Source organism: Sciurus carolinensis, chromosome 9 (assembly GCF_902686445.1).
Source record: "Sciurus carolinensis chromosome 9, mSciCar1.2, whole genome shotgun sequence".
Lineage (NCBI taxonomy): Eukaryota > Metazoa > Chordata > Mammalia > Rodentia > Sciuridae > Sciurus > Sciurus carolinensis.
In genome coordinates, this window is record NC_062221.1 from 95,379,146 (window position 1) to 95,451,234 (window position 72,089).

Here is a 72,089-nt window from a genome sequence, read left to right on the forward strand (position 1 = left end):
TATGGGGAGGGTACAACATGGACTGGGCTGTTTCTCTGAGTTGATGTAGTCTTATTGATTGCCTGGCAGTTCCCCAAATTGGGTTCGGATCCTGTGAGAACTGCGGGATTCTCTAGCAGCAAATACTCTATTTGTGACATCAGTGGGGATGTTGGGCGCCTCCTTCTTACTTATTCCCTGTTATGCAAAAATCTCTCTTAATCATGGTTAATCTCAGTTGGGGAGGTTGGATGGTCTATATCATGTGGTTCATTCTTGTTTTAGTCAGCTTTTCACTGCTGTGACCAAAAGCCTGAGCAGAACAATTAGTGGAGGAGACATTTATTTTGGGGCTCACTGTTTCAAAAGTCTCAGTCCATAGACACCCAGCTCCATTCCTCAGGACTTAAGGTAAGGCAGAACATCATGGAGGAAGAGTGTGATTGAGGGTAGTAGCTCAAGATAACACATCAGGAAGGAGAGAGAGAGAGAGAGAGAGAGAGAGACTCTCCTCCTTACGACAAAATATAAACCCCAAAGACATGTCCCCCCATGACCTATCTCCTCTAGTCAGAGCCTACCTGCCTTTAATTACCACTTACTTAATCTCTATCAGGGGATAAGGCTTTCATAATCCAATCATCTCACCTCTAAACTCTCATGCATTGTCTAACACATAAGCTTTTGAGGGACACCTCATATTTAAACCAAAACAATTCCCTTATTATAAGGCCATCTTGGATCTCTGTGTTTTAGACATCTCTGTCCTATTAACTCTGAGGCTCTCCCCCAAACAGTACAGTGAAATAGCAACTTTGTTTGTTTGGAGTCTAGTATATGGAGGGAAACACATTCCACTTGTCAGTGGACTTCTAATTTGATTTTGAAATGTTAAAGTAATTGGCATTTTGGAGATGAACCACACTTGGGTTCATTGATAAATTTGATTTACTAATATTTTGTTAAATTTGATTTACTGATATTTTATGAAGGATTTTTGTAATTATTCCAATGGGAATATTGGTCTGTAATTTTTCTTTCCTGTAATGCCTTTGTCTGACTTTGGCAAAAGAATAATACCAGATTTAAAACCTGATAAGTAAATTGACCAACTGGAAATTGTTTGTCAATTCACTTAGAATAAAAATACTACTTGATATATGATGGGGTTATGTCCTAAGGTTGACATACAAAATGAAAATATTTTAAGTTGAAACTTCATTTAGTGTGCCTAACCTACCAATCATTGCAACTTAGTGACAGTACCTGTAGAGTATCTGCTGTTTACGCTTCTGTTTGTGCAGTTGGTTGGGTATTGCAGCTCTCTGCTGCTGCCCAGCATCGTAAGAGAGTACCATCCTACAAATCATGAGGCATGAAAGAAAGCAAAATTCAAAATTTAAATATGGTTTATACTGAATGTATAGTGCTTTTTGCATCATGGTAAGCTAAAAAAATATATTCTAAATTGAATCATCACAAGTTGGGAACCACTTGTAAAATGTCCAGCCCATTCTGTTAAGGACTGAGACTGTGGAATGCATTTTAAATTCTACATTTTACTAACCTATTAAGAAAGACACCAAATCCCTCTCATTGTTATGGAAAATCATGCTCAGCCAGATACCAAGTTCCACTGGAGGGTTGGAAAACACAGATGGGCTAGTGCTCTGAAGTTCTAGACCCAGAGCTGAGGTTACCTTGGGCTTTAATAGGAAATTTGACATCATTTTTTAATTATTACAATATTGGTTGGCTTGAATTTTTGGACTACGTAACCAAAGACTATGTATGAGTGTTATCATGAGGTGGCCTTTACCACAAGCAGCAGTAACAATGACTTGTATTTATCTCCCTAAGAACTAAGCCTGGGAGGTTATAGTTTAGACAACAGTTAATTGGACTAGCAATTAAGTGATGTAGCCACATTCCTACAGGGTTCAGAAAGTTATGAAGTGTTAGAAGAAAGGATTTTTTTTTTTTTTCTTTTACAGGCATCTGTTGAATCTCTGGCCTTGAAAACCAGGGTGTTTACATTTTAAGAGTAGTCAGGAGGAGATCCAAGATGGTGGACTAGAGGATGACTGCATCTCCCATCGCTCCAGAACTCAGGATTCAAGAAGGGGAGGTATTGAGAGACTCGGTCTAACATAGAGCTGCGGGGTAAGTCTCTCCCACTGGGTGAAGCTCGGCCCGGGCAGCAGGCCCAGACAGGGGGCAGCTTCTCAGAGCAGGGCAGGGCAGTGACAGTCTTCCCCAAGCAGCCCTGCTCTCTCTGGTGGCAGACACGATCCACAGCCAGCTTCTAGGAGCAGGCCGCCCAGTGAGAGCTTTTCCACGCAGACCCAACCCCAAGCCCTGAACCCAGAGGCGGCCAGGCCGACTGCAGGCGGCTTCTCGGAACAGGGCAGGGCAGCAAGAGACTTCCCCAAGCAGCCCTGCTCCCTCCCATGGCAGGCCTGGTCCACAGCCAAGTTCTCAGAGCAGGCCCGCCCAGTGAGAGCTTTTCTGCACAGAGCCAACCCCAAGCCCTGAACCCAGAGGCGGGCCTTGGCTCGCAGGCAGGTTCTGGGACCAAGGCAGGACAGGGAGGGGCTTTTCCCGAGCAGCCTGGCTCCCTCAGGTGGGGGCAGGCCCTGTCTATAGCCAGCTTCTAGGAGCAGGACCGCCCAGTGAGAGGATTTCTACCCAGAACCAGCCCCCAGCCCTGGACCCAGTAGTGGGCTAGGGGCAGTTTTCTTCGGAAGCACTGCATTATCAAGTGCCTCCAAGACTTCAGGCTACTGAAGGCTGGGAGATGATATACTGGGAATCTACAGGGACACTATCAGCCAACAGAGGAAATCTGCAATATCTCAGAGTCCCACTGACATCTGACCAATATGAGAAAACAAGGGAAGAAAATGTCCCAAACTGTATCAATAAAATCCAATGACAGCACAGCAGAAGAAATATCAGAAAGGGAGTTCAGAACACTAAAGAAAGAAATTAAAGAAAATCTTAGAAGATGGAAAGATCTCCCATGTTCGTGGTCAGGCAGAATTAATATTGTCAAAACGGCCATACTACCAAAAGTGCTATACAGATTCAATGCAATTCCAATTAAAATCCCAATGACGTACCTTACAGAAATAGAGCAAGCAATTATGAAATTCATCTGGAAGAATAAGAAATCCAGAATAGCTAAAGCAATCCTTAGCAGAAAGAGCAAAGCAGGGGGTATCGCAATACCAGACCTTCAACTCTACTACAAAGCAATAGTAACAAAAATGGCGTGGTATTGGTACCAAAATAGACAGGTAGATCAATGGTACAGAATAGAGGACATGGACACAAACCCAAATAAATACAATTTTCTCATATTAGACAAAGGGGCCAAAAATATGCAATGGACAAAAGATAGCCTCTTCAACAAATGGTGCTGGGAAAACTGGAAATCCATATGCATCAGAATGAAATTAAACCCCTGTCTCTCACCCTGCACAAAAATCAATTCACAATGGATCAAGGACCTTAAATCAGACCAGAGACCCTGCATCTTATAGAAGAAAAAGTAGGTCCAAATCTTCACCTTGTTGGCTTACGATCAGACTTCCTTAACAGGACTCCCATAGCATAAGAAATAAAAGCAAGAATCAATAACTGGGATAGATTCAAACTAAAAAGTTTTCTCTCAGCAGAGGAAACTATCAGCAATGCGAAGAGAGAGCCTATAGAGTGGGAGAAAATCTTTGCCCCTCATACTTCAGATAGAGCACTAATTTCCAGAATCTATAAAGAACTCAAAAAACTCTACTCCAAGAATACAAATAACCCAATCAACTAATGGGGTAAGGAAATGAACAGACACTTCACAGAAGATCTACAAGCAATCAACAGATATATGAAAAAATGTTCATCATCTCTAGTAATAAGAGAAATGCAAATCAAAACTACCCTAAGATTCCATCTCACCCTAACTAGAATGGTGATTATCAAGAACAGAAGCAACAATAAGTGTTGGTGAGGATGTGGGGAAAAAGGTACACTCATACATTGCTGGTGGGACTGCAAATTATTGCAGCCACTCTGGAAAGCAGTGTGGAGATTCCTCAGACAGTTTGGAATGGAACCACCATTTGACCCAGCTATCCCACTCCTTGACCTATACCCAAAGGACTTAAAATCAGCATACTACAGAGATACAGCCACATCAATGTTCATAGCTGCTCAATTGACAATAGCCAGACTGTGGAACCAACCTAGATGTCCTTCAATTGATGAATGGATAAAGAAACTGTGGTATGTATATATATATATATATATATATATATACACAATGGAATATTACTCCGTAATGAAGAATGATAAAATTATGGCATTTGCAGGCAAATGGATGAAATTGGAGAATATCATGCTAAGTGAGATAAGCCAATCTCAAAAAACTAAAGGACGAATGATCTCGCTGATAAGCAGATGATGGCAAATAATAGGGAGTGGGAGGGGTTAGTGTTAGGTTTAGGGTTAGGTTTAGGGTTAGGGTTAGGGAGGGGGGCAAGAATGCAGGAAGGAAGGATTGTATAGAGGGAAAAGAGGGGTGGGAGTGGTGGGGGGGAAGGGAAAAAATAACAGAATGAATCAAACAAATTACCCTATGTAAATTTATGATTACACAAATGGTATGCCTTTACTCCATGTGCAAATAGAGAAACAACATGCATCCCATCTGTTTACAATAAAAAAAAGAGTAGTCAAACTCCTAGAGACCATTACTTTCAATCCAATATGTAGAGACCCCTTGCTTAATTAGGCTGAGAGTAGAGAAGGGGAGTTAACCCTTTCCCTAGGCATTGGTTCTTCATCATAATTTTATTTTTTTAGACATATATTTTTATTTGTTCTAATTAGTTATACATGAGAGTAGAATGCATTTTGACACATCATACATAAATGGAATATAACTTTTTATTTGTCTGGTTGTACATGATGTAGTTACACAATTCATTTATTCATATATGTGCATAGGGTATTAATTTCTAATTCATTCTACTATTATTCCTACTCCTGTGACCCCTCCCCTCCCTTCATTCCCCTCTGTCCAGTCCAAAATACCTCTATTCTCCTCCCACCTTATACAGAAAACCTCCAGAGTGCACCCAATATTACATATCTTGATTTTTAAGATATAGATTTTCAGTCTCTAATAATTCATCAAGCTGTATTTTTATATATACACTTTTGAATGTATTTTATTTGTGACTTTTATTTTAAAGTAGAAATCAAATCAAATTTTATATATTGGGATTGCCCTGGAGATGGCACTGCTATAGATCATCCAGCCTGGCCGGAACCTTGGGATCCTTTAAGAATAGATATGTCTAGTAAATGAATAAAATGTCACACAATCAAAAAATAATATCCCAGTATTCCAGAAAGCTACAGAAGGATATATTTCTTCAGAGTTGTAAAATGACCAGAGAATTTAATAGTTGAAGACAATGAACAATTCCCCAGGTCCAGGTACATCTGTCACTATTATCTTCTTTGGTCTATGATAGGTGTGTGTGCAAATAATTTCAAGATCAGTTTTACCCCAAATGTTAGAGTATTCTACTAGCATTGCTAGAAACGTTTTGATGCCACACTCTGTGCTAAATATTGTAGATATTTAAATACTATAAATCTTGTAACTCTTCATAAAATATTTGCAGTTCATGTATTATTCTCACACCCATCCCATTTATAAATGAAGGGCCAGAGAGGCACTGAGATTGTGACTCGGTCAAGCTGGTCAACCGAAGAGTCAGACATCATATCACAGGGGTCTGATCTAGAGAGTACATGCTTCATTACCCTATTTTGCCATCATTAATAATTGAGGACACTGCTTCCCTGAATCAGGCCAAGATCTGATCTCTTGTATATAATTAGTTCAGGGAGACTGGGGTAGGTAATTGGAGGAACTAGTCAACCCCTGATGTAGGTTTCTGTTAATATTATCTGAAAATTTATATTTAGATTAGGAAAGTGAAACCTTTGCTTTCTAGTATCTAGGACTCAAGACTACCAAACTGGAGATCCCTGGATGGTATGGCATAAAGTATGGAGTTAGCTACTGGGAATAAAAATAAGCGCTAAAGAATCAGAATTAACAGAATGGAAAGTGTACAAAATATTTCAGAGGACATCTATTACCATTATTATCTTACTCTAATGAGTTCAACACCAGCTTGATAGAAGATGAGGGTGTGAGAATTCATAGTTAACTTGGCTGAGTGCCATAACAGAGAAGAAATCTTCCCTTCTTGCCAAAATTGACTCTTGGGTCTCATCAGCATTGTGAAAACACTTTTTACATTTGATGAAAGTAATGTTTCCTTTCCAAAAAATCCCTATTAATTCCCTGATGAGGTCCACTGAGTATTGCACACAAATTGCATATACATGTTTATAATTACTGAATTCTCTGAATTCCCAGTCTGTAGGCATCAAACTTCTAATAAAGTCTCTAGTGGAGGCTCTGAGTCACAATTATATTTTAAACACAGAGTGTTAATTTTCTTGTAAATTGTCAGTTAACAACTGAATAAGAATATTCTTCATTGTACTGTGTTCAGTGATTCTCAGTTGATATATTCTTATTCAATAATTAAAGATAGTATCAAAAGGGATATATTTCAGTAATACTTGTTCTGATAAATAAATGAAGATGCTTTCTTTGAATTGTTAATTTATGTTTATAATATTTGAGAAACCAAGATTAAATCCTTGGAGATTAATCTAGCAGTAACATTTAAGACATTGAATAGGTAGAAAGTGGAAGACACCAGATATCTTAATTTCATGAATGAAAGCCCTTTTAATTCTACTTTTAATGTAATTTAGAATTTTAATAGATGAAAATAGGTATTTAATAGTTTTAATAGGTATGAAGTGATTGGAAGTGATTTAAAAAAATTTTCTTTGCCTATTAAAGCCCATTCTCCTTCTCTTTACCAATCTTCAGCTCTTTTTCACTTTTTCTGAATTAATAGTCATCTTCTTTCCCCTATATTCTCTATCTCTCTCCATCATCTTTTTCTTAGTTAATATTCTTAAAACTCCTTGGCTTTTGTTTCTTCCTCCTCACTTGTCCCCACGCATGAGAGTGGAGCTAAGAAAGTTCTACCTTCCATCCCGCTGTTCTTCTCAACTTGTTCAATGTTCATATTGAGATCCATGATGGTTAAAAAGCTAGCTACTCTGGATTTGTCTTCAATCAGATTAAATCACTTCTAAAGGTAGATTTATCTAATTTAAATGAGAGGAGTAGGAAATTGGTTTTTCTTTTTGTTTTTTTAAATGATTCTTGTAGTTACCAAAACTGAAACTAGCTCCTTGATTATAAATTAACGATAGAATCTCTTGCTTTTGCTTGAATCAACCTTTTCCATCTTTGTGACCAAAAAAACCTCAGAACACTTTTAGAGGAGAAAAACTTTATTCGATGCTCATGGTTTCAGAGGTTTAAGTCCATAGATGTCCAACTTAATTGTTCTCAGCCTGAGGTGAGGCAGAACATCATGGTAGAAGATGTGGCAGAAGTAGCAGCTAAGGACATGGTACCAGGAAGTAGACATAGAGAACTCCACTCAACAGGACAAAATATAAGCCCCAAAGGCACATGCCCAGTGACCCACCTTCTTCAGCTATGCCCTACCTGCCTACACCTACTGCAGGTTAATCCATTCAAGTAGCTAACACACTGATTAGGTTAAGGTTCTCAAAATCCAAGCATTTCACCTCTCAATGTTCTTATATTATCTCATACATGAGCTTCTGGGAGACACCTCACATCTAAACCATAACAATGCTATTGTTTACTTTGTTATGTGAAAGTTTTTAGTTTGATACAATTTCATTTGCCTAATTTGCTTTTGTTGCTTGTTTTTGGGGAGGTCTTATCCCCCAAATTTTTACCCATATCAATGTCTTTGAGTGTTTTGTCTCTGTTTCCCTTTTGTAGTTTTTTAATTACAGATCTTATGTTTACATATTTGATTCATTTTGACTTTTTTTTTGTAATTGGGACAGATAGAAATCTAGTTTCATTCTTCTGCATGTGAACATCCAATGTCTGCAGAGTCCATTCTAGAATAGGCTTACCCTTTCTCCAATGTATGTTCTTAACATGTCTTTAAGAAAATTCACTGGATGTTAATATGTGAATTCATTTCTGTGTTCTCTATTCTGTTGGTCTATGGGTCTTTTTTGTGTGTGCCAGTACCATGCTATTTTGATCAATATTTTGATATATATATTCCATTTCAGTCTCTATTTACTCTCTTTCCCTGTTTCTGCTCCCTCCCTCTATTTTCATTTCACTACTCATCCTCCTTTCCCTCATGTACTAATTTATGACTGGTTCCTTTCACATTTGCATAAAGGTGAAATTTCCTGTGTTGCATTTATATATGCACATGTTATGATTTGGTGCATTCATTTCACATTTCCTTCCCTGTCTTGTCACTGCTTCCTCTCTCTTGATCTCTTCTTCTACTTCAGTGACCCTCCCTATATCTTTATGATATCCCATGCCTCCCCACACATTCTTTGCCTTGTTTTTCTCCAGCTTCCACATATGAGACAAACATTCAACCCTTAATTTTCTTTTCTTTTCTTTTTTTTTTTTTTTTTTGCGGTACTGGGGGTTGAACCCAGGGCCTTGTGCTTGCGAGGCAAACACTCTACCAACTGAGCTGTATCCCCAGCCCTAACCCTTAATTTTCTGATCTGGCTTATTTCACTTAGCATTATGGTTTTCTCATTCCTATCCATTTACTAGAAAATGCCATAGTATCATTCTTCTTTATGGCTAAGTAAAACTCCATTGAGTGTATACACCACATTTTCTTAATCCATTCATGATTGTTGGGCATCTGGCCTATTATGAATTGTGCTGCTATAAACATTGAGGTGGCTGTATCACTATGTAGTATGTTAATTTGGGTCCTTCTGGATAATTACAAAAGAGTAGGGTAAGTGGGTCACATGGTGGTTCCATTCATAACTTTTAAAGGAATCTCCATACTGATTTCCAGAGTGGTTCTGCTAATTTGCAGTCCAACTTACAACGTATCAGTGTACCACATCCTTGCCAGCATTAATTGTTATGTGTATTCTTGGTCATCAACATTCTGACGGGAGTGAGAGTGACAGCTTAGTGTAGTTTTGATTTACATTTCCCTGATTACTAGAGATGTTGAACATTTTTTTCCATCTATTTTTGGGCCTTTCTGCTTCTTCTTTTCAGAAATGTGTATTTAGTTATTTTGCCCATTTACTGATTGGATTATTTATTTTTCAGTGTTAAGTTTTTTGAGTTCCTTATATATTCTACATACTAATTCCCTGTCAGAGTGGTGACTGGCGTAGATTTTTTCCCATTATGCTATTGTTTCCTTTGCCATACAGCTTTTTAATGTGATGTCATACTCTTATTGATTTATGGTTTTTATTTCTTGAACTGTAGGGGTTTGTTAAGAAAGCCAGTGCCTGTGCCAAATATATTTTCTTCTAGCAGTTGCTGAGTTTCTGATCTAATCCTTGGGTCTTTGATTCATCTTGATCTGACTTTTGTGCAAGGTAATGAAGATCTATCTTCATTCTTCTATATATGAATGTGTAGTTTCCCCCAACAACATTTGTTAAAAAGGTTATCTTTTCTCCAATGTATATTGTTGACACATTTGTAAGTATAAGATAGTTAAAATATATGGGTGTGTCACTTCTATTTAATTCCATTGGCCTTCTAACTATTTGATGCTAATACCATGCAGTTTTTGTTAATATAGCTCTGCAGTATAATTTGAGATCTGGCATTGTGCTGTCTTCTGAATTGCTTTTCTTGGTCATGATTGTTTTGGTTACTCTGAGTCTATTACTCTTCCAAACTAATTTTAGAACTCTTTTTTTCTAGTTCTGTGAAGAATGTCATTGGTATTTTGATGAGTATTGCATTGAGTCTGTATATTGCTTTTGGTGGTATGGCAATTTTGAGAGTATTGATTCTACCTATCCAAGAACATTGGCAATGTTTCTATCTTCTAAGGTCTTCTTCCATTTTTTCCTTCAGTGATCTATAATTTTTATTCTAGAGCTCTTTCACCTCCTTGATTAGATTTATTCCCAAAATTTTTTTAGAGGTTATTGTGAATGGGATGGTTTTTCTGATTCTGTTATCAATAGGGTCACTTTTGGAGTATAGGAAAATTATTAATTTATGAATACTGATCCTGTATTCCTATTACTTTGCTGAATTCATTTACAAGTTCTGGAAAACCCTCTGGTAGAGATTTTTGGGTCTTCCAAATATTATTTCATTACCAAGGAAATAATTTGAACTCCTCTTTTCACATTTGTATCCCTTTAATTTTCTTCTTATGCCCAATTTCTCTGGATAGAATTTCAAGAACTATGCTGCACTGAAGTGGTGAGAGTGGATATCCTTGTCTTACTCTTGATTTTAAAGGAAATGCTTTAGTTTTTCTCCTTTCAGTACGATGTTGGCATTGAGTTTTCATGGCTAGCCTTTATAATGTTGAGGTAAGTTCCTTCTATCCCTAGTTTCTCTAGTGTTTTTAACACAAATGGATGCTAGATTTTTATCAAAGTTCTTTTAAGCATCTATTGAGATGATTATATGACTCTTGTTATTAATTCTATGTATATGATGAATTGATTTTATCAACTTGAGTATGTTGAACCAACTTTGTCTCCTGGGATGAAACCATCTTGCTCATTGTCTATTATTTTCTTGTGTTTTTGAATATGATTTGCTTTTTAAAAGAAATTTTGCATCTAAGTTTATCAGGGATATCAGTCTACAGATTTATTTTCTTGATGTATTTTTGTCTTGTTGGGGTTATACTGGTTGTATAGAATGTATTTGGGAGTGCTACTTCTCTTGCAATTTCATGAAATAATTTGATAAAAACTGCTGTTAGTTTTTCTTTTATTTTTTTTCAAGTAAGTGACTTTTATTTTTCTCTGACATTTCACAGTCGATTTCTACAAAACTTCATCTTTTCTCAAAAGAATTCACATTTGGTAAATAAGTTTCTAACCTACAGAATTTAGAGCTGGAAAATTACTTCAACTTATGCACAAGTTACTTTGCTGCCAAAATAATTATAATGGAGAAGAAAAGTCAGATGATACTATAATCGATAAAAAGCAATGAGTGTAATAAATTACAAGTGTCATTAAATTCCATTGGAAATGGATTTTTTTTTAAATAGCACTGTTATTTATTTATTTTTTTCTTTCTTTTATTGTTAGTTCTCTTAGTTATACATGATAGTAGAATTGAGCTGCTATAAACATTGATGTGACTGTGCTACTATAGTATGCTAATTATAAGTTCTTTGGATATTGATTGAGGAGTGGGATAACTGGGTCAAATATTGGGTCCATTCCAAGTTTTCTGAGGAATCTCCATACTGCTTTCCAGAGTGCCTATACCAATTTGCAACCCCACCAGCAATATACGAATATACCTTTCTCTCCACATACTTGCCAACACCTATTGTTGCTTGTATTCTTGATAATAGCCTTTCTAATTGGAATGAAATGTAATCTTAGGGTAGTTTTGATTTACATTTCTCTAATTACTAGATGTTGAATACTTTTTCATATATCTGTTGATTGTATATCTTCCTCTGTGAAGTGTCTGCTCAGTTCCTTAGTTCATTTATTAATTGGGTTCTTTGCATTTTTGGTGTAAAATTTTTTGAGTTCTTTATAAATTCTGGAGATTAGTGCTCTATCTGAAGTGTGTGTGGTAAAGATTTTTCCCACACTGTAGACTCTCTCTTAACTTTGTTGATTGTTTCCATTGCTGAGAAAAAAAATTTTAATTTGAATTCATCCCATTTATTGGTTCGTGCTTTTATTTCTTGTGCTTTGGGAGTCATGTCAAGGAAGTCTGGTCCTAAGCTGACTTGATGAAGATTTGGCCCTACTTTTTCTTCTATATGGTGAAGGGTGTCTGGTCTAATTCCTAGGTCTTTGATCCATTTTGAGTTGTGTTTTGTGCAGGGTGAGAGATAGGGGTTTAATTTTATTTGGCTGCATATTGATTTCCAGGTTTCCCAGCCCCATTTGTTGAATAGGCTATCTTTTCTCCATTGTATGTTTTTGGCACCTTTGTCTAGTAAGAGGTAACTGTATTTATGTAGCTTTGTCTCTGTGTCCTTTATTCTCTACCATGGGTCTACCTGTCTATTTTGGTGCCAATGCCATGCTATTTTTGTTACTACTGCTCTGTAGTATAGTTGAAGGACTGGTATTGTGCTACCTCCTGCTTCACTCTTCCTACGCAGAATTACTTTGGCTATTCTGGGTCTCTTATTCTTCCAGATGAAGTTCATGATTGCTTTCTCTATTTCTATGAGGAATGTCATTGGGATTTTAATTGGAATTGCATTGAATCTGTATAGTGCCTTTTGTATTATGGCCATTTTGACAATATTAATTCTGCTTATCTAAGAACATGGGAGATCTTTCCATCTTCTAAGGTTTTTTTTAATTTCTTTCTTTATGTTCTGTAGTTCTCATTGTAGAGGTCCTTCACCTCTTTTGTTAGATTGATTCCCAAGTATTTTTCTTTTTTGAGGTTATTATGAATGGGGTAGTTTTCCTAATTTCACTTTCAGAGGATTCATCACTTATGAATAAAAAAGCATTAAATTTATGCAAGTTCATTTTAAAACCTATTTTGCTGAATTCATGTACTAGTTCTAGAAGTTTTCTGGTAGAATATTTTTGGATCCTCTAAATATAGAATCATGTCATTGGCAAATAATGATAGTTTAAATTCTTCTTTTCCTATTTGTATTCCTTTAATTTCTTTGTTCTAATTGCTCTGGCTAAAGTTTCAAGGACAATATTGAACAGATGTGGGGAAAGAGGGCATCCCTGTCTTGTTCCAGGTTTTAGAGGAAATACTTTCAGTTTTTCTCCATTTAGAATGATTTTGGCCTTAGGCTTAGCATAGATATCCTTTACAATGTTGAGGTATGTTCCTACTATCCCTATTGTTTTCTAGTGTTTTGATTATGAAGGTCATGCTGTATTTTATCAAATGCTTTTTCTGCATCTATTAAAATGATCATTATGTTTCTTAACTTTAAGTCTACTGATGTGATGAATTACATTTATCGATTTCTGGATGTTGAACCATTCTTGCATCCCTGGGATGAACCCCACTTGATCATGGGGCACTATCTTTTTAACATGTTTTTGTATGCAATTTGCCAGAATTTTGTTAGGGATTTTTGCATCTATGTTTATCAGGGATATTGGTCTGAAGATTTTTTTCCTTGATGTGTCTGTCTTCTTTTGGTATCAGCATGATACTACCTTCATAGAATGAGTTTGGAAGGGTTCCCTCCTTTTCTGTTTCATGGAATACATTGAGGAGTATTGGAAAGAGTTCTTCTTTGAAGGTCTTCTATTTCTTTGCTTGAGAGTGATAAGTTTAAATTGTGTATGTCTTCTGGTTCAGTTTGGGTCTCTAGAAACCTGTGGATGTCATTGAGATTTCCAAAATGTATATTTTGGAGTATACATTTTCAAAATAACTTATAGTTATCTTTTGTATTTCAGTAATGTCTGTCATGGTATTTCCTTTTTCATCATGAATTTTAGTAATTTGAGGTTTTTTCTCTCCTTTTCTTCTTTAGTGTGGCTAAGGGTTTATCGATTATTTTTTATTTTTTCAAAGAACCAACTTTTTGTGTTTTCAATTCTCTTTTGCTTCAATGTCATTGATTTCAGCTTGATTTTAATTATTTCCTATCTTCTACTACTTTTGGTGTTTATCTGTTCTTCTTTTTCTAGGGCTTTGAGATATAATTTTATGTCATTTATTTGTTGACTTTTTTATTTTTTAATGCACTCCATGCAATGAATTTTCCTCTTAGTTCTGCTTTCATAGTCTACCAGAGATTTTGGTATGTTGTATCATTATTCTCATCTAACTCCAAGGATTTTTTTTATCTATTCCCTGATGTCTTCTGCTATCATGCATCATTCAATAGCATATTATTTAGTCTCCAGATGTTGGTGTAGTTTCTATTTTTTATTTTACCATTGATTCCTAATTTCATTACATTATAATCTGATAGACTACAAGGTAGTATCTCTATATTTTTGTATTTTTTTTATTGTATACAAATGGGATACATGTTGTTTCTCTATTTGTACATAGAGTCAAGACATACCATTTGTATAATAATACATTTACATAGGGCAATGATGTTTGATTATTTTTTTTCCTCCCCCCCCACCCCTCCAACCCTTCTTTTCCCTCTATACAGTCTTTCTTTCCTTCATTCTTACCGTTCTCCTTATCCCTAACACTAAACCTAACCCTAAACCTAATGCTAACCCCTCCCACCCCCCATTATATGTCCTCATCCGCTTATCAGCGAGATCATTCGTCCTTTAGTTTTTTGAGATTGGCTTATCTCACTTAGCATGATATTCTCCAATTTCATCCATTTGCCTGCAAATGCCATAATTTTATCATTCTTCATTGCGGAGTAATATTCCATTGTATATATATGCCACAGTTTCTTTATCCATTCATCAACTGAAGGGCATCTAGGTTGGTTCCACAATCTGGCTATGGTGAATTGAGCAGCAATGAACATTGACGTGGCTGTATCTCTGTAGTATGCTGATTTCAAGTCCTTTGGGTATAGGCCAAGGAGTGGGATAGCTGGGTCAAATGGTGTTTCCATTCCAAGCTTTCTGAGGAATCTCCACACTGCTTTCCAGAGTGGCTGCACTAATTTGCAACCCCACCAACAATGTATGAGTGTTCCTTTTTCACCACATCCTCGCCAACACCTATTGTTGCTTGTATTCTTGATAATCGCCATTCTAATTGGGGTGAGATGAAATCTTAGGGTAGATTTGATTTGCATTTCCCTTATTACTAGGGATGTTGAACATTTTTTCATATATCTGTTGATTACTTGTACATCTTCTTCTGTGAAGTGTCTGTTCATATCCTTAGCCCATTTGTTGATTGGATTATTTGTATTCTTCGTGTAGAGTTTTTTGAGTTCTTTATAGATTCTGGAAATTAGCGCTCTATCTGAAGTATGGTTGGCAAAGATATTCTCCCACTCTGTAGGCTCTCTCTTCACATTTCTGATAGTTTCCTTTGCTGAGAGAAAGCTTTTTAGTTTGAATCTATCCCAGTTGTTGATTCTTGCTTTTATTTCTTGTGCTATGGGAGTCCTGTTAAGGAAGGCTGATCCTAAGCCAACAAGTTGAAGATTTGGACCTACTTTTTCTTCTACAAGATGCAGGGTCTCTGGTCTGATTCCGAGGTCCTTGATCCATTTTGAGTTGAGTTTTGTGTAGGGTGAGAGATAGGGGTTTATTTCATTCTATTGCATATGGTTTTCCAGTTTTCCCAGCACCATTTGTTGAAGAGGCTATCTTTTCTCCATTGCATATTTTTGGAACCTTTGTCTAGTATGAGAAAATTGTATTTATTTGGGCTTGTGTCCATGTCATCTATTCTGTACCATTGATCTACCCGTCTATTTTGGTACCAATACCATGCCGTTTTTGTTACTATTGCTTTGTAGTAGAGTTGAAGATCTGGTATTGCAATACCCCCTGCTTCGCTCTTGCTACTGAGGATTGCTTTAGCTCTTCTAGGTTTTTTATTCTTCCAGATGAATTTCATAATTGCTTGCTCTATTTCTGCAAGGTACATCATTGGGATTTTAATTAGAATTGCTTTGAATCTGTATAGCACTTTAGGTAGTATAGCCATTTTGACAATATTAATTCTGCCTATCCAGGAACATGGGAGATCTTTCCATCTTCTAAGGTTTTCTTTAATTTCTTTCTTTAGTGTTCTGTAGTTCTCATTATAGAGGTCTTTCACCTCTTTTGTGAGATTGATTCCCAAGTATTTTATTTTTTTCGATGCTATTGTGAATGGGGTAGTTTTCCTAATTTCTCTTTCTGAAGATTCATCACTTATGTATAAAAATGCATTGGATTTATGAGCATTGATCTTGTAACCTGCTACTTTACTGAATTCACTTATGAGTTCTAAAAGTTTTCTGGTGGAATTTCCAGGTTCCTCTAAATATATAATCATGTCATCAGCGAACAGGGATAGTTTGAGTTCTTCTTTTTCTATTCATATCCCTTTAATTTCTTTGGTTTGTCTAATTGCTCTGGCTAGAGTCTCAAGGACGATGTTGAATAAAGTGGTGAAAGAGGGCATCCCTGCCTTGTTCCAGTTTTTAGGGGGAACGCTTTCAGTTTTTCACCATTTAGAATGATATTGGCCATGGGCTTAGCGTAGATGGCCTTTATAATGTTAAGGAATGTTCCCACTACCCCAATTTTTTCTAGTGTTTTGAGCATGAAGGGATGCTATATTTTATTGAATGCTTTTTCTGCATCTATTGAAATAATCATGTGATTCTTAACTTTATGTCTGTTGATATGGTGAATGACATTTATTGATTTCCGAATGTTGAACCAACCTTGCATCCCTGGGATAAAACCCACTTGATCGTGGTGCACTATCTTTTTAATATATATTTGTATGCGATTTGCCTAAAATTTTGTTGAGAATTTTTGCGTCGATGTTCATTAAGGATATTGGTCTGAAATTTTCTTTCCTCGATGTGTCTCTGTCTGGTTTAGGTATCAGGGTGATATTGGCTTCATAGAACGAGTTTGGGAGGGTTCCCTCCTCTTCTATTTCATGGAATAGTTTGAGGAGTATTGGAATGAGCTCTTCTTTAAAGGTTTTGTAGAACTCGGCTGAGAACCCATCTGGTCCTGGACTTTTCTTTGTTGGTAGGCTTTTGATGACCTCTTCTATTTCCTTGCTTGAAATTGGTTTATTTAAGTTGTGTATGTCCTCCTCGTTCAGTTTAGGTAATTCATATGTCTCTAGAAATTTGTTGATGTTTTGAGGTTTTCTGTTTTGTTGGAGTATAGATTTTCAAATAGCTTCTAATTATGTTTTGTATTTCACTCGTGTCTGTTGTGATGTTTCCTTGTTCATTCCGAATTTTAGTAATTTGAGTTTTCTCCCTCTTTCTCTTTGTTAGTGTGGCTAAGGGTTTATCAATTTTATTTATTTTTTCAAAGAACCAAATATTTATTTTGTTAATTTTTCCAATTGTTTCTTTTGTTTCGATTTCGTTGATTTCGGCTCTGATTTTAACTATTTCCTGTCTTCTACTACTTTTGGTATTGGTCTGTTCTTCTTTTTCTAGCACTTTGAGCTGTAGTGTTAAGTCGTTTATGTGTTGATTTCTACTTCTTTTTTTGAATGCACCCCATGAAATAAATCTTCCTCTAAGTACTGCTTTCATAGTGTCCCATAGATTTTGATATGATGTGTCTTTGTTCTCGTTTACTTCTAAGAATTTTTTTATTTCCCTCCTGATGTCTTCTGTTATCCATTCATCATATAATAGTGTATTATTTAATCTCCAGGTATTGGAGAAGTTTCTGTTTTTCATTCTGTCATTTATTTCTAATTTCAATCCATTATGATCTGATAGAGTACAAGGTAGTATCTCTATCTTCTTGTATTTGCTAACAGTAGCTTTGTGGCATAAAATATGGTCTATTTTAGAGAAGGATCCATGTGCTGCTGAGAAGAAAGTGTATTCGTTCTTTGTTGGATGGTATATTCTATATATGTCTGTTAAGTCCAAATTGTTGATTGTGTTGTTGAGATCTATAGTTTCTTTATTCAATTTTTGTTTGGACGATCTATCCAGTGGTGAGAGAGGTGTGTTAAAATCGCCTAGTATTATTGTGTTGTGGTCTATTTGATTTCTGGAATTGAGAAGGATTTGTTTGACGTACGTGGATGAGCCAATGTTCGGGGCATAGATATTTATGATTGTTATGTCTTGCTGATTTATGCTTCCCTTAAGCAGCATGTAATGTCCTTCTTTATCCCTTCTGACTAGTTTTGGTTTGAAGTCCACATTATCTGAAATGAGGATGGATACTCCAGCTTTTTTGCTGTGTCCGTGTGCATGGTATGTTTTTCCCCATCCTTTCACCTTTAGTCTATGGGTGTCTCTTTCTATGAGATGAGTCTCTTGCAGGCAGCATATTGTTGGATTTTTCTTTTTAATCCAATCTGCCAGTCTATGTCTTTTGATTGATGAATTCAGGCCATTAACATTCAGGGTTATTATTGTGATATGATTTGTATTCCCAGTCAATTGACTCATATTTGTTTTTGACATCATTTGTTTTTTCCTTTATTTGGCTATTCCTTTAGGCTAGCACTTCCTGTTGCTGATTTGCATCATTGTTTTTCATCTCTTCCTCGTGGAATATTTTGCTGAGAATATTCTCTAATGCTGGCTTTCTTTTTGTAAATTCCTTTAACTTTTGTTTATCATGGAAGGATCTTATTTCATCATCAAATTTGAAGGTAAGTTTTGGTGGGTATAAGATTCTTGGTTGGCATCCCTTTTCTTTCAGGACTTGGTAAATGTTGTTCCAGGCCCTTCTAGCTTTTAGGGTCTGGATTGAAAAATCTGCTGATATTCTTATTGGTTTCCCTCTGAATGGAATTTGATTCTTTTCTCTCGCGGCCTTTAAAATTCTGTCTTTATTTTGTATGTTAGGTATTTTCATAATAATGTGCCTTGGTGTGGGTCTGTTGTAATTTTGTATGTTTGGAGTTCTATAAGCCTCTTGTACTTGGTTTTCCATTTCATTCTTCAGATTTGGGAAATTTTCTGATATTATTTCATTGAATAGATTGTTCATTCCTTTGGTTTGTTTCTCTAAGCCTTCCTCAATCCCAATAATTCCTAAATTTGGCCTTTTCATGATATCCCATAATTCTTGTAGATTCTATTCATGATTTCTTACCATCTTCTCTGTTTGGCCAACTTTGTTTTCAAGATTAAATAATTTGTCTTCAATGTCTGAGGTTCTATCTTCCATGTGTTCTATCCTATTGGTTATGCTTTCTATGGAGTTTTTAACTTGGTTTATTGTTTCCTTCATTTCAAGTATTTCAGTTTGCTTTTTTTTTCAGTATCTCTAACTCTTTATTGAAATGATCTCTTGCTTCCCATATTTGGTCTTTTAACTGTTGATTGGTGCGATCATTTAATGCCTGCATTTGCTCTTTCATCTCCTTTCAATGCCTGCATTTGCTCTTTCATATCCTCATTTGCTTCCCTGATCGTTTTAAATACGTACATTCTGAACTCCCTTTCTGACATTTCTTCTGCTGTGCTGTCATTGGGTTTTATTGATGTAGTATCTAGGTTTGTTTGGGACATTTTCTTCCCTTGTTTTCTCATATTGGTCAACTGTCAGTGGGACCCTGAGATATTGCAGATTTCCGCTATTGGCTTATAGTGTCCTGGTAGATTTCCAGTGTATCACCTCCCAGCCTTCAGTAGCCTGATGTCTTGGAGGAATTTGATAATGCAGTGCATCCGAAGAAAACTGCCCCTAGCCCCCTACTGGTTCCAGGGTTTGGAGCTGGCTCTGTGCGGAAAGGCTCTCACTGGGGCCTGTACCGTGTAGCTGGCCATGTGGGAGGAGCCCACTGCCGGATTGTGGAAGGCTACCTTGGGAAGACTCTAGCTGTCCTGCCCTGCTCTGATAAGCCACCCCTATCTGTGCCTGCCACCCGGGCCGAGCTTTAGCCAGTGGGCAGACTCACCCTTGGCTCTATTTCAGTCCGAGTCTCTCAATGCCTCCCCTTCTTAACTCCTGGGTTCTGGAGCGACTGGGGATGCAGTCACCCTCTAGGCTGCCATCTTGGATCGCCCCGTGGAAAGATCCTGTGGCCGGAGTGGGCAGAGCCAACTGAAGAGGTCTCTGGCTGCCCTGCCCTGGTCCCAGAGGCTGCTTGCGGATTGAAGCTCTCTGTTGGTTTGGGGACTTGTGGCTGGCTCTATGTAGAAAGCCTCTCACTGGGCGGTCTGCTCGGAGAAGTTAGCCTTGAAAGGCACCTCCCACCGCAGGGGTCCAGGCTGCTTGGGGAAGTCTCTGGCTGCCCTATCCTGGTCCCTGAAGCTGCTTATGTGGCAGAGTATGCTGGGAGTACACTGCGCTGGCTCCGGGACTTGGAGCTTGTTGTGGTCAGAAAGGCTCTCACTAGGGGGCCTGCTCCAAGAACCTGGAGAAGCTGGCTGTGTGGGCAGGGCCCACTGCCTGTGGAAGACTCTAGCTGCCCTGCCTAGCTCCGATAAGCCACCTCTATCTGGGCCTGCCACCCGGGCTGAGGTTTACCCAGTGGGCAGACTCACCCGTGGCTCTATTTCAGTCCAAGTCTCTCAATGCCTCCCCTTCTTACCTCCTGGGTTCTGAAGAAACTGGGGGTGCAGTCACCCTCTAGGCCGCCATCTTGGATCACCCCCACCTTGGTTCTCTCTTGAGCCCATTTGTGTCCTCTCTTTCCATTCCAGGGGGATCGTTATTGAACTGTTTTTATGAAAGGGCCATTGGGTGTTTGTGACTGTGGCATGATCTTTGTTAAGAAAAGCCAGGTGCAAAGGCACAGGGACACTGGAGGCTGAGGCAGGAGGATCACCAGTTCAATGCCAGTCTCAGCAACTTAGCAAGGCCCTTCTCGGTCCTGTCCAGGAAGAGCTCTTTGGCGCAAGTTCAGCTGCCCTACAGCAGACCTCTTGACCTGAAGCTGAACAAAATCACTCTGTCTACGTGAACGCTGAAAGCCTGCAGTCACTCAAGCTGTGCTGAATTCTCAGAAGAAACCATCACCACCCACCCTGCGCCACCAGGCTATATTTTTGTATTTGCTAAGAGTAGATTTGTGGCATAACATATGGTCTATTTTAGAGAAGGATCCCTGTGCTGCTGAGAAAAAAGTGTATTTACTCGTTGTTGAATGGAATATTCTACATATGTCTGTTAAGTCTAAATTATTGATTGTGTTATTGAGTTTTATGGTTTATTTGTTCAATTTTTTTTTTTTTTTTGGAAGCTCTATTCAGTGGTGAGAGATGGGTGTTAAAGTCACCCAGTATTATTGTGTTGTGGTCTATTAGATTCCTGAGATTGAGAAGAATTTTTTGACATATATGGATGCTCCATTGTTTGGCCCACAAATATTTATGATTGTTATATCTTATTGATTTATGGTTCCCTTAAGCAGTATGAAATGTCTTTCCTCATCCCTTCTGACTAACTTTGGCTTCAAGTCTACTTTATCTGATATGATAATGGAAATTTTACTGAGTCACTATGGGTGGTATGCTTTTTCCCATCCTTCCACCTTCATTCTGTGGATGTCTTTTCCTATGTGATGAGTCTCTTGAAGGCAACATATTGTTGGGTCTTTTTTTTTTTTTTTTTATCCAATCTGCCTGTTTATGTCTTTTGATTAATGAGTGTAAACCATTAAAATTCAGGATTATTATTGAGATATGATTTGTATTCCAGGTCATTTTGGCTTATTTTGTTTTTTTACTTGACTTGGTTTCTCCTTTGCTTTTCTTTTCTTTTAGGGTTGTTCCTCCCTTTGCTGAATTGTATTGCTGATTTTCATTTCCTCCTCATGGAATATTTTACTGAGAATGTTCTCTAGTATAGTTTTCTACTTAAATTAAATTCTTTTAACTTTTGTTTATCATGGAAAGATTTTATTTTGTCATCAAATCTTAAGTTAGTTTTGCTGGGAATAAGATTCTCAGTTAGCTACCATGTTCTTTTAGAGCTTGAAGTATGTTGTTCTAGGCCCTTCTAGCTTTTAGGGTCTGGTCTGAGAAATCTGCTGATATGTGTATTGGTTTCCCCCTATATGTAATCTGATATTTTTCTCTAGCAGCCTTTATAATTCCATCTTTATTTTGTATGTAGGGCATTTTCATTATAATGTCCCTTGGTGTGGATCTGTTGTAATTTTGTACATTTGGTGTCCTGTAAGTCTCTTGTATTTGATTTTCTACTTCATTCTTCAGGTTTGGGAAATTTTCAGATATTATTTCATTGAGTAGGTTGTTCATTCCTTTGGTTTGTGTCTCTGCCTTCCTCAATACCAGTAATTCTTAAATTTGGTCTTTTCATGTTATCCCATAATTTGTGGTGGTTCTGTTCATGATTTCTTACCATCTTCTCAGTCTGGTCAACTTTGTTTTCAAGATTAAATATTTTGTATTCATTGTCAGAGATTCTACCTTTCAAGTGATCCAGTCTGTTGTGATTCTTTCTATTGAGTTTTTAATTTGGTTTATTGTTTTCTTCACTTCAAAGATTTCTGTTTGGTTTTCTTTCAGAATCTCTCTATTGAAATGATCTTTTGCTTTCTACATTTGCTCTTTTGACTGTTTATTGGAGTGACCATTCATTGCCTGCATTAGTTCTATTGTATCATCCTTTACTTTGCAGATCATTTTAATTATGTACATTCTAATTCCTTTTCTGACATTTCTTATACTGTGCTGCCAATGGATTCTATTAATATAGCATCTTGGTTTGTTTGTGGTGCTTTCTTCCCTTGTTTTTTCATATTGTTTGTGTATCTTTCCCTCTAGTAGTGCAGATCTGAGGTATTACAGTTTTCCCCTGTAGGCTTATTGTGTCCCTGCAGTTTTCCAATACCTCTCCTTTAAGGGGGAGATCAATATTAGCAGCACCCAGTACAAACAATATGCAGCCTTGAACAAATAGTCCCTATTAAGGCATTAAAAGTATTGTTACAATAAACACAGATGATGAATTTGATTATTATCTATAGCATAAACAATAGGTTTGCAATAAAGTCTACAATTTCTAATGGTGGACAATGGGGATGGGGAGGGGTGTAGGATGTAATGTTAATGAGATAAGGAGTATATAGGGGTACTAGATTATAGGAAGAGTGAAAGTGGGGTTAAAAAAGTAAGTGTGTTGTCAGCATGATAAAAGGGAGAAAGAGTCCTAAGAAAACAGATAAGAGAAAACTATAGTGAGAAAAAAATATATGTATATAAACTAAAGAATACTGTAATATACAATCCCCCAGTCTTCAGTAGCCTAATGCATGGAAGATAGTTGTTAATGAGCTTGTAACTTCCAGCCAGTGTCCCAAGATGGGAGCTGCCCACACTAAAGATTCTGGTGTGTGTATCAGAGATAACCCAGGATGGTGACAAAGGCACCCCAGTGTATGGATAGATGGGGAGCCACAGGAGTGGGGGGGTTTGCTGAGTCCATAGAGGATGATGCCATTGACTTTGGGAGAGTACTGGCACTATAGATTCGCATGAGACTGGGCCTGTCTGGGTCTGTGACCAGGGCTGTAGATCCAGCAGCCATGTTAATTCTTCCTTAAAGGTGTGATAGAATCCAGCTGTGAATTCATCTGGTACAAGTTTTTTCATTTATGGAAGACTTTTAGTTGCTGTTTCAATTTCTATGACTTCAAAAGTGTATAGCATTTCAATAAATCACTTCTGAAGTGAAGAAAAAATTATTACATATGGCCCTTCCTACAACCAAAAAAAGGACACAATGCCTAGTTGGCTTTTTGGATTGTACAGACAATATATATCTCATTTGGGTTTGTTTTTCTAACCTTGACAAGTTACCTGAGAAGCGTCTACTTCTGAGTGGGATTCAAATAGAGGAGGTCTAGGTTGTTGTGCATGATGCTTTGCCAGTCAGGCCATATAATTCCATTTTTGCTGAAGGCACAGTGGCAGTTAGTAACACTGTTTGGAGACTTTGCTAGGCATAAGTGAATTGCTGTGCAAGAGTAAGATAATCCCTATCATCTTCTCAATAACATGACTTTCCTTTTGAGAATTAGCCCTTAGCCTATTACTGTACTGTCATAGACTAAAAACCTTTGACCGTGGTCTGTGAAGTTATCTGAAACATGAGCTACCCATCAGGAAGGGGGCTTTTAGGTCCGCCTTGCCACAAAGTTTGGTGTGCAAAGTATTGCTCCATCAAATGGAAGTGAATATAGGGAATATGGACCAAGTGGGTCTTGAAGGAATAATGAGTTACATCTGCATTTCTATTACACTGCTTTCACTTTCCTAACTTGCAGTTATGGCCTAATGTGAAGTTACCAATTATAAAATGACAGTGAAAGACAGGAATTTGACCCAGATGTAAAAGGTTCTGCACCATATTCACATATCTAGAGGTGGATGGCTATAGCACTACATTCCCTTACGAGGACATCACTAAAGGAGAGTGGTGAAGGATCTTTCTTAGAACTGGCAGAGATTTGAGCACTGAACTTTGTTGTCTAATTTCTTAGGAAAGAAAAATGACTAGATGTTCAATTATATATGGATGATGGGCTGTGGTCAATAGTTTGCAGGGTGAGGGACTTGAACATGATTAGAAAATTGGTTACAAGGAAATCTGGAGAAAAGTTATGTGGATTGATCCCTCTTAGTGATTAATAAACATTAAACTTTTATGTCCTGTGTGGTGTGAATGCTCCTGAAAAAATTACTTAAGCCGAGAAGGAGTTTAATAATCAAGAGGATAGTATGACCCATTTTCTTCAGTCTTTCATTAGCCACCCCTGTCATCATCAAATAGGCTCATAAATAAAGTGACCCTTGTGATGGAGTTTAAGCATAGACTAAGCAGCATTCTGGTCTTGACCTGGTTTAAACCACAGTTATGTGCCTGAGCCACCAGAGTCAGAGGTCAGCACTGAGAGCTGTATATGTCAACATTTCCCAAAGTAATAAACTATTTACACTGATTGCATTGAATCACTTCTCTCAGTCAGCAGCAGTGTTTTTCTCTTACTGGCATGGATAGTTACTCTGGATACTGGTATTCTTTTCCTGTTTGCATTTACAGAATTCTTTATGCATGATAATTGTACTATACACATTATTGGTTCTAATCTAGAAGCACATTTTACAACAACAAGAAAAAATATCAGCAATGAGCTGCCATTCATGCAATTCACTGATTTACCATATTTCCTGCCTTCTTGAAGAAACCAGCAAGATGGAATAGTATGATCAAATTATGAAGAATCACAAAGGGACAAACTACATGGCAATACTTCACATGGCTTGTGCAGGGCTGTGTAGAAGATAGGATGGGCTACAAAACAACTTCTAACATATGGTACTTTTTCTGTCAGTAGACAGAAAACATGAGTCCAGCAATAAAGGAAAGGAAATGAGAGTGGAACCACTCATTAACCCTGCTGACTCTCAAGAAAAGTTGATTTCCTATTTCTAAGTTCAATGCAATGCTGACCCAGAAGTCTTCACTTCAGAGGAAGGAACACTTCCTCCAGGATATATAACTGTGATTCAATTGGAAATTAAGACTGCCACTTTTCCACTTTGTTTTTATAATTTCTCTTATTCAATAGGAAAATATGGCAGTGATTGTATTGACTGGAATTATTGATCCTGATTCACAAGTGGAATACAAATATAACTCCATAAGACAAGTAGGTGAGAGTGTGTTTAGAAAAAGATATCCTTGATGATGTCTTTTAATATTATTATGAGATGATTTAGGTTAGAGGAAAATGTCAACAACTCAACCTAACCCTGTGTAGTCAGATATACAGAATTACTAATCACCCAGACACTTCAAAAATGAAGGTTTAAGTGACAATAGTACATAAAGAACTAGAACCAGTTGAGGTAATAGCTGGATGCAATGGGAATTTGAAGTCCTCCATAGAGGAGGATTTTAATAATCAACTATGATCACATGATCACTTATAGAAATGAGAAATATAATTCTTATGAGCATTTTCTCCTTAGTTTGTTATGAATATATTCATGCTTATATATGAAAATATATATTTCTTTCTTTTCATATTTCCTTTTCACATACAATAAATATACTGATATTATATTATACTTTAAGTATTATAAAAAATTTCCTCAAATTATTTCAGTTGTGGGGTATCAAAAGAAGAATGAAGATCACCTATGCTTCTTTGAAAAGTGTTTATGAATTATCCTTTGTAGAGAAGACAGCTATGTAGAATGATGACTTCATAATTCTTTCTATTAGAAGATTGTGATTGAAGGAGATGTGAATGGATACTAAGTTGACAAGTGGTGAACATCAGGTGGATTTTTTTGGTATGTCTACTTGACCGGGCCATTGGAAGTCTGGATGCCTAGATACCTGTCTTAATATTGTTTCAGAGTGTGTTTACAAGGGAGATTCCAGAATATATTAGCATTTAAACTGGGATACTGTGTAATGCACACAACTTTCCCCACTGTACATGGCATCATGCTATTTATCAAAGGCCTGAATGAAACAAGAAAGCAGAGGAATGTTGAAGTCATTCTCTTCCTGCCAAGTTAGAACTAGAATATTGACATTCTTTGTTCTCTTTCCTCCTGTTTCTGAGCCTACACTTAATCAGAAATCTATACTCCAGCTCTCAGACTTTTGGTTTACTGAGTTAATGAGTCTGTAGCTGTAGAAAGTTGAACTTCTCAGCTTCCATAATTATGTGAGACAATTTCCTATAATTAGTTATTTACCCCTATTTGAAGATACCCTCTATATGGAGAACCCTAATGTAACCAATACAAATACTCACTATAAATTTAGTAAATTCCTTTTTTGGCTCTTAAAATTTAAAGGAAGTTGGGTACAGTGGCGCATGCATGTAATCCCAGTGGCTCTGGAGGCTGAGACAGGAGGATCATGAGTTCAGAGCCAGCCTCAGCAACAGCAAGACCCTATGAAACTCAGTGAGACCCTGTCTCTAAATAAAATACAAAATAGGACTGGGAATGTGGCTCAGTGGTTGGGTGCCCCTGAGTTCAATCCCCAGTAACAACAAAAACAAAAAAAAATGTTAAAGGAAAATACATGATACAAGTGGTAAGTATTAGGCTCAAATATGTTTCACTCATGAAAAAAAACAATCTTCTCAGAATTGGTAAATATTATATTAATATAGACATTGAACATATGCTATACAAACTTTGAAAATAATACAAATATTGGTCCATCTTGGCATTTAATATTTTAGTTATTTTTTAAATTTTTTTATTTTTCATTGTAGATGGACATAATACCTTTATTTTATATATTTATGTTTATGTGGTGCTGAGGATTGAACCCAGTGCCTCACACTTGCTAGGCAAGCCCTCTAGCCTGAACCATAATCCCAGCACCTATTTTAGTTATTGATAGAGTTCCCTCTCATTACTTTACTGAAATGTGACCATAGATTTTTTTTGCATTTTTTATTGTTACATTATAATTGTACATAATAGTGGAATTTTTGTTATGTATTTGCACATGCAGACAATAAAACAATAAATTTGGTCATTTTTTTCCCCCATTACCTCCCCTTTGCCTCCCTTCCTCCTGTCTCCTGGTCCCCTTTTTCCACTCTACTTGTCTCACTTCTGTTTTCATGAGATTCCATATTCACCTTTTTTAACTCTTTTCTTTCCTTGAATTCTACATATGAAAGAAAACATGATCCTGGTCTTTCTAAGTTTGGCTTACGTTGCTTAACATAGTGTCCTCAAGTTCTGTCCATTCAACTGCAAATGGAATAATTTATTTTTCTTTATGCCTAGATAAAATTTCATTATGTTTTTATACCACCTAGGCTGGTTTCATAATTTGGTGGCCATTCTTTTGATTGGCTAATATCGCTGTCAATATTAATTTAAAAAAAAGATAGTGAAGTAGTTCACAACATTTCATCCTTGAAACAGATGTTTTGTGAATTCTGCAACCACCTGTCCAAAATAGGAAAGTACGAATCAGATGGTAGAAATTAAGAATGTCTTCACAGTTCTCTTGAAGTAGAGAATATAGGATAATGGACACTACATTTGGACATGACTTTAATATATGTTAAGAGTAAAGACATTCTCTTTGCTATTTATTTAATACAATGATTCTCTAAGTGTGGTCACACCCCAAAAGCATTAACGTTGCTGAATGGACTCAATCATTCTTGTTTGCACAGCTTTCCAAAGGATCTGATACACCTGTAATCCCAGTGGTTTGGGAGGCTGAGACAGGAGGATCAAGAGTTCAAAACCAGCCTCAGCAATTTAGCAAGGTCCTTAGGAATTTAGTGAGACCCTATCTCTAAAAATCACCAAAATATACCCCCCAAAAAACAAAAGCAAAAGCACAGGCTGGGGATGTGACTCAGTAGGTAAGAAATCCCTGGTTCAAAAAGAAAAAAAATCCCCATCTAAGGACCCCCCCAAAAAAATCCTAGATCATGTAAGTGCCAATACACATGCAATAAAAACCTGATATAGTTAGTTCACAACCTAGATTTTGAGAAAAAAATTTCCAGTTTTAACTTCTGCTACTTGCTATTATCTAAATTTTAAATATGATTTTCATTGTCTAACATAATTTTGTCAATATCCTGAATGGTAGTAGGTCTTGTAAGATTATTAAGAAAGTATGTATATAGATTTATATACAGAGAGGAATTATGAATTCTTTTGGATATCCAAGGTAAGAAGTGAAACAGATCATCATTGTAAAGAGTTTTCTCTTATGTTATGATCATATTCATAAGATTATTTTAATACAATATTATCAGCAGTGATTCAGAAAAGTAGGTAAACTTAGCTAAAAGAGATCACACTTTATATCTAAATATCATTAAATAATTTGTATGTATTTTCGTAATCTATTTTAAAGCAAAAGGCCAAATATTGAATGTCTTGTCAAAACTATGGACTTGAACAGGGAGTGGTGGCACATGATTTGATTTAAGAGGATTGTAAATTTGAGACCAGCCTCAACAACTTAGTGAGGCCCTATGCAACATAGCAAGACCTTGTCTCAAAATTTTAAAATAAGAAAAAGGTCTGGGGATGTAAGTTCATGGTAAAATTCCCCTGGTTTAATCCTCAGTACTCTGATAGCAAATTAAATCCTTGGCTACATTATCAATTTTGCTTTCATGTTATAACATGAATAAACAAGAAAATATCTAGGTAACTGACAGAAAACAATCAGTTCCTTGATAATATAATATTCAATAAAATACAACAAACTACACATACACAATAACATGGGTTATTGGATTGGATTGATAACTTGAATGTGATCAATTCACTCTACATCCTGGATTTGGTTGGTAACTTTCAGGGGAACAAAAACCAGGACAAATATAGGTTCTGGAGGTGAACATTGAGGCAGGAAGAACGTGAGATCAAAACCAGTCTCAGCAACTTGTCAAGGCCCTAAGCAACTTAGTGAAAACTTGTCTCAAAACTTGAAAAAATGTAAAAAAGGGCTGGAGATGTGGCTAAGTGGTTAAGTACCCCTGGGTTCAATCTGCAGTACAAAAAAAACAAAAAACTGGACAACAATATGCTTCAATTTTTATGGAATGGATCTCCAGAAATATAGAGTGATATATAATAATATCAGTATAAATATTTCCATGGTTTGTACCCTGCTAAGTGAAAAATACACTAAACTGCTTCCCCCTGGCATTTGGTATAGTCTATCCCATGAACCACTCTTAATGACAACATATATACTTAAATATAAGGGAATTGAACGATGCTTTCTTTATTAAGCTTGAAGTGAATTGACATGCAGTTAGGTGTTTATTGCACGAGTGACTCCAAGTGCATGTTACCCAAGTTCAAGAAATGGTTATTTACAATTTGATTTATAAAATTTTAAAAAGTTAAATATATACTGCAAACAATTAATTAATATCATAGAACAAAAACAACTGAAAAAATCCTTGAAGGCTATGGAAAACCTCCACATTTATCTACACAATTTGATGAAAATTTTAAATGAAAAGAAAATAGATATTGATATGAGATCTAAATTCTAAAAATGTCTTTTACACATTTTTACAAGTGAATCTGTAACTTGCTTGTTTCTCAGACTATAGATAATGGGATTTAACACAGGGATAATGACAGTGTAAAACAGAGAAAGAATATCTTGATCATTTGCTTGTGAAGATGCAGGATGCACATACATGAAGAGAAGGGGACCATAGTATAAAGACACAGAAAAGAGGTGGGCTCCACAGGTGGAGAAAGCTTTTCTTACACTCTTGTCAGACTTCTTTTTTAAAATTGTAACAAGAATTAGGGTATAAGAAACAAGAATAGTCACAATGGTGAATACTTGTATTGAACCAGAGAAAATAAAAAGCATTAAATAATTAATAGAAGGATCAGTACAGGAAATCTTTAACAGGGGTATAACATCACAATAAAAGTGTTGTATTATGTGGGAATTACAGAAGGTTAATCTGAATAAAAAACTTTCATGTAGTATGGCATGAAGTAATCCACCTACAAATGACAAAACTAGTAGCCGGATGCATAGTCTATTTGTCATAATCACAGGATACAGTAAGGGGTGGCATATGGCTGCATAGCGATCATAAGCCATTGCTGCCAGGAGAAAACATTCTGTGGTTGCACTGACTGCAAAGGAAAAAAATTGTGTTTTGCATTCAGCTAGAGATATCATCTTGCTCTTATCTAAGAAGTTGACCAGCATCTTTGGGGTCACCGTTGATGATAACCAAGCATCCACAAAGGTTAAATTCCCAAGGAAAGAGTACATGGGGATGTGAAGTTGGGGGTTGTTCAAGATCAAAGAAATCAGACCGAGGTTTCCCACAAGTGTCATAAGATATATTGCCAAGAACACCAGAAACAAGGGGAATTTCCACTGTGGTTGGTGAGTAAGTCCTGTGAGAACAAACTCAGTGACCAAAGTTGCATTTGCCTCTTCCATGCCCTCAGAGGATGTCCCCTGAAATGAAATGCAATGAAAGTCAAAACAAGATACAATGAGGTGTTTGTTTTTGTTTGTTTGTTTGTTTTTGTTAATGTTTGTTTGTTTTTTCCGGCTACTGGGGATTAAAACCAGGGGAACTTAACCATTAAAACACATTATCATACCCCATTTTTTAAAAAATTCATTTGAAGACAGGTTTTTGCTAAGTTGTTTAGGACCTTAATATGTTGATAAGGCTGGCTTTGAACTTGGGATCCTTCTACCTCAGCCTCCCTAGCTGTCAGGACTACAGGCATGCACCACTGCACCCAGCTACAATGAGGATTTTTACAGAAAATATTGGGAGACAAAGGTTGAGATAAAATCATAATTTTTTTCAAAATACCCTCTATTTATTAGGACATGAGTGGTTTTAGAGAATTAAATGTGGCAAAAATTTCAACTCATTAAACATACAGGAAAAAACAAATTTAGAGAAAATGAGAAACTTTCTAAATCTGTGATAAATTTATTGGGAACTATTGACTGTGATTGGAAATTTGATATCCGAAACATGGTTCAGATCTATAGAACTATCTGAATGGCCTGAATTACAAACTGACTTGAATATCATTTGAAGAATTTGAATATTATTCATCAGATAGTTTGCTTGTACCAAGATCATTTAAGATGTGCAATGATGTGATCAAATATCTAAAATTAAGTACTTGTAATATGCAAAATTTGTCTAGGGATGGTACAATGGGGTAAGGGATATAATCAGGAAACTTATTATTATCCAAGATTTCCCAAACCATAAAACGCATTTATTGGTATAGGGGAGCTTTTTTACAAAATATATATTATGAGGTATTCCTATAGAACAGGAGTGAGTGATTCAAGAAAGAGTTAAGATCTATACTATAAAATTCTTCTCTGACAATGCCAACATACTTGTGTTGCCTAGTCTGGATGTAACTATGATTCAGTTACATATGTGGTATTAAAAGTTAACCGGGTAGGGGATGCAGCTCAGTTTATAGAGTGCTTGCCTCCCAAGCACTAAGGTCCTGGGTTCAATCCCCAGCCCACAAAATAAATAAATAAATAAAGTTAACAAATGAAGAAGAAAGCAGTGAATAGGTGACTGAGCGAATAATACCAAAAAATAAAACTGAGTCTTTCAATTCATTATCAAATTTGCAGAAAGAGCACCCCCTTAACACTCAGAAAATAGTGCTAGAAGTATGGGTTTGCTAGTCACTAATATGAATAAATGACCTGGCTGAAGGCATGACTATGCGTACTCTACTCATCAGAGATTGTATACAAAGAAATAAAGGGAGATGAAAGAATGAGGAAACAACTTTTTTTTTCAGTGCTGAGGATTGAACCCAGGGCCTTGGGCTTGCAAGGGAGGCACTCTACCAACTGAGCTAGATCCCTACCCCTGAGGAAGTTACATTTAAAGAAGTTATAATATGGATAGATGTTATTTATTAGATGGCTATATCTGTATTCCTTCTTAATACAAATCCTTCTGATGGTCTGGAGCTACCCTTCACTTAAGAATCCAAAGGCCTACAAACTAACTTTTTCATGGCCCTTTTTCGTAGAGTGAGGAGAATTAGTGTAGGTTTGCCCAGTGAAACATAAAATCATGGGATTTAGAACACGGGGGAAAAATGCACCCTGCATCTATATCAGTAGCATTATTTGTGATTTTGATACCTGAGACCCATGTCAGGAATTGAATCCCTTTTTGAGATAACTTTGGGAAATGATTTTTGCCATTATTTGGCTGCCTCGTGTTCTTTTCCTGCCCATTTGTCAAGCAGATTCCTCCATCCCCTGTCACATTTATTGCTTTCAGTCAATTTTCCTTTAATAAACTTCTTATTACCACTCAGATGTTGCATTGAACATGAGACAAGAGACAGACCATAAAAAAAAAGCAGGGATCACAGTGATCCAGAAGTAAAGGGGAAAATGTTGAGTGGAGCTTTGTGGACATAAAGATAAGAAAGATAATCAAGAAGAACAAAGTAAAGAATGGCCCTAAATACCAAAATAAATGCTCTGGAAGGACAAAGCATTAACAGAGCTATTTTAGTGTGGAAATTCATACATTTTAGTGAAAGCATTTTCTCTTATGTGATAGAATTAATTTCAGAGAATAGTTGTGAGTGCATGTACAGAAACAAGCAGCCAGCGGTGAGGAGAGTGGAAGAGTGCACCCTGAGCACTCAGCATCGTGGGGAAGAGCTGGTGTTTCCATCCTGCCTGCCTCACATGTAATGCATTTCTCCTGTGTACCACTTCAATAAATGTACAAAAGAGAAGAGAGGGAGGAAAGAAGAGCTGAACAGTTCTAGGAAAATTAGAAACACAGTTTAGGGACAATGAAAAGAAAAAAAAAAAGAAAACTAGGCAGAGAATAATCGAGACATGTGAATAGGTGTAGAAAAGTCAAAGAAAGAGAGAGGAAGCATCCAAGGAAGGTGAACATGAGAAGAAGAAAAAAGTTCAGAGATTTGTATGCAGTTGTTTGTCTCAGCCTGGAATTCATTAAAAGTTGTGATCCAGTGCAGCTTATCTTTTTCTTCTATTCAAAATGCAGTCCCCTGACCCTGCCCTGGAATTTGAGTCCAAAGAAGACCTACAATCTAAAATTTTTATTTAAAGATTGCATGATTTTCATGTGTATATATATATATACTCATATATATGAGTATTTATGTATATACTGTGTTACTTGAATATTAAAGTAGCTTTACCTTTAAATATGAGAACAAAAATAGAAACAAATTTTAATAATCAATATTTTATTATATACTGGTAATTTCCAAGAAAATAGATTACTAATATGCTCTACTTTATCAATGACTTTAGTATATTCATATACTTCATAATATAGTGTCTACTCTCAAATATATTCAAAACAGATTTTTAACTTCGTTATCTTTGTTATAACATCTTATTGTCTTTGTTATTAAATTTGTTTTTTCCTGGAAATCTTTCTTATTTAACTTTACAGACCTCTTTTTCTCTATCATCTTTATAAGCAAAATAACATGTAGTCAAAGATAGGAAACTGGTAAAGGCAACTTAAATAACCAGTACCAATAACTACAGTTTGAATGAATTCTTGTTTGGAAAGGGATTCCATCCACGCAATCCTATTAACTGGATTGGAAAAAATTACCAAGGTCAATTATGAAGTGTGTACTTATTAAGTGATAACTGCTGGAATTAGTAGCAGAAGAAATGCTTCATTGTATTTCCTGATAAAGAAATATACATATATAAGTAGAAATATATGTATATATGTTCACAAGCAGGTGAAAAGACAAAGTTAGTATTTAAGTGACAACTTAAATTTTTCATTCAGAACATGTGAGTAATTAAACACAATGGGTCATTTTACCAGAACTTCAGAAATATTTCTTATGCAAGGGTCAAAATAACTTCAAACTTTAATCCTACTCTTAAATTGTTTGAGGTTTGCACCACTAAATGAAGTTATTATAGTTAGATTAACAAGAAAATAAACATATTGCTAAAGGATCCATATCAGTTTTGCAGCATTTTTCTTATCCAGATTTTAGCACAAAATTAAATAGCATTGGTGCACTGTTTTCCATCCTTCCCCTGAATCATAAGGTATCTTGCAAACCTACACTAAATTGTTACAATCTAAACAGTACTTTTACATTGTGTGAAAAGAATTTAAAAGTACAGAAGTAATTTCTGTCTTACCAATAATTTGAAAGGGATATTGGAGATCCTTTAATATTCCATGCTTGTATCATAGTGGGATCCAAATGAACCCCACTATTAAGTATAATGATAATGCACTAATAAAAACATTTAAAAATTAAAATGTATTAGCCATTATGAAACAGAAAAAAATACAATAGCATAGGGTCAACAATAACCAGAGTTTCGATTCGTTGCAAACTGATTCATTCTCAATGTTTAACTATACAGTCTCCAAGAAAAGTTTATATAGGGTTGTATATTTATACAATTGTGTGCTTTCTCCAGAAGTGGAAGGAGTGGAGATCTAAAATTCCCCTGAGAGTGCTAGATGGGCTCCCTATGGGACAAGTGAAGGTGTCCTGCTGGGCACTGTGCATTAGGACCTACAGGAGAATCCAGGTTGTCCCACAGGCATGGCCAACCCTGAAGTCAATCCACCATAGACAATTCAATATGTAACCCCAAAAATTGCACTGTATTTCAATATTTTCTCTCACCAGGGACATTCTGACCTCTGTGTGGAAACTTCGGTTTATATTAAAATGTACAATTCTGAGTGCTTTGATAAGTATCTGATCTGAGCTCATTAAAATATAATTTTATTAGGCCATAATCTAGATTCCTTCCAGAAGCCAACTAAGTAAAATTCAAGAGTAAACATTACTTTCTCATGCAAACTAAACCCTAGCTGTTCCATTTTAGCTAAAAGTTAGTGAGAAATACCACTGGGCACATGTTAGGGCTGGTTAAAAACAAAACAAAACAATAAACAGAAACAAAAGTAAGTTCTGGAGTCTTTATTTTAAATGACATTATGCCAGTGGACACTTGCTAAGGACCTTCATCTTTAGAGGATGTAGATTATGAGAAATTCTTGATCATTATACAAACCAAAATTGTAATTGTGACTATCCTGCAAATGGAGAAGCTGGAAGGAGTCAGATGGGACCTGAGAGGTCAGCACCTCCTGAATTTCAAAGGGCCTGGGAGGATAAGTCAGGGATTTTGTTCTTTACTCTAGCCAAAATGGAAAGCAACTGATGGATTATGAACATCTATCTCTGTCTTTGGCTATGAAAGTTCAAGAGTAAAGTTGATGGACGATTTTGATATGGATAGTCTTTTCAATTTTAGTCATATTAATAAGTGAATCTGATATACTATTGTGATTTTATTTGCATTTAATTAACATAATCTAGATTGTTTTTCTACAGTCTTTAACATCTGCACATATTCATATTTGAAATGTTTATTAAAATCATTACCCTGTTTTGTGTGTTTGGGGGGTGGCTCATGAATATTAAGGAAATACTCTACCACTGAGCTAATTCCAGACCCACTTCAGTTATTGGTTAATTAGAGTCATAATACCATATATATATATGACTTATCAGATAAGTTATTTGTGAATTCTACTTTAGGGACATTCTGTGTTATTTCTTTTCACAATAAAACACTGTTCCATTTCATTAGTAATATCGTGACCATAGGAACTCATGATCAAGAAAAAGTAACCATGCTAGGCTAACAGCTAAGAACTTCTTGTGCCAAAAATGGGAAATGAATCAGCCAAAAAAATTCAGAAAACATCTACCCCAGTGGCATTTCTAATGATTCACTGACATGGACACATCAAGATATCCCTTCTAAAGTGAAGCATAAGTTGCTACACCTGAAAACTCAAACTAAAATATGTACAAAATCTAGTGGACATTGTGAATTTGGAGGCCATTTACTCCATATGTGATTTGAATACTCTGAGCCATTTACCAAGTGACCTGAAGAGCTGCTTCTGTTGAGAGGAATGAATCAAATAGGAGGAGGCTGTCCATTCCATTTTGTCTGATCCAATTAACTTCTCTTCCTCTCTCCCTCCCTTATTATGTGTTAATATCCACATGTCAGAGAGAACATTGGTTTGTATTTTGGGGGATTAGCTTATTTCACTTAAAATGATAGTTTCCATATCCATTCATTCACTGACAAAAGTCCTTCTTTTATGGTTGAGTGATATTCCATTGTGTATATAAACCACAGTTTCTTTATTCATTCATCTGTTGAGGAGCATCTAGCTTACTATTAAGAATTTTAAAATTCTTAAATATTATTAAATGTTTAGTACTATTAAAACAAACAATCAAACAAACAAAACATGATTCTTTTTGTGTGTGGCATACCCAACAGCACCTAACATTGCAGACTCAGCTTGGTGATGGAGTCAACCTTTCTGAGTTGGAAAGTTCTCCACATAATTCTGATGCAGGATACACTTTCAGACTGTTTTAAAATAAACCCACCTCATCCCCACATTTCACAAAATCCTAGACCAGATTTGTTTGGACACCTGCCAGATATTCATATGTAATAAAGCACTGACATGGCTATTACACAACCTAGATTTTTGAGAAAGAAGCAAATTCCCATTTCTGATTGATGCTTACTTGCTATTACCTAAATCTTAAATGAGTCTTCACTGTCCAGCATAATTTTATCAATAATCTCCTGAATAGTATAAGGTTTTATAAGATGATGAAGAAAAATATGTATACTTGTATATATAGAGAGAAATTGTGAATTCTTTTAACAATCCATAAATGGACAATAGATCATCCTAATAAGGAGATTTTTTGTATTGTTTTCAGTATATTCATGATGTATTACTCCAACAATGTCAGGGACCAAGAAGTTCTTATTCTGAGAACATTCTGATCTTTACAATAAGCAGCAGCGCCCCTCCCTTCCCGCCGGCGCAAACTTCACCTTCCCGCCGGCGCGAACCTCACCTCCCGGCCGGCGCGAATTTGTACCCTATCAGGAACCCAGCAGAAGAACACAGCCAACCAGCCTGCACCTTGTCACACCCCTCCTTCCCTCAGTATAAATACCCCTGTGTGAACAATAAAAATTTGCAGCTTGATCAGAATTCCTGTCTTGCTGCCTCTCCCTGCGTCTCTTGTCCCTTCATTCCTTCTCTCTCAGGTTTGCGGTCCCGTGTTGATGTCCCGCGGGTCGGGACACAACAGCAGTAGATTTCTTTACAACTGGGTGAACTTCGCTAAATGATATCATGCTTTATATCTAAATAACCACTAGAGAAAATGTGCATTCATCATTTATATTAGTGTGAAAAGCCAAATATTAAATATCTTTTCAAAAATAAGGGCTTAGCAGAAATGTATATTTTAATCCTTTCCCAACATTCTTCTGAAATGACAGAAATGGAATAAAGGAATAAATCTATCATAGAACTGATAATGGGATCATATCAAAGGACTAGTGATTTTGGTGAGTTTCTGTAGCATAAATTAGTTGGATTTTGTGGAAGTGCAAATCAGAGAACAATAATCCATAGACCTGACATGAACAAGAGAAGTCTGCAGAGGAAGTCTGAGGTGTAGAGAGGCCCTTGGTTGCTTGTTCCACCCTCTGCAAACTAAAGTTATATACCTACCCACATATTCATACCTTAATATCCACCTTATCATCCAAGCAAAGGAGAATTTTAGTAATGTAACTTCCAGATAGCAGAAGGAATAGAGAGTTGATTATATTATCAATTCTGCTTTTGTGTTATAACCATGAATAAGCAAGAAAAATCTAGGTGACTACCAAAGAACCGTCTCTACCCCGGGAGCATTATACAGCAATAAAATCAACAAACTACACATAAGCAACAACATGGGTTTTCGGAAAGAAAGAGCAACAACAGCTGAATGTGATCCGTTCACTCCATTTCCTTGGTTTTGGGGAACAAAAGCAAAGAAAGTGATGTGTTCTAATTTTGAAAATGGGACCTCCAGAAATATAGAATGATGACATTTGGTTTAAATATATATCTGGTTTTGTGACCCTTAAGACAAACAAACACTAAATAGACCCTTAATATTTGTCATAGTCAATCCCAGACTCAATGCCAATATTAAGAACATACACACCTCAATTTCAGTGAAGGATGAATTCTTTATTAAAGAAATGTGAGGTAAGTTGACAAGCAGCAGCCATTCCAAGCACAGAATGGAATCATTTCACATTTGTAAAAGAGTATTGAATTCTTCCCGTGCTTTTTGCATTAGGTAAATATTGCTTTAAAACATTTCACAAATGTTAATTTAGGGTCTCATATGTAAGTGAGAGTGCTAGGCAAGTAAGATATACATACAAGATATAGAGAGAGTAATTAGGAATTCAAAACTGCAATCTTAAAGAGCTTTTTGACCTGAAATAAGTATTATCCAAAGGTGTTTATTGGCAAGAACCCTAAATAATGCCATTGTGAGCAAGCAGGATTAGGATTAAATGTATGTTTGTGTATATTTATATTTATATTTATTCATAGCTACATGCATATCATATACTCTGTAAATACTCATGAGCTAATACACCAATGCAAATCTAGATATGTATACTATATGTGCATATAATCTGGTAGCAATGGAAATACACTAAAAAGTATTTAATCTTCAGATTAAAAATCCTGTGTATGAAGAATAATCTAATAGCAATGATTGGGAAGGAGGGAGAGTATAGCAGATGGAAGAAGTGAACATCTCATAATTTTGCAAACACTGGTGAATAGATTTTAAGGTGAGAGAATCAGTGGTATTAGTAGAACTATGTATGGAATTTCAGTGTTGGGAGAGAAATATCAGAGACATAACTGCACATTAATCACTAATTATATTTAGAGCATAGGGAGGGAGGAAATACCTTCAAGAATTTTTCTTCCAGTTCCCTGTGGGCACTATAGCATTGTATCATCTTACCATTACTTCAACATTGATATTGCACATTTAAGTTTCCCCAAGAAAAAACATATTGAAAAGAAAACTTTAGATATTAAGAATTTTTTTCAACATTTGACTGTAAAAAATAACTTCAAATATTTCTATCCTGTTTTGCCCATCTTTTTCCTGTTACATCCACCCACATTTAAGTCTTTCACGTATTAGCTTTTTGAATTAGTAAGGCTCTTTGGATTGTCCAATAACAAATATGCACATCTAAAAAGGGGTTCACACAACAAATAAACAATGGAACCAACTTATATGCCCTTCAACAGATGCAACCTAGATGCATATTCAACACATGAATGGATGAAGAAAATGTGATAAATATATATATATATGATGGACTATTACTCAGTTTGAAAGAAGAATGAAATTCCAGCATTTGCTGGTAAATAGATAGAGTTAGAGAATATCATGCTCAGTGAAATAAGCCAAACCCAAAAAAACCAAAGGCTGAATGTTTTCTGTGATATGTGGAAGCTAATTCACAATAAGGCAGAATAGGGAAGAATACGCTTACTTTATTAAGTAGAGGGGAGTGAAGGGAGGAAAAGGGGTATGGGGGAAGGAACAATAGTGGAGTGAAACAGACATTATTACCTCTTGTACATGTATGACCGCATGATCAATGTGATCCTGCAATAGGTATAATCAGAAAAATGAGAGATTACACTCTATTTATGTATGATCTACCAAAATGTAGAAATGCATTCTACTGTCATGTACAACCAATTAGAACAAACAAAAATAAAAAGGACTTCAGAAGTCAAGAGAGACAAAGACAAGCAGGTCACTTCTTTTTACTCAGAGGCAAATGAGTTGAGAACAACCACTCACTCTTGACCCACACCTTTGCTGTTTTAATTCCCTTCTCATTGTATCCTGATTGCATTTCAATTTTTGTTTATTCCTTATGTGATGTCTGAGTTCAATTGCTCCAAGTAGTGAAATTCACCATTTCCCCCAAAAACTGTAGATGTAAGGTCTTTGATGACTGACAGATATACTGAGATTTTCTTCTAGTTGCTGAAACATAAACCTGCCACCCCTATGGAACAGATGACTGAGTCGCAGGCTATACAGCACCTCTATCTGTACAAAATATCATACTCAAGTTCTTTGGAAAGAAACTACCCGCATACTCAATGCATTTACGAAAAAAGAAAATATATACCATACAGTGTTTCCACTTTTTTCTGCTTTGATTATTGTAGTTGACAACAATATTTAATTAAAATTTTTTATATGTCTATGAATGAGAACACAATTGGTAAGTATATACTTAAGTACTAAAAACTTAACATTCCGTAATAATTCTGACTAAAAACCTTTCAATAATACTAAGTATAAGTGCAACTTTGTACTTAGTATAAATACAAATAATACTAAGTATAAGTCACAAATAATTTTGTGACTGTTTTAATGAAACAACAGGTACTAATGACATCTAAATATTTCTTCTCAACATTTTTGTCAGTGCAGCTAAGACTTGCTTGTTTCTCAGACTGTAGATAATGGGATTTAACACAGGAATTATGACAGTATAAAATAGAGAAAGAATATCTTCATCATTTGCTTGTGAAGATGCAGGATGCACATACATGAAGAGAAGGGGACCATAGTATAAAGACACAGAAAAGAGGTGGGCTCCACAGGTGGAGAAAGCTTTTCTTACACTCTTGTCAGACTTCTTTTTTAAAATTGTAACGAGAATTAGGGTATAAGAAACAAGAATAGTCACAATGGTGAATACTTGTATTGAACCAGAGAAAATGAAAATCATTAGATAATTAATAGAAGGATCAGTACAGGAAATCTTTAACAGGGGTATAGCATCACAATAAAAGTGTTGTATTATGTGGGAATTACAGAAGGTTAATCTGAATAAAAAACTTTCATGTAGTATGGCATGAAGTAATCCACCTACAAATGACAAAACTAGTAGCCGGATGCATAGTCTATTTGTCATAATCACAGGATACAGTAAGGGGTGGCATATGGCTGCATAGCGATCATAAGCCATTGCTGCCAGGAGAAAACATTCTGTGGTTACACTGACTGCAAAGGAAAAAAATTGTGTTTTGCATTCAGCTAGAGATATCATCTTGCTCTTATCTAAGAAGTTGACCAGCATCTTTGGGGTCACTGTTGATGATAACCAAGCATCCACAAAGGCTAAATTCCCAAGGAAGAAGTACATGGGGATGTGAAGTTGGGGGTTGTTCAAGATCAGAGAAATCAGACCAAGGTTTCCCACAAGTGTCATAAGGTATATTGCCAAGAACACCAGGAACAAGGGGAATTTCCACTGTGGTTGGTGAGTAAGTCCTGTGAGAACAAACTCTGTGACGAAAGTTGCGTTTGCCTCTTCCATGCCCTCAGAGGATGTCCCCTGAAATGAAATGCAATGAAAGTCAAAACAAGATACAATGAGGTGTTTTTGTTTTGTTTTGTTTTGTTTTCCGGCTACCGGGGATTGAACCCAGGGGCACTTAACCATTAAAATACATTATCAGACCCCATTTTTTTTTTAATTCATTTGGAGACAGGTTTTTGCTAAGTTGTTTAGGACTTTATTATGTTGATGAGGCTGCCTTTGAACTTGGGATCCTTCTACCTCAGCCTCCCTAGCTGTTGGGATTATAGGCATGCACCACTGCACCCAGCTACAATGAGGATTTTTACAGAAAATATTGGGAGACAAAGGTTGAGATAAAATCATAATTTTTTTCAAAATATCCTCTATTTATTAGGACATGAGTGGTTTTAGAGAATTAAATGTGGCAAAAAATTCAACTCACTAAACATACAGGAAAAAACAAATTTAGAGAAAATGAGAAACTTTCTAAATCTGTGATAAATTTATTGAGAACAATTGACTGTGATTGTGAATTTGATATCCTAAACATGGTTCAGGATCTATACAACTATCTGAATGGCCTGAATTACAAACTGACTTGAATATCATTTGAAGGATTTGAACATTATTCATCAGATAGTTTGCTTGTACCAAGGTCTTTTAAGATGTGCAATGATGTGATCAAATAACTAAAATTAAGTATTTGTAGTATGCAAAATTTGTCTAGGAATGGTACAATGGGGTAAAGGATATAATCAGGAAACTTATTATTATCCAAGATTTCCCAAACCATAAAACACATCTATTGGTCCAGGGGAGCTTTTTCACAAACTATATATTATGAAGTATTCCTATAGAAACAGAGTGAGTAATTCAAGAAAAAGTTAAGATCTATACTATAAAATTCTTCTCTGACAATGCCAACATACTTGTGTTGCCTAGTCTGGATGTAACATTACCTTTGTAGTAGGTAGGAAAATGAACAGACATATTCAAATAATTCACAATGTGGACTCACTATGATTCAGTTACATATGTGGTATTAAAAGTTAACTGGGTTGGGGATGCAGTTCACAAGCACTAAGGTCCTGGGTTCAATCCCCAGCACCACAAAATAAATAAATAAATAAAGTTAGTCAATGAACGGGAAAGCAGTGAATTGGTGACTGGGTGATTAATAGCAAAAAATAAAACTGTGTCCTTCAATTCATTATCAATTTTGCAGGAAGAGCTCCCCCTTAACACTCAGGAAATAGTGCTAGAAGTATGGGTCTGCTAGTTCCTGATATGAATAAATGACCTGGGTGATGGCATGACTATGGGTAATCCACCCGTCAGAGACATTAAACAAAGAAATAAAGGGAGATGAATGATGAGGAAACTACTTTTTCTTTTTTTTTTTTTTTTTTCCAGTGCCTTGGGCATGTAAGGGAGGCACTCTACCAACTGAGCTCGATCTGCAGCCCTGAGGAAGTTACATTTAAAGAAGTTATAATATGGATAGATGTTATTTATTAGATGGCTATATCTGTATTACTTCCTAATACAAATCCTTTTGGTGGTCTGGAGCTCCCCTTCACTTAAGAATCCAAAGGCCTACAAACTAATGTTTTCATGGCCCTTTCTTGTAGAGCGGGGAGAATTAGTGTAGGTTTGCCCAGTGAAACATAAATTCACGGGATTTAGAACATGGGGGTAAAAATGCACCCTGCATCTACATCAGTAGCATTATTTGTGATTTTGACACCTGACACCCATGTCAGGAATTGAATCCCTTATTGAGATAACTTTGGGAAATGATTTTTGCCATTAATCAGCTTCCTCGTGTTCTTTTCCTGCCCATTTGTCAAGCAGATTCCTCCATCCCCTGTCACATTTATTGCTTTCAGTCAATTTTCCTTTAATAAACTTCTTATTACCACTCAGATGTTGCATTGAACATGAGACAAGAGACAGACCATAAAAAAAAGCAGGGATCACAGTGATCCAGAAGTAAAGGGGAAAATGTTGAGTGGAGCTTTGTGGACATAAAGATAAGAAAGGTAATCAAAAAGAACAAAGTAAAGAATGGCCCTAAATACCAAAATAAATGCTCTGGAAGGACAAAGCATTAACAGAGCTATTTTAGTGTGGAAATTCATACATTTTAGTGAAAGCATTTTCTCTTATGTGATAGAATTAATTTCAGAGAATAGTTGTGAGTGCATGTACAGAAACAAGCAGCCAGCGGTGAAGAGAGTGGAAGAGTGCACCCTGAGCACTCAGCATCGTGGGGAAGAGCTGGTGTTTCTGTCCTGCCTGCCTCACATGTAATGCGTTTCTCCTGTGTACCACTTCAATAAATGTACAAAAGAGAAGAGAGGGAGGAAAGAAGAGCTGAACAGTTCCAGGAAAAGTAGAAAGACTGTTTAGGGACAAAGAAAAGAAAAAAAAAAATAAAGAAAAAAAAAACTAGTCAGAGAATAATCGAGACATGTGAATAGGTGTAGAAAAGTTAAAGAAAGAGAGAGGAAGCATCCAAGGAAGGTGCATATGAGAAGAAGAAAAAGTTCAGAGATTTCAATGCAGATGTTTGTCTCAACCTTGAATTCATTAAAAGTCGTGAGCCAGTGCAATCTTATCTTTTCCTTCTATTCAAAATGCAGTCCCCCCACCCCGCCCTGGAATTTGAGTCCAAAAGAGCCATAAAATTTAAAATTTTTAATGAAAGATTGCATGATTTTCATATATATATATATACTCATATATATGAGTATATACTGTTGTTACTTGAATATTAAAGTAGCTTTACCTTTAAATATGAGAACAAAAATAGAAACAAAATTTTAATAATCAATATTTTATTGTATATTGGTAATTTCCAAGAAAATAGATTACTAATATGCTTTACTATATCAATCACTTTAATATATTCATATACTTCATAATATTATGTCTACTCTCAAATATATTCAAAACAGATTTTTAACTTTGTTATCTTTTTTATAACATCTTATTATCTTTGTTATTAATTTTTTTTCTGGAAATCTTTCTTATTTAACTTTACAGACCTCTTTTTCTCTATCATCTTTATAAGCAAAATAACATGTAGTCAAAGATAGGAAACTGGTAAAGGCAACTTAAGTAACCAGTGCCAATAACTGCACTTTGAATGAATTCTTGTTTGGAATGGGATTCCATCCACGCAATCCTAATAACTGGATGGGAAAAAATTACCAAGGTCAATTATTAAGTGTGTACTTATTAAGTGGTAACTGCTGGAATTAGTAGCAGAAGAAATGCTTTACTGTATTTCCTGATAAAGAAATATAAATATATAAGTAGAAATATATGTATATATGTTCACAACAGGTGATAGGACAAAGTTAGTATTTAAGTGACAACTTAAATTTTTCATTCAGAACATGTGAGTAATTAAACACAATGGGTCATTTTAACGGAAACTTCAGAAATATTTCTTATGAAAGGGTCATAAGAACTTCAAACTTTAATCCTACGCTTAAATTGTTTGAGGTTCTGTACCACTAAATGAAGTCATTATAGTTAGATTAATAAGAAAATAAACATATTGCTAAAGGATCCATATCAGTCTTGCATTTTTCTTATCCAGATTTTAGCAGAAAATTAAATAGCATTGGTGAACTGTTTTCCATCCTTCCCTTGAATCATAAGGTATCTTGCAAACCTACACTAAATTGTTACAATCTAAACAGTACTTTTACATTGTGTGAAAAGAATTTAAAAGTACAGAAGTAATTTCTGTCTTACCAATAACTTAAAGGGATATTGGAGATCCTTTAATATTCCATGCTTGTATCATAGTGGGATCCAAATGAACCCCACTATTAAGTATAATGATAATGCACTAATAAAAAACATTTTTTAAAATTAAAATGTATTAGCCATTATGAAACAGAAAAAAATACAATAGCATAGGGTCAACAAAAACCAGAGTTTCGATTCGTTGCAAACTGATTCATTCTCAATGTTTAACTATACAGTCTCCAAGAAAAGTTTATATACAGTTGTACAATTGTACAATTGTGTGCTATCTCCATAAGTGGAAGGAGTGGAGATCTAAAATTCCCCTGAGAGTGCTAGATGGGCTCCCTATGGGACAAGTGAAGGTGTCCTGCTGGGCACTGTGCATTAGGACCTGCATGAGAATCAAGGTTGTCCCACAGGCATGGCCAACCCTGAAGTCAATCCACCATAGACAATTCAATATGTAACCCCAAAAATTGCACTGTATTTCAATATTTTCTCTCACCAGGGACATTCTGACCTCTGTGTGGAAACTTCAGTTTATATTAAAATGTACAATTCTGAGATCTTTCATAAATATCTGATCTGAGCTCATCAAAATATGATTTTATTAGGCCATAATCTAGATTCCTTCCAGAAGCCAACTAAGTAAAATTCAAGAGTAAACTTTACTTTCTCATGCAAACTAAACCCTAGCTGTTCCATTTTAGCTAAAAGTTAGTGAGAAATGTCACTAGGCACATGTTAGGAGTAGCTAAAAACAAAACAAAATAATAGACAGAAAGATAAGTTCTGGAGTCTTTATTTTAAATGACATGCCAGTGGACACTTGCTAAGGGCCTTCATCTTTAGAGGATGTAGATTATGAGAAATTCTTGATCATTATACAAACCAAAATTGTAAGTGTGACTATCCTGCAAATGGAGAAGCTGGAAGGAGTCAGATGGGACCTGAGAGGTCAGCACCTCCTGAATTTCAAAGGGCCTGGGAGGATAAGTCAGGGATTTTGTTCTTTAGCCAAAATGGAAAGCATCTGATAGATTATGAATATCTATCTGTCTTTGGCTATGAAAGTTCAAGAGTAAAGCTGATGGACGATTTTGATGTAGATAGTCTTTTCAATTTTAGTCATTTTAATGAGTGAATTCTGGTAAACTATTGTGATTTTATTTGCATTCATTGATAATTAACATAATCCTGATTGTTTTTCTACAGTCTTTAACATCTGCATATATTCATTTTTGAAATGTTTATTAAAATGATTACCTTGTTTTGTGCGTGTTGGGGTGGGCCTCATGAATTCTAGAGAAATACTCTACCACTGGACTAATTCCAGACCCACTTCAGTTATTGGTTAATTAGAGTCATAATTAGTAATTTGGAGATTTTTCCCTATACCATATATATATGACTTATCAGATAAGTAATTTGTGAATTCTATTTTAGGGACATTGTCTGCTAGTTCTTTTCACAAAGAAACACTGTTCCATTTCATTAGTAATATCGTGACCATAGGAACTCATGATCAAGAAACAGTGACCATGCTAGGCTAACAGCTAAAAACTTCTTGTGCCAAAAATGGGAAATGAATCTGACAAAAAATTCAGAAAACGTCTACCCCAGTGGCATTTCTAATGATTCACTGACATGGACATATCAAGATATCCCTTCTAAAGTGAAGCATAAGTTGTTACACCTGACAACTCAAACTAAAATATGTACAAAATCTAGTGGACATAGTGGATTTGGAGGCCATTTACTCCATATGTGATTTGAATACTCTGAGCCATTTACCAAGTGACCTGAAGAGCTGCTTCTGTTGAGAGGAATGAATCAAATAGGAGGAGGCTGTCCATTCCATTTTGTCTCATCCAATTAACTTCTCTTCTTCTCTCCCTCCCTTATAATGTGTTAATATCCACATGTCAGAGAGAACATTGGTTTGTATTTTGGGGGATTAGCTTATTTCACTTAGAATGATAGTTTCCATATCCATTCATTCACTGACAAAAGTCCTTCTTTTATGGTTGAGTGATATTCCATTGTGTATATAAACCACATTTTCTTTATCCATTCATCTGTTGAGGAGCACCTAGTTGGTTCCATAGCTTAGTATTAAGAATTTTAAAATTCTTAAATATTATTAAATGTTTAGTACTATTAAAACAAACAATCAAACAAACAAAACATGATTCTTCTTCTGTGTGGCATACCCAACAGCACCTAACATTGCAGACTCAGATTGGTGATGGAGTCAACCTTTCTGAGTTGGAAAGTTCTCCACATAATTCTGATGTAGGATACATTTTCAGACTGTTTTAAAATAAACCCACCTCATCCCCACATTCCAAAAAATCCTAGACCAGATTTGTTTGGAAACCTGCCAGATATTCATATGTAATAAAGCACTGACGTGGCTATTACACAACCTAGATTTTTGAGAAAGAAGCAAATTCCCATTTCTGATTGATGCTTACTTGCTATTACCTAAATCTTAAATGAGTCTTCACTGTCCAGCATAATTTTATCAATAATCTCCTGAATAGTATAAGGTTTTATAAGATGATGAAGAAAAATATGTATACTTGTATATAGAGAGAGGAACTGTGAATTCTTTTAATAATCCATAAATGGACAATAGATCATCCTAATAAGGAGATTTTTTTAAATTGTTTTCAGTATATCCATGATGTATTACTCCAACAGCAGTAGATTTCTTTACAACTGGGTGAACTTCACTAAAGGACATCATGCTTTATATCCAAGAAAATGTGCATTCATCATTTATATTAGAGGGAAAAGCCAAATATTAAATATCTTTTCAAAAACAAGGGCTTAGCAGAAATTCATATTTTAACCTTTTCCCAACATTCCTCTGAAATGACAGAAATGGAATAAAGGAATAAATCTATCATAGAACTGATAATGGGATCATATCAAAGGACTAGTGATTTTGGTGAGTTTCTGTAGCATAAATTAGTTGGATTTTGTGGAAGTGCAAATCAGAGAACAATAATCCATAGACCTGACATGAACAAGAGAAGTCTGCAGAGGAAGTCTGAGGTGTAGAGAGGCCCTTGGTTGCTTGTTCCACCCTCTGCAAACTAAAGTTATATACCTAACCACATATTCATACCTTAATATCCACCTTATCATCCAAGCAAAGGAGAATTTTAGTAATGTAACTTCCAGATAGCAGAAGGAATAGAGAGTTGATTATATTATCAATTCTGCTTTTGTGTTATAACCATGAATAAGCAAGAAAAATCTAGGTGACTACCAAAGAACCGTCTCTACCCCGGGAGCATTATACAGCAATAAAATCAACAAACTACACATAAGCAACAACATGGGTTTTCGGAAAGAAAGAGCAACAACAGCTGAATGTGATCCGTTCACTCCATTTCCTTGGTTTTAGGGGAACAAAAGCAAAGAAAGTGATGTATTCTAATTTTGAAAATGGGACCTCCAGAAATATAGAATGATGACATTTGGTTTAAATATATATCTGGTTTTGTGACCCTTAAAACAAACAAACACTAAATAGACCCTTAATATTTGTCATAGTCAATCCCAGGACTCAATGCCAGTATTAAGAACATACACACCTCAATTTCAGTGAAGGATGAATTCTTTATTAAAGAAATGTGAGGTAAGTTGACAAGCAGCAGCCATTCCAAGCACAGATGGAATCATTTCACATTTGTAAAAGAGTATTGAATTCTTCCCGTGCTTTTTGCATTAGGTAAATATTGCTTTAAAACATTTCACAAATATTAACTTAGGTTTTCGTGTGTAAGTGACAGTGCTAGGCAAACAAGATATACATGCAAGATATAGAGTAATTAGGAATTCAAAACTGCAATCTTAAAGAGTTTTTTGACATCAACTAAGTATTTTCCTAAGGGGTTTATTGGCAAGAACCCTAAATAATGCCATTGTGAGCAAGCAGGGTTAAGATTAAATGTATGTTTGTGTATATTTATATTTATATTTACTCATAGCTACATGCATGTCATATACTCTGTAAATACTCATGAACTAATACACCAATGCAAATCTAGATATGTATACTATATGTGCATATAATCTGGTAGCAATGGAAATACACTAAAAAATATTTAATCTGAGACCTGTGTATGAAGAACAATCTAATAGCAATGATTGGGAAGGAGGGAGAGTATAGCAAATGGAAGAAGTGAACAATCCATAATTTTGCAAACACTGTTGAATAGATTTTAAGGTGAGAGAATCAGAGGTATTAGTAGAACTATGTATGGAATTTCAGTGTTGGGGGAGAAATATCAGAGATATACCTGCACATTGATCACTAGTTCTATTTAGAGCATAGAGAGGGAGGAAATACAACCTTCAAGAATTTTTCTTCCAGCTTCCTGGTGGGCGCTAAGGCATCCTATCATCTTATCATTACTTCACTTTTGATATTGCACATTTAAGTTTCCCCAAGAAAAAAACATATTGAAAAGAAAACTTTAGATATTAAGAATTTTTTTTCAGCATTTTGACTGTAAAAAAAATGCTTCCAATATTTCTTTCCTGTTCTGCCAGTCTTTTTCCTGTTATGTCCACCCACAATTAAGTCTTTCATGCATTACTTTCTGAATTAGTAACTCTTTGGATTGTCCAATAACAAATATGCACATCTAAAAAGGGGTTCACACAACAACTAAACTATGGAACCAACCTAGAAGCCCTTCAACAGATGAATGGATAAAGAAAATGTGGTATATATACATTACTCAGTTTTAAAGAAGAATGAAATTCTAGCATTTGCTGGTAAATGGATGGAGTTAGAGAATATCATGCTCAGTGAAATAAGCCAAACCCAAAGAACCAAAGGCTGAATGTTTTCTCTGATATGTGGAAGCTAATTCACAATAAGGTAGAGGATGGAAAAGAATACACTTACTTTATTAGGTAGAGGGGAGTGAAGGGACGAAAAGCGATATGGGAGAAGGAACTATAGTGGAGTGAAACAGGCATTATTACCTCTTGTACATGTATGACCGCATGATCAATGTGATCCTGCAATAGGTATAATCAGAAAAATGAGAGATTACACTCTATTTATGTATGATCTACCAAAATGTAGAAATGCATTCTACTGTCATGTACAACCAATTAGAACAAACAAAAATAAAAAGGGCTTCAGAAGTCAAGAGAGACAAAGACAAGCAGGTCACTTCTTTTTTCTCAGAAGCAAATGAGTTGAGAACAACCATTCCCTCTTGACCCACACCTTTGCTGTTTTAATTCCATTCTCATTATATCCTGATTGCATTTCAATTTTTGTTTATTCCTTATGTGATGTCTGATTTCAATTGCTCCAAGAAGTGAAATTCACCATTTCCCCCATAAACTGTAGTTGTAAGGTCTTTGATGACTGACAGATATACTGAGATTTTCTTCTATTTGCTAGAACACAAATCTGCCACCCCGATGGAATAGCTGTCTGAGTCCCAGGCTTTACAGCACCTCTATCTGTACAAAATATCATACTCAAGTTCTTTGGAAAGAAACTACCCTCATACTCAATGCATTTATGAAAGAAGAAAATATAAACCACACAGTGTTTCCACTTTTTTCTGCTTTGATTATTGTAGTTGACAACAATATTTAATTAAAATTTCTTATATGTCTATGAATGAGAACACAATTGGTAAGTATATACTTAAGTACTAAAAACTTAACATTCCGTAATAATTCTGACTAAAAACCTTTCAATAATACTAAGTACAAATTTGTACTAAGTATAAATACAAATAATACTAAGTATAAGTCACAAATAATTTTGTGACTGTTTTAATGAAACAACAGGTACTAATGACATCTAAATATTTCTTCTCAACATTTTTGTCAGTGCAGCTAAGACTTGCTTGTTTCTCAGACTATAGATAATGGGATTTAACACAGGGATTATGACAGTATAAAATAGAGAAAGAATATCTTCATCATTTGCTTGTGAAGATGCAGGATGCACATACATGAAGAGAAGGGGACCATAGTATAAAGACACAGAAAAGAGGTGGGCTCCACAGGTGGAGAAAGCTTTTCTTACACTCTTGTCAGACTTCTTTTTTAAAATTGTAATGATAATTAGGGTATAAGAAACAAGAATAGTCACAATGGTGAATACTTGTATTGAACCAGAGAAAATGAAAATCATTAGGTAATTAATAGAAGGATCAGTACAGGAAATCTTTAACAGGGGTATAGCATCACAATAAAAGTGTTGTATTATGTGGGAATTACAGAAGGTTAATCTGAATAAAAAACTTTCATGTAGTATGGCATGAAGTAATCCACCTACAAATGACAAAACTAGTAGCCGGATGCATAGTCTATTTGTCATAATCACAGGATACAGTAAGGGGTGGCATATGGCTGCATAGCGATCATAAGCCATTGCTGCCAGGAGAAAACATTCTGTGGTTGCACTGACTACAAAGGAAAAAAATTGTGTTTTGCATTCAGCTAGAGATATCATCTTGCTCTTATCTAAGAAGTTGACCAGCATCTTTGGGGTCACTGTTGATGATAACCAAGCATCCACAAAGGCTAAATTCCCAAGGAAAAAGTACATGGGGATGTGAAGTTGGGGGTCGTTCAAGATCAGAGAAATCAGACCAAGGTTTCCCACAAGTGTCATAAGATATATTGCCAAGAACACCAGAAACAAGGGGAATTTCCACTGTGGTTGGTAAGTAACTCCTGTGAGAACAAACTCTGTGACGAAAGTTGCGTTTGCCTCTTCCATGCCCTCAGAGGATGTCCCCTGAAATTAAATTCAATGAATGTCAAAAAAAGATACAATGAGGTGGGTTTTTGGTTTTTTTTTTTTTTTTTTTTTTTTTTTTTTTTTTTTTGGTTACCAGGGATTGAACCGAGGGGCACTTAACCATTAAAACACATTATCAGATCCCATTTTTTTTTTTAACAATTCATTTGGAGACAGATTTTTGCTAAGTTGCTTAGGACCTTACTATGTTGATGAGGCTGGCTTTGAATTTTGAAGCCCTCTATCTCAGCCTCCCTAGCTGTCGGGATTATAGGCATGCACCACTGCACCCAGCTACAATGAGGATTTTTACAGAAAATATTGGGAGACAAAGGTTGAGATAAAATCATAATTTTTTTCAAAGTACCCTCTATTTATTAGGACATGAATGGTTTTAGAGAATTAAATGTGGCAAAAAATTCAATTCACCAAACATACAGGAAAAAGCAAATTTAGAGAAAATGAGAAACTTTCTAAATCTGTGATAAATTTATTGAGAACTATTGACTGTGATTGTGAATTTGATACTCTAAACATGGTTCAGGATCTATAGAACTATCTGAATGGCCTGAATTGCAAACTGACTTGAATATCATTTGAAGGATTTGAACATTATTCATCAGGTAGTTTGCTTGTACCAAGATCTTTTAAGATGTGCAATGATGTGATCAAATATCTAAAATTAAGTACTTGTAATATGCAAAATTTGTCTAGGGATGGTACAATGGGGTAAAGGATATAATCAGGAAACTTATTATTATCCAAGATTTCCCAAACCATAAAACACATCTATTGGTCCAGGGGAGCTTTTTTACAAACTATATATTATGAAGTATTCCTATAGAAACAGAGTGAGTAATTCAAGAAAAAGTTAAGATCTGTACTATAAAATTCTTCTCTGACAATGCCAACATACTTGTGTTGCCTAGTCTGGATGTAACATTACCTTTGTAGTAGGTAGGAAAATGAACAGACATATTCAAATAATTCACAATGTGGACTCACTATGATTCAGTTACATATGTGGTATTAAAAGTTAACTGGGTTGGGGATGCAGTTCAGTTTATAGAGTGTTTGCCTCACAAGCACTAAAGTCCTGGGTTCAATCCCCAGCACCACAATAAAAAAAAAAAAAAAAAAAAAAGGTCAGTCAATGAAGGGGAAAGCAGTGAATTGGTGACTGAGTGAATAATATCAAAAAATAAACGCAAGTCCTTCAATTCATGATCAAATTTGCAGAAAGAGCACCCCCTTAACACTCAGAAAATAGTGCTAGAATTTGGGTCTGCTAGTCCCTGATATGAATAAATTACCTGGGTGATGGCATGACTATGGGTAATCCACCCATCAGAGATATTAAACAAAGAAATAAAGGGAGATGAATGATGAGGAAGCTATTTTTTTTTTTTTTTTTTTGCAGTGCTGGGGATTGTACCCAGGGCCTTGGGCATGCAAGGCAGTACTCTACCAACTGAGCTAGATCCGCAGCCCAAAGGAAGTTACGTTTAAAGAAGTTTAATATAGATAGATGTTATTTATTAGATGGCTATATCTGTATTCCTTCCTAATACAAATCCTTTTGGTGGTCTGGAGCTCCCCTTCACTTAAGAATCCAAAGGCCTAGAAACTAATGTTTTCATGGCCCTTCACCTAGACTGAGGAGAATTAGTGTGGGTTTGCCCAGTGAAACATATATTTACAGGGTTTAGAACACGGGGGAAAAAATGCAACCTGCATCTACATCAGTAGCATTATTTGTGATTTTGACACCTGAGACCCATGTCAGGAATTGAATCCCTTATGAGATAACTTTGGGAAATGATTTTTGCCATTACTTGGCTGCCTCGTGTTCTTTTTCTGCCCATTTGTCAAGCAGATTCCTCCATCCCCTGTCACATTTATTGTGTTCAGTCAATTTTCATTTAATAAACTTATCATTACCCCTCAGATGTTGCATTGAACATGAGACAAGAGACAGACCATAAAAAAAAAAGTAGGGATCAGAGTGATCCAGAAGTAAAGGGGAAAATATTGAGTGGAGCTTTGTGGACATAAAGATAAGAAAGATAATCAAGAAGAACAAAGTAAAGAATGGCCCTAAATACCAAAATAAATGCTCTGGAAGGACAAAGCATTAACAGAGCTATTTTAGTGTGGAAATTCATACATTTTAGTGAAAGCATTTTCTCTTATGTGATAGAATTAATTTCAGAGAATAGTTGTGAGTGCATGTACAGAAACAAGCAGCCAGCGGTGAAGAGAGTGGAAGAGTGCACCCTGAGCACTTAGCATCGTGGGGAAGAGCTGGTGTTTCCGTCCTGCCTGCCTCACATGTAATGCATTTCTCCTGTGTACCACTTCAATAAATGTACAAAAGAGAAGAGAGGGAGGAAAGAAGAGGTGAACAGTTCCAGGAAAAGTAGAAAGACTGTTTAGGGACAATGAAAAGAAAAAAAAAAAAGATAAAGAAAAAAAAAACTAGTCAGAGAATAATCGAGACATGTGAATAGGTGTAGAAAAGTCAAAGAAAGAGAGAGGAAGCATCCAAGGAAGGTGCATATGAGAAGAAGAAAAAGTTCAGAGATTTCGATGCAGATGTTTGTCTCAACCTGGAATTCATTAAAAGTCGTGAGCCAGTGCAATATTATCTTTTTCTTCTATTCAAAATGCAGTCACCCCACCCCGCCCTGGAATTTGAGTTCAAAAAAGACATACAATTTAAAATTTTTATTTAAAGATTGCATGATTTTCATATATATATATATGTATACTTATATATGTGAGTATTTATGTATATACTGTGTTACTTGAATATTAAAGTAGCTTTACCTTTAAATATGAGAACAAAAGTAGAAACAAAATTTTAATAATCAATATTATATTGTATGTTGGTAATTTCCAAGAAAATAGATTACTAATATGCTTTACTATATCAATCACTTTAATATATTCATATACTTCATAATGTCATGTCTACTCTCAAATATATTCAAAACAGATATTTAACTTTGTTATCTTTGTTATAACATCTTATTATCTTTGTTATTAATTTTTTTTCCCTGGAAATCTTTCTTATTTAACTTTACAGACCTCTTTTTCTCTATCATCTTTTTAAGCAAAAGAACATGTAGTCAAAGATAGGAAACTGGTAAAGGCAACTTAAGTAACCAGTACCAATAACTACAGTTTGAATGAATTCTTGTTTGGAATGGGATTCCATCCACGCAATCCGAATCACTGGATGGGAGAAAATTACCAAGGTCAATTATTAAGTGTGTACTTATTAAGTGATAACTGCTGGAATTAGTAGCAGAAGAAATGTTTCATTGTATTTCCTGATAAAGAAATATAAATATATAAGTAGAAATATATGTATATATGTTCACAACAGGTGATAGGACAAAGTTAGTATTTAAGTGACAACTTAAAGTTTTCATTCAGAACACGTGAGTAATTAAACACAATGGGTCATTATACCAGAAACTTCAGAAATATTTCTTATGCAAGAGTCATAACTTCAAACCTTAATCCTACTCTTAAATTGTTTGAAGCTCTACATCACTAAATAAAGTCATTATAGTTAGATTAATAAGAAAATAAACATATTGCTAAAGGACACATATCAGTCTTGCAGCATTTTTCTTATCCAGATTTTAGCACAAAATTAAATACCATTGGTGCATTGTTTTCCATCCTTCCCCTGAATCATAAGGTATCTTGCAAACCTACATTAAATTGTTACAATCTAAACAGTACTTTTACATTGTGTGAAAAGAATTTAAAAGTACAGAAGTAATTTCTGTCTTACCAATAACTTGAAAGGGATATTGGAGATCCTTTAATATTCCATGCTTGTATCATAGTGGGATCCAAATGAACCCCACTATTAAGTATAATGATAATGCACTAATAAAAACATTTAAAAATTAAAATGTATTAGCCATTATGAAACAGAAAAAAATACAATAGCATAGGGTCAACAATAACCAGAGTTTCGATTCATTCTGAATGTTATACAGTCTCCAAGAAAAGATTATATAGTGTTGTATAATTGTACAATTGTGTGCTATCTCCATAAGTGGAAGGAGTGGAGATCTAAAATTCCCCTGAGAGTGCTAGATGGGCTCCCTGTGGGACAAGTGAAGGTGTCCTGCTGGGCACTGTGCATTAGGACCTGCATGAGAATCCAGGTTGTCCCACAGGCATGGCCAACCCTGAAGTCAATCCACCATAGACAATTCAAGATGCAACCCCAAAAATTGCACTTTATGTCAATATTTTCTCTCACCAGGGGCATTCTGACCTCTGTGTGGAAACTTCAGTTTATATTAAAATGTACAATTCTGAGATCTTTCATAAATATCTGATCTGAGCTCATCAAAATATGATTTTATTAGGCCAAGATCTAGACTCCTTCCAGAAGCCAACTAAGTAAAACTCAAGAGTAAAATTTACTTTCTCATGCAAACTAAAGCCTAGCTGTCCCATTTTAGCTAAAAGTTAGTGAGAAATGTCACTAGCCACACGTTAGGAGCAGCTAAAAACAAAACAATAAACAAAAACAAAGATAAGTTCTGGAGTGTTTATTTTAAATGACAAAACTCCAGTGGACACTTGCTAAGGGCCTTCATCTTTGGAGGATGTAGATTATGAGAAATTCTTGATCATTATACAAACCAAAATTGTAAGTTGACTATCCTGCAAATGGAGAAGCTGGAAGGAGTCAGATGGGACCTGAGAGGTCAGCACCTCCTGAATTTCAAAGGGCCTGGGAGGATAAGTCAGGGATTTTGTTCTTTTTTCTAGCCAAAATGGAAAGCATCTGATGGACTATCAACATCTCTGTCTTTGGCTATGAAAGTTCAAGAGTAAAGTTGATGGACAATTTCGATATGGATAGTCTTTTCAATTTTAGTCATATTAATAAGTGAATCTGATATACTATTGTGATTTTATTTGCATTCATTGATAATTAACCTAATCTAGATTGTTTTTCTACAGTCTTTAATATCTGCATATATTCATATTTGAAATGTTTATTAAAATCATTACCCTGTTTTGTGTATTTGGGGGGTGGCTCATGAATATTAAGGAAATGCTCTACTACTGAACTAATTCCAGACCCACTTCAGTTATTGGTTAATTAAAGTCATAATTAGTAATTTGGAGATTTTTCCCTATACCATATATATATGAATTATCAGATAAGCAATTTGTGAATTTTATTTTAGGGACATTCTCTGCTATTTCTTTTCACAATAAAACACTGTTCCATTTCATTAGTAATATCATGACCATAGGAACTCATGATCAAGAAACAGTGACCATGCTAGGCTAACAGCTAAGATCTTCTTGTGCCAAAAATGGGAAAAGAATCACACAAAAAATTCAGAAAACGTCTACCCCAGTGGCATTTCTAATGATTCACTGACAAGGGACATATCAAGATATCCCTTCTAAAGTGAAGCATAAGTTGCTACACCAGACAACTCAAACTGAAATATGTGCAAAATCTAGTGGACATTTTGGATTTGGAGGCCATTTACTCCATATGTGATTCGAATACTCTGAGCCATTTACCAAGTGACCTGAAGAGCTGCTTCTGTTGAGAGGAATGATTCAAATAGGAGGAGGCTGTACATTCCATTTTGTCTGATCCAATTAACTTCTCTTCTTCTCTTCCCTCCCTTATTATGTGTTAGTATCCACATGTCAGAACATTTGGTTTGTATTTTGGGGGATTAGCTTATTTCACTTAGAATGATAGTTTCCATATCCATTCATTCATTCCATATTCATTCATTCTTTTATGGTTGAGTGATATTCCATTGTGTATATAAATCACATTTTCTTTATTCATTCATCTGTTGAGGAGCACCTAGTTGGTTCCATAGCTTACTATTAAGAATTTTTAAATTCTTAAACATTATTAAATGTTTAGTACTATTAAAACAATCTAACAACAATCAAACAACAGCACTAACATTGCAGAGTCAATTTGGTGATGGAGTCAATCTTTCTGAGCTGGAAAGTTCTCCACATAATTCTGATGCAGGATACACTTTCAGACTCAGTCTTAAAATTACCCCACCTCATTCTCACATCCTGCAAACTCCTAGACCAGATTTGTTCGAACACCTGCCAGATATTCATATGTAATAAAGAACTGACATGGCTATTACACAACCTCGATTTTTGAGAAAGAAGCAAATTCCCATTTCTGATTGATGCTTACTTGCTATTACCTAAATCTTAAATGAGTTTTCACTGTCTCGCATAATTTTATCAATAATCTCCTGAATAGTAGAAGGTTTTATAAGATGATGAAGAAAAATATGTATACTTGTATATAGAGAGAAGAACTGTGAATTCTTTTAAATATCCATAAATGGACAGTAGATCCTCCTAAAGGAGTTTTTTTTTTTTTTGTATTGTTTTCAGTATATCCATGATGTATTACTCCAACAGCAGTAGATTTCTTTACAACTGGGTGAACTTCACTAAATGATATCATACATTATAACTAAATAACCACTAAAGAATATGTGCATTCATCATTTATATTAGTGTGAAAAGCCAAATATTAAATATCTTTCAAAAACAAGGGCTTAGCAGAAATTCATATTTTAACTCTTTCCCAACATTCCTCTAAATGACAGAAATGGAATAAAGGAATAAATCTATCTTAGAATTGATAATGGAATCATATCAAAGGACTAGTGATTTTGGTGAGTTTCTGTAGCATAAATTAGTTGGATTTTGTGGAAGTGCAAATCAGAGAACAATAATCCATAGACCTGACATAAACAAGAGAAGTCTGCAGAGGAAGTCTGAGGTGTAGAGAGGCCCTTGGTTGCTTGTTCCACCCTCTGCAAACTAAAGTTATATACCTACCCACATATTCATACCTTAATATTCACCTTATCATCCAAGCAAAGGAGAATTTTAGTAATGTAACTTCCAGATAGCAGAAGGAATAGAGAGTTGATTATATTATCAATTCTGCTTTTGTGTTATAACCATGAATAAGCAAGAAAAATCTAGGTGACTACCAAAGAACCGTCTCTACCCCGGGAGCATTATACAGCAATAAAATCAACAAACTACACATAAGCAACAACATGGGTTTTCGGAAAGAAAGAGCAACAACAGCTGAATGTGATCCGTTCACTCCATTTCCTTGGTTTTAGGGGAACAAAAGCAAAGAAAGTGATGTGTTCTAATTTTGAAAATGGGACCTCCAGAAATACAGAATGATGATAATTTGGTTTAAATATATATCTGGTTTTGTGACCCTTAAGACAAACAAACACTAAATAGACCCTTAATATTTGTCATAGTCAATCCCAGGACTCAATGCCAGTATTAAGAACATACACACCTCAATTTCAGTGAAGGATGAATTCTTTATTAAAGAAATGTGAGGTAAGTTGACAAGCAGCAGCCATTCCAAGCACAGATGGAATCATTTCACATTTGTAAAAGAGTATTGAATTCTTCCCGTGCTTTTTGCATTAGGTAAATATTGCTTTAAAACATTTCACAAATGTTAACTTAGGTTTTCGTGTGTAAGTGACAGTGCTAGGCAAACAAGATATACATGCAAGATATAGAGTAATTAGGAATTCAAAACTGCAATCTTAAAGAGTTTTTTGACATCAACTAAGTATTTTCCTAAGGGGTTTATTGGCAAGAACCCTAAATAATGCCATTGTGAGCAAGCAGGGTTAAGATTAAATGTATGTTTGTGTATATTTATATTTATATTTACTCATAGCTACATGCATGTCATATACTCTGTAAATACTCATGAACTAATACACCAATGCAAATCTAGATATGTATACTATATGTGCATATAATCTGGTAGCAATGGAAATACACTAAAAAATATTTAATCTGAGACCTGTGTATGAAGAACAATCTAATAGCAATGATTGGGAAGGAGGGAGAGTATAGCAAATGGAAGAAGTGAACAATCCATAATTTTGCAAACACTGTTGAATAGATTTTAAGGTGAGAGAATCAGAGGTATTAGTAGAACTATGTATGGAATTTCAGTGTTGGGAGAGAAATATCAGAGATATACCTGCACATTGATCACTAGTTCTATTTAGAGCATAGAGAGGGAGGAAATACAACCTTCAAGAATTTTTCTTCCAGCTTCCTGGTGGGCGCTAAGGCATCCTATCATCTTATCATTACTTCACTTTTGATATTGCACATTTAAGTTTCCCCAAGAAAAAAACATATTGAAAAGAAAACTTTAGATATTAAGAATTTTTTTCAGCATTTTGACTGTAAAAAAAATGCTTCCAATATTTCTTTCCTGTTCTGCCAGTCTTTTTCCTGTTATGTCCACCCACAATTAAGTCTTTCATGCATTACTTTCTGAATTAGTAACTCTTTGGATTGTCCAATAACAAATATGCACATCTAAAAAGGGGTTCACACAACAACTAAACTATGGAACCAACCTAGAAGCCCTTCAACAGATGAATGGATAAAGAAAATGTGGTATATATACATTACTCAGTTTTAAAGAAGAATGAAATTCTAGCATTTGCTGGTAAATGGATGGAGTTAGAGAATATCATGCTCAGTGAAATAAGCCAAACCCAAAGAACCAAAGGCTGAATGTTTTCTCTGATATGTGGAAGCTAATTCACAATAAGGCAGAGGATAGGGAAGAATACACTTACTTTATTAGGTAGAGGGAAGTGAAGGAAGGAAAAGGGGTATGGGGGAAGGAACAACAGTGGAGTGAAACAGGCATTATTACCTCTTGTACATGTATGACCGCATGATCAATGTGATCCTGCAATAGGTATAATCAGAAAAATGAGAGATTACACTCTATTTATGTATGATCTACCAAAATGTAGAAATGCATTCTACTGTCATGTACAACCAATTAGAAAAACAAAAATAAAAAGGACTTCAGAAGTCAAGAGAGACAAAGACAAGCAGGTCACTTCTTTTTACTCAGAGGCAAATGAGTTGAGAACAACCACTCACTCTTGACCCATACCTTTGCTGTTTTAATTCCCTTCTCATTGTATCCTGATTGCATTTCAATTTTTGTTTATTCCTTATGTGATGTCTGAGTTCAATTGCTCCAAGAAGTGAAATTCACCATTTCCCCAAAAATCTGTAGATGAAAGATTTTTGATGGCTGACAGATATACTGAGATTTTATTTTATTTGCTGAAACATAAACCTACCATCCCTATGGAATAGATGACTGAGTCCCAGGCTATACAGCACCTCTATCTGTATAAAATATCATACTCAAGTTCTTTGGAAAGAAACTACCCTCATACTCAATGCATTCACAAAAGAAGAATATATAAACCATACATGTTTCCACTTTTTTCTGCTTTGATTATTCTAGTTGACAACAATTTTTAATTAAAATATCTTATATGTTTATGAATGAGATATACAATTGGTTTAAGTATACATTTAAGTACTAAAAACTTAACGTTCCATTAGAATTCTGACTAAAAATCCTTTCAATAATACTAAGTACAAGTACAAATAACTCCACAATTTTGTGACTGTTTTAATGAAACAAAGGTACTAATGACATCTAAATATTTCTTCTCAACATTTTTGTCAGTGCAGCTAAGACTTTCTTGTTTCTCAGACTGTAGATAATGGGATTTAACACAGGGATTATGACAGTGTAAAACAGAGAAAGCATATCTTGATCATTTGCTTGTGAAGATGCAGGATGCACATACATGAAGAGAAGGGGGCCGTAGTATAAAGACACAGAAAAGAGATGGGCTCCACAGGTGGAGAAGGCTTTTCTTACACTCTTTTCAGACTTCTTTTTTAAAATCATAAAGAGAACTAGTGTATAAGAAACAAGAATAGTCACAATGCTGAATACTTGAACTGAACCAGAGAAAATAAAAAGCATTAAATGATTAATAGAATGGTCACTGCATGAAATCTTTAACAGAGGTATAACATCACAATAAAAATGGTGTATTATGTGGGAATTACAGAAGGTTAATCTGAATAAAAAGCTTTCATGTAGTATGGCATGAAGAAAGCCACCTACATATGACAAAACTAGTAGCCGGATACATAATCTATTTGTCATGATCACAGGATTCAGCAAGGGGTGGCATATGGCTGCATAGCGATCATAAGCCATTGCTGCCAGGATAAAACATTCTGTGGTCACACTGAATGCAAAGGAAAAAAATTGCACCAGGCATTCAGAAAGAGAGATCATCTTGCTTCTGACTAAAAAGATGACCAGCGTCTTTGGGGTCACTGTTGATGATATCCAAGCATCCACAAAGACTAAATTCCCAAGGAAAAGGTACATGGGAATGTGAAGCTGAGAGTCATTCTAGATCAGAGAAATTAGACCAAGGTTTCCCACCATGGTGATGAGGTAGATCACCAAGAACCCCAGAAACAGGGAGAGTTTCCACAGTGGTTGGTCTGTAAGTCCTATGAGGACAAACTCTGTCAGCAAAGTTGCATTGTCCTTTTCCATGACTTCACTGGTTGTCACCTGAAATGAAATGTAGTGAGTGAACAAAAAAAAATTCATTTAGGATTTATAAAAACATATCGAAGGGGAAGAGTGCAGGAAAACATTTAAATGTTTCAGAATACCCTCCGTTTACCACAGTGATATAAATAAATTAGGTAATGAAAAAGAGTAAAAAGAAATCAACTCAATGAAAAGTGCAAGAAGCAACATATTTAGAGAAAATGAGAGGCTTCTAAGCTTGTGATAAATTTGGGGGGAACAACTGAGGTGTTGGGAATTCTGTATTTTGGATGAGATTCAGTCTCCGGTGAAGAACTATTTGAATGACCTGGATTTTAAAGTGAATTAATTGCCATCTGAAGGAAATTGAACATCTTTGTGCTAAGATCTTTCAAGATGTGGAATTATGTGGTAAAATATTTTTAAATTAAATATTTGGGTGTATACAAAGTGGCTCCAGCAAGGAATCACTGAAGTTAGGGATACTAATCAGAAAACATTTAATATTGTCCAGGGGCTCCCAAACTAGTTTCATCCCTCAATGGTCTAGGGGAGCTTTTTTATACAGAATATAGATTATGAAGTATTAATGGAGAAACAGAAAGAGTAGTTGAAGACTGACTGAGTTAAGGATCTATAGTTTAAAAGCACTTCTCTGATGATGGATGCCAGCATAAGTGCATTGCCTCACTCATATGTGACACTGACATTTGTAGTAGTAAAGAGAATGAATAATTCAGAGTCACCAGGATTCAGTGACATATTTATTATTCAAGGTTAGTCAGTGAAGGGGAAAGCAATCACTTGGTGACTGGGCAGGTAGTCTTTAACAACACAGCTAAGGATTTTGCTTCATTACGAAAGTTGTGAAAGGAAAATTCTTTCCACATCCAGGGGAGATACAGATAAAAGTACGGTTCTACTGGACACTAACAGAAGTAAAAAGTCACTGGAGTAGTTGGAGGCATAGTTATGGGTAACATACCCCTCAACAAGTGTAGGCTAAGAAAAGAGAGGGAAGTTGAAAAATATTGATGAAGTAATATTACAAGAGGTTATAATGTAAATAGATATAGTTTATTAGATGACCATATCTGTCCCTTTCTAACATACATCATTTTGAAGGACAAAGGTTGCCCTTCAAACTCACTTTCCCATGACCCATGAATCTAGTGTGAGGGGAATTGGTCTAGTTTGACCAGTGAAACTCACATATACAGGATTTGGAATACAGGGAGAGAGAAATATACAATTGCAAAAAAAAGAAACTAGATTATAAGTCAACCACAGCAATATCAAGACTCCAGCATCCTGCATCTATAGTAATTGCATTGCTGATGTGATTGTGACATCTGAGGTCAAATCAGTAATTGAAATCCTGTTGAGACAATGCTGGGACATCAATTTTGTTACTGTTTGCTGGCTTATTTTTTTTTTGTTGTTGTTGTTGTTGGTGGTGGTGGTGGTGTTCTACTATTCCTGCCCAGCTGTCAATCTCTTTCCTCTAAGGTCTTGCTTTGAATCAATTTCCACTTACTAAACCATTTCCTTATTGTAACTCAGAGCCCTGGATGAACAAGAGAGAGAGAGAGAAGACCAACCAGGAAAAAAAAATTACTAAGCAGGGGAATCTGAAAAGTTGAGTGTTGCAGACATAAAAAGATGAAAGATACTCAAGAAGAACAAAGTAAAGAATAGTGTTAAATATCACAATAAATAATCTAGTAGGCCAAGGAATCAACAAGGATATTGAATGTGGAAATTAAGAAATCTGTACTAAATTTGGTGAGAGTAGTATCTTTTATGTGAAACAATCCAGAAAGAGAATAGAAGAGTGGATTCTGAGTAACGGGGGGAGGAGTTGCCATTTTCATCCTGCCCACCGTCAAATGCAATAATTCTTTCTATTTGAGCATTTTAACCCAAGTTTCAAAAAAGAGAAGAAAAAGGAAGGAAAGGAGAACTCGGACGGGAATAGAAAGAGAATTTGGGCATGTGAAAAGAAAACAAAAGGTAGGAAGAAAAACAACAGGTACAAGTGTGAGTAAGTGCAGAAAAGTCAAAGGAGAGGGGAAGTTTCCAAGAAAGATGCACATGAGAAGCAGGGATGCAGATGTTTATCTTAACTCTGGAATTCAATAAAAGTTTGTATATCAGAGAATCTGCCTCTTTGCTTCTGTTAAAATTCAGTTTTTCCCCATGGAAGTTCCATACAAAAGAGAGATCTGATTTAAAATTTTGTTTTAAATATTGTGGTTTTTTTCATAAATACACTACTATTTCCTAAATATCCTTCCGCATTTTAAAGTTGCTTCATCTTTAAATATAAAATAATATGAGAACTGTAACTGTAATAATTAATAATGTTTTATCATATACAGGTAGTGTGCCAGGAGAATAAGTAACTCTGTGAGATGGTGGAATGCAATTTACTTGACTATACGAATCATTTCGCTATGTTCATATGCAAAAACATGGTGTGGTGTCCTCAAACGTATATAGTAACACATTTTAACCTCACTACTTTTGTTACTACAGTGTTTAAATTGACTTTTTCAATTAATCTTGTTTGTTTAACTTGGAAGTATTTCCTCCCCTACCAGCATTCTAATAGAAAAAATGTAGCCAAAAACAAGAACCTGAGAAAGGAGATAAGAATAACTAATACCAACAACTGCATTCTTATTTTGAGGGATTCAAAATTACATGAGAGGTGAAAATAATCAAATTCAACTTGAATAGAGGTGCTCATTAAGTCATAAATGCTGAAAAGAGCAGTAAAAGGGCATTTTTATCATAGTATATATGTAAAATACTTGGCAAAATATTGTCAGAAGTGATTGAAAAGAGAACTAATATTTAAGTGACAAAATTATTATTCAGAATTCATTGTTAATTAACTAAATAGGTAATTTTATCATAATTGACAGAAATATTTGTTATATAATCATAATTATGACTTGAACCATTAAACCTAATTTTAAATTGTTCACTCTTTTAGATCACCAAATAAAGTCATCCCTCAATTAACAATACAATAAATCAGTAAAGAGAACAAATCAGTTAGTGCATTTTTGCTTACCCAAATTTTAGCACAAAAGTAAATTTGAACATAGTATACTGTTTTCCATATTTACCTGACTCTTTTGGTATCTCCTGGATCCAATCTGAAAGATTTCTATATAAACAGTAATTTGACCTTTCATATAAAGAATTTTTAAAAATACATAAATGACTTATCTCTTATCCATATATTGAAAAAGATTTTGGGAGGTTCTTTAAAAATATTAGGCCTTATAAAATATAAAAAGTTTAATAGCACAGAATTGATGATAACAAGTCTCAATTGTTTGCACACTTACTCATTTTGGATGCTTAACTTTCGGGTCTCAAGAAAATGTTGTTTGTATAAGGTCTATTTTGAACACAAGAGTCAGGCAGTCGTACAAGTGCGCTCCTTCCAGAAGTGGAAATAGTGGAGATCTAAAATTCCCCTAAGAGTACCAGAGGGTTCCCTGTGGACAAGTGAAGTAGCTCTACTGGCACTGGATTTAGACATGCATGAGAACTTCAGGTAGTCCCACAAGCATCACCAACTCTGGAATCATAACATTAAGTCAGAATAGTTCTAGTTTTAACAATAAAAATCGGACTTCATTTCAATATTTTCCCATAAAAAGGACACTTCTAACATATTTATGAAAGCTTCAGTTTACATTAAAACGTGCAATTCTGCCTACTTTGATTAGTATGGTTCTGTTTGAACTCGCCAAAACATGATTTTAATTAGGCAAAAATCATATTTCCCTCCAGGAGATAACCCTAAGTACAGTTGTCTTCCTTATGTGAACTGATGCTTAAATACCAACCATATGCCTAGGTGCCCCACTCGAAGCTGAAATTTGATGAGAAACATTATTAGTCAAATGTTAAAGGGAATAACTTAAGAAAACCAAAGATAAGTTACTCGAGGGGAGGTGAATGTCCTAGAGATCTGTTGAAAATGCATATTTGTTTCAGAATTTTTAGGTGGAGCTCTGGAGTCTTTATTTTAAGCAACATGATGCCAGTGGACACTTGCTATAGAGCCTTCAATTTTGGCTTATCTGTACTATGAGAAATCCTTAATTATTAGACAAAGAATTGTAAATGTGGCGGGCCTGCAAATGGAGAAGTTGGAAGGAGCCAGATAGGGCCAGGGAGGTCAGCATCTATTGGATTTCAAAGGGACTGAAGGGCTTCATCAGGGACTTTGCTTTTTACCCTACTGAAAGGAAAGCAATTGATGGATTATAAATATGGTAGTGACATGTTCAGGTTTCCTTCTGAGCATAAACAAAGCAGCCTGCAAATGAGTTCTCTTTCAGAAAAAATTAAAGCTAATTATTTTTATATTTGATATCTGAGTACTCACATCATCATCTCTGAAGAAAAAGGATTCAGGGTATTTTTATAATTATTGCTAATCAATTAATTTTGTTGTTATTGTTTGTTTTAGCATTGTTAAGGTTTAAAATCTGGGGCTCATGCATGCTAGGCAAGAACACTCTGAGTTCTTCTCCTAGCCCATAAAATGATATTTTTAAATAAAAAGTTTAGCTCATCATTTGGTTAATGACAAGAAGGATAGGAAGAAAAACAGAACATATGCTTTGAAAGACTTATCAGTCAATTATCTTACTTACTTAGAATTTTGCTAGTGAACAAAGAAATTATAGAGAATATAATAACAGATAAAAGACATTGCCATAAAAACTGCAAAAGTGTGGAATAAGCAGCCTGATGTGCACATAGCAGATAACATGAGAATACTCAACTTTTTGACGTTCCTCTTAACCTTTTTAGAGTTGTTTTCTCTACCCTAATTTTATTTGCTTGTCTTTGATTACAAAAGGTGTCCTTGATACTTCCAACATGGGTAGTCTTTTCAATTTTAGTCATTTTATTGAGTTCTGATATACTATTGCCATTTTATTTGCATTTACTGATGACTGAAATAATTCAGATTCTATTTCTATAGTTATTAACATTTGTATATATTCATTTTTGAACTATCGGAATCATTTCCTTATGCTTTTAATTTTTCTATGTTACCAGGGATCAAATCCAGGGCCTTGTGTTTGTGCAAGAAGTATTCTACCAGAAGCCAATCTGTTTTTCCAATTTTCTAATCATTAGTTCTATAATTATTGATTTTTAGATTTGTTTCACGCATTGTATATATAAGGGTTACCAGTACATTTTCAGAGATACTACTTGCAATTTCCTTTCATGTCACTATTCCAGTCCAGTAATAACATTGTGATGACTGGACCTATTGAGCAAGAACCAAGTCTGGACCATTCTAGACTTACTGCTAAGACAATATTGTGACAAAAGATGGAAAATAAATCAGACAAAAATCCAGAAACCTTCTCCCTAAGTGAAATTTCAAATTATTAAGTGATAAGAGACATATCAAGATATCTCTTCTAAAGTAATGCATAACTTGCTATCTCTGACTGCTTAAAATGACAAAGAATATGCACAAAGTCCAATGAGCATTTTAGGTTTGGAGGCCACTTTCTCCTTATGTGAGTCTACTACTCTGATCTATTTGCCAAGTGATCCAAAGAGCGTCTACTTTTGAGAGGAATTCAACAGTGGAGGTCAGCAGGAGGCTATGCACCTCCATTTGAGTCATGTTATTTAGCCTCGGTGGTGATTTGAGAGGCAATGGTATGTAAGATGGGCTGAAGCCTTTGGCAGGCCTCTATAGGTGAATGACAAGGTGGGCCCTTAGAATTTTGTAGCAAAGTCCTGTTCTTCCTAGCAAATAGTCACTCTTGAGAAACATCTCTTAACATGACTCTGGGCTTTACTACAGGTAAATACTTCACCATGGGCCACCAAGTTACCAAGTAACCTGAACATCCCATCATCAAATGGATGTGGTATACACATGTTTGGGCCTAAGGGAAAAATAGAGGAACAAGTAAGTTACCTGAAATGGTTCTAATTTCCAGCATTCACACTTGTGTAAAATTGCCTTCTCCCTTCCACCCTGCCTGTATATCTCCAAGGACAATTTGTATAATGAATTGATAGCAAAAGAGAAGATTCAGGCCAGTATTTCAAAAACGTTTTGCCTAATATACAGGCGTACCTGGAGGTGGAAGGTAATATCATCTACCCCATCAGACATTCCTGATGGAAGCTAGATATGATACCTTTGTTTTCTTTCTATTTACTTTTCATGTAATATAAAATATATTGATTTTACATCATAGATATTTTTAAGTATTGTTAAATTTTATGAGTTATTTTGGTTATGGGGTATCAAAGAGAAACATAAACATCACCTAATGGCTTAACTGCAGTTCATGGGAAAGTGTGAGTTATCCTTTGTAGGAGGTATAGTTGCATGGTATATATATTATGACTTTGTTATTATTTTTATTAGGAGATCAACTATGATTTAAAGAAAGTTGTATGGATTCCAAGTTGAGAAATGGAATGCATCAGAAAAATATTTTTGATCCTTCTGCTTGACTGGACCTCTGGAAACCCAGATACCTGGTTTAATATTATTTTAGTGTGTCTACAAGGGTGATTCTGGAAGATAATATCATTTGAATTGGTAAAGTGTGTGATGAATATGACTTCCTCCAATATGCATAGGCATGGTGATATTCATTTAGGGATTGAATAGAATAAAAGGCAGAAGAATGTTAAACACATTCTCATCCTGAGCAATTGAGCTAGAACATTGACGTTCTTCTGCCCTCTGTGCTCCTGGTTCTGAGACTTTCAGGCTTGGTCTGGAATCTGTACTGCTGGATCTTCATTTCTCAGATTTTTTACTTCCTGAGTTGCTGACTTGAAAATTGCATAAAATTGGACTTATGAACTTCCACTATCATGTGAGGCAATATCTTATGATAAATCATACACTCTCCCTCACTCTTCCTTCCTCTCTCTGTAAAGATGAAAAGTTACATAGATACATATAGATATAGAAATGAAGAAATAAATAAATAAAAATAAAGAATGAACAGAAGGAAGGAAGGAAGGAGAAAGAAAGAAAGAAAGAAAAGACAGAGAAGAAAGAAAGGAAGGGAAGAAGGAAAGAAGGAAGGAAGGAGGGAAGGAAGGAAGGAAGGAAGGAAGGAAGAAGGAAGAAAGGAATGGAGGGAAAGAGAAGAAAGAAAGAAAGAGAAAGAAAGAAAGAAAGAAAGAAAGAAAGAAAGAAAGAAAGAAAGAAAAGAAAGGAAAGAAAGAGAATAAAGGAAGGAAGAAGGAAGGAAGGAAGGAAGGAAGAGAGGAAAGAAAGGACCTGTTTTTCTGGAGAATACTGACTAATACAGTTATACAATTATTCATTATCATTTAGTGAATTTCTTTTCTCCCTGAATATTACATTACTATGAAGTAAGTGTTGACTATTACCCTCAAATAAGTGTCATACAGAACAAACATTTGCAGAATTAGGAAATGTCATATTGTAGCAACTAGAACATATTATGTACAAATTTTGAGAATGATTCATTCAGCTATTCATCCATTGACAACACTTTTGTGATTGATAGAGATCCCCCTCATAACTTTATTAAAGAGCCATGGAAATTTGACTGGCTATCATTGCTATCAATCTTCTCAAAGGAAAAGCTCATAAAATAATTCACAAGCTGGTGTGGTGGCACATGCCCTCTAATCCCATCTCAGGAGGCCAAGGCAGTAGGATCACAGGTTTGAAGTCAGCACCTCAGCAACTTAGACCCTAAGCAACTTAGCCAGAACTTGTTTCAAAATAAAACATAAAAAGGGCTGGAGATATAACTCAGTTAAGTGCCCCTGAGTTCAATCCCTAGTACTAAAACAAACAAACAAACCCTTCACAATTCTTCATCCTTGAAACAGATGTCCATCTGATCGCTCATCCACCAGCCCAAAACAGGGAGAAAAGTACACATCTGAGGGCAGAACCTGAGAATAATTGCACAATGCTGACTTAGAGAATATAGGCTGGTGGAAACTACATTTGGATATGTCCTTAATATTATAAAAATTTTCTTCACTGCCTATTTAAAGTGATTCTATAAGTGTATTCCCACATAATAGCAATAAGGTTGCAGAATTGGACAGTGTGTTGATGAAGTCAATCATTCTTTTTGCATAGTTCTTCACATAATTATGATGCAAAATATAGTTTGAGACTCACAGTTTTAAAATATCCCCAACCCATCCCCAAAAGCTTATACCAGATCGGTTTGGACATTTACCTACTACACACATGTGTTAAAATCCTGATATAAATAGAAATACTTCGGATTAGGCAGAGGGAAGTGAAGGGAGGGGAGGGGATTTGGGGTAGAAAGGGTAGTAGAATGAATCAGACATTAAATACCTTATGTGCATGGCGTGATCTTACATCATGTATAAACAGAAAAATGAGAAGTTATACTCCATTTATGTATGATGTGTCAGAATGCATTCTACTGTCATACATAACTAATTAGAACAAATTAAAAAATTCTGATATAACTAGTCCACAACCTAGAATTATAAAAAATTACAAGTTTGATTAATGTCTGCTTGTTTTTACATATGTCTTAAATGTGTTTTTCTTTCATTCCAGCATAATTTTTTCAATACTCTCTTAAACAGCATTGTAAGGTGATGAGAAAATTATGTACACAGAATGTACATACAGAGAAGTATAAATTCTTCTAAATATCCAAGATACAAAAAGAATAGACTGTTATAATAAAGCTTTTATTCTTATGTTATCAGCATATCTATGAGATGATTTTAATCCAATATCAACAGTGTTCCAGAAAACTGTGTGAACTTTGCTTAAGGATATCATACTTTGTATCTAAATAGCCATTAAATAATATACATGTATTTGCATAATTTATTTTAAGGCGAAAATTAAAATACAGAAAATCTTGTCAAGAATAAGATCAAGGCAAAATGTATATTTTACTTCATTCAAGCCACTTATTGAAATGACAAAACTGGTGTATGGAAAGGAATAAATCTAAAATGGAAGTGAAAATGGTATCTCAGCAAAGGATTAGTGATTTTGGTGAATTTCTGAAAAGCCTAAAGAAGTGGGATTACATTGAAGGACAAATCAGAGAAGTGCTATCTGTAGACCTCACTTATACAAGAGAAGTCTGTAGAGGAAACAACATTCCGAGAGGACCCCAATTGCTTATTCCATACTTTTCAAAACTAAAGGAAAACTTGACATGCTACATTCCCTGTCCATGGGTACATAGTTTAGTATTCACCCTCCCATCCAAGGAAATAACAATTATAGTAATAGACCTTTTTAGTAGCAGAAGAAATCATTGGTTGTATCATCAATTTTGTTTTTGTGTTATGACAGTGAATGAACAAGGA

At 35.4% G+C, this 72,089-nt stretch overlaps 3 protein-coding genes and 1 pseudogene across 3 annotated transcripts; all 4 read right to left on the reverse strand.

Annotated features, from left to right (window-relative positions):
* Positions 1-29,799: 29,799 nt before the first annotated feature.
* On the reverse strand, positions 29,800-30,744 carry LOC124993709 (olfactory receptor 183-like). Its single transcript, XM_047565512.1, has one exon. The coding sequence runs from the start codon at positions 30,724-30,726 to the stop codon at positions 29,800-29,802; it is 927 nt and encodes a 308-aa protein (XP_047421468.1). The 5' UTR covers positions 30,727-30,744.
* A 9,960-nt stretch (positions 30,745-40,704) lies between these two features.
* Positions 40,705-41,649, reverse strand: LOC124993089 (olfactory receptor 183-like). Its single transcript, XM_047564665.1, has one exon. The coding sequence runs from the start codon at positions 41,629-41,631 to the stop codon at positions 40,705-40,707; it is 927 nt and encodes a 308-aa protein (XP_047420621.1). The 5' UTR covers positions 41,632-41,649.
* Positions 41,650-51,232: 9,583 nt separating this feature from the next.
* On the reverse strand, positions 51,233-52,165 carry LOC124993093 (olfactory receptor 183-like). Its single transcript, XM_047564680.1, has one exon. It carries the CDS (start codon positions 52,157-52,159, stop codon positions 51,233-51,235), a length of 927 nt encoding a protein of 308 aa, XP_047420636.1. The 5' UTR covers positions 52,160-52,165.
* Positions 52,166-61,772: 9,607 nt separating this feature from the next.
* LOC124993100 (olfactory receptor 5H1-like) lies at positions 61,773-62,741 on the reverse strand (annotated as a pseudogene).
* Between the last annotated feature and the right edge of the window lie 9,348 nt (positions 62,742-72,089).

What these genes read in the sequence shown, in the direction of transcription:
- LOC124993089 (XM_047564665.1), bottom strand. Translation starts at nt 41,631, where the DNA reads ATGGAAGAGGCAAACGCAACTTTCGTCACAGAGTTTGTTCTCACAGGA.
- LOC124993709 (XM_047565512.1), bottom strand. Translation starts at nt 30,726, where the DNA reads ATGGAAGAGGCAAATGCAACTTTGGTCACTGAGTTTGTTCTCACAGGA.
- LOC124993093 (XM_047564680.1), bottom strand. Translation starts at nt 52,159, where the DNA reads ATGGAAGAGGCAAACGCAACTTTCGTCACAGAGTTTGTTCTCACAGGA.